Below are 72,089 nucleotides of genomic sequence, written 5' to 3'. Positions count from 1 at the left end.
GCTGCAGGAAAATTTCACCTTCCTGCCAGAGGAGGATCCGGAGAATCCAGTTAAAAGCCAATGATCAAGGCTTATGCTCTTAAGAAGATGGCGGAGCTATTCAAGGGGTGGAAGAATGAGCTGAAATCATCGTTTGTCGACCAAGACAAGACTCCTGAATTCATCGGCCGATTTGAGAAGATCAAAGATCAGTGGCCCGAATTTGTCACCAAAAAGAAATCTGAGAGAGCAGCGAAGATGTCAGCGACAAACAAGAAAAATGCTGCAAAGAAGAAGCATCACCATCGCACGGGGTCAGATGGCTACCTGAAAGCCCGGCCGTTGTGGGACAAGGCTAAGAATGACCTCATTGATAAAGGGATCGAACCAGAGACGCGACGCTGGCCAGACCGTTGCAGGACTTGGTTCTTCGGGGTTGGGGGAAAATTGGACCCTGTAACAGGGAAGTGCGTTTGGACCGACAAGCAGCTGAACACACCCATCGTGAAGCTTCAGGAGTATATCGAAAAGGCGCAACAAGGGACGTTCGTCCCGGACAGAGAGAACGACGAGCTCACAGAGGCCCTCGGGAATCCTGAGCACCCCGGACGGACATGAGGCACGCCAGGCTCCCTTTCATGGAAGGTTGGATTTCCCGACGTAGGCAGGTACAAACGCCGGGAGAGGAAGAAGAAAAAGGAGTTGACCCAACTACAGGCACTGCACGCAAGGGTACAAGCGCAAGAGGAACGAGAGGCAGTTCGCAGCACGCGACCTGCCGAACCTACACCCGAAGCTACCCCGCCATCTCAGCGGAGAAGCAGCGTGGCTTCCACGGAGCTGCTTCAGGAGCCTGTCTTGACGGCTCCTGCTAGCTACCCCGTAGATGCTATCACGAAGTCTCAGCATTGCGACCTTTTGATGCAGTGGATGGAATTGAAAGTCAAGGCGGTTGTTGGCTCTGTTGCACCTCCTGAACCTGGTGCAACTTTTCACTGCCGGCCGATTCCAGAAGGATATGCTAGGGTGATGGTGGATGAAATCATAGAAGGATTTGAGGACCTCGAGCTTGACCACCCTACAGGTGAATGGGAGACTCGGCTGGGTTCTTGTCTGAAGACTCCATGCCTATGGCGGAAGGACCTCATCAACCTTCCGAACTGGATGCCTCCGCCTCCTCCTCCTCCTCCAGCGAGTCAGGGCACTCCGCCTCCTCCACCGCCTCCTCCTCCGGCGAGTGACGATCAGGGCACTCAGCATCCTTCTCCGGCGCGTGGCGGCACTCCGCCTCCTTCTCCGCTTGCGCCGGCGCGCCCGAGCAGCCAGCAGCCTCCTCCTTCTCCGCCTCGCCAGCAAGGGTGGAAGAGACCCGCCGCCGCCCCGGCTGCTCCGGCGCGTCGTAGTCCTTCTCCTTCGCCTCGTAAGCAAGCAGGAAAGAAGACAGCCGCAGCCACTCCGTCTACTCCGGCGTCTAGCAGTACAGCCAGAGGCGGGAGGCAATATAGATATGGTCCACCTCTCAAGCCTCTACAGAAGTTACCGTACGAGAGGACCGACGAGGAAAATGCGAAGATCGTGCGGACCGAAGTGAAGGACTTCTTTGAAGGGTTGAAAGCAAAGAGACATCCACCTCCGGAGGAGAAGGTAGATCCGGTGAAAGCAAAGCACACTATCGATGCCCTGAGGAAACCACCAAAGTCTCTGCCGAAAACCAACTATGAGCGCATTACTGAAAAGGCATATCTCGAAGCGGAGCGGTCGGGAAGTACTATCAGTGATCAAAGGTTAAAAGAACGAGCAGCTAGGAAAAAAATTACCCAGCTCGGCGAACAAGGAAACCAATCGTGCCCCCACTCAATGTGTCTAGCGACATCGTCGCTAATGCTCCGGGGATGGTGCCCGGTTATAGCAATCTTGGAGATTACCTGCCCGACGATGTACATTATGATTTCTTGGAGGTGGACGAACACAGATGTTAGTACGGGAAGCCTCTCGTCAAAGATGAAAAATCTCTAACAACGATGATGCGAAGATTCCATAATTGGTACATGAAAACCAGCACAGAGTCTGGGGGGACGAATACTTTGTATCTGAGAATTAAAGAGGAGCACGACCTCGTTGGAACTGATCTGTTGCATGTTCCATTTGAGGAGTTCTTTCAGTTCTTCAATCAAAAGGCCCTCGATAAATTAACGGCCACTTGCTACTGTCTGTAAGTACTACTTCTGTCATTAAGTCTCTATATATAGCTCAGCTCTTTCATTGCGTGTATTTATAATTATCCTCACTATATTATGCAGATTGAAGATCGTCGAGTGCAGAAAAGCAGAAATGTGTGATATTGGGTTCATTAACACAAATCTCAGATGAATTTCAGGTTAAAAAGAACGCCGAAGAGGCCGAGGCCAACTTGCTCAAATCATTGTTAGTAAATCAAAACAAAGATTTAATACTCTTTCCTTACAACTTCAAGTGAGTGTAACTGTCGTGTGCATATTCGGTTTCCCTTATTACTTGAGCGAGGTTATAGTAATCTAATTGATTTGTTATGCATGCGTGCGCAGCTTCCACTATATTCTCCTGGAGATTAAGCTTGAGCGGGGACTAGTAACCGTCTTAGACTCGAGGCGAAAATATCCCAACACCTATGTGGACATGACTAAAATTCTCAACAAGTAAGTTCAATCGATCATTATCGCACCATATCGGCAACTTTTTGTTCATTTCCTGATATCTCAAGTAATAATTATTTTCTTTGTCTTGCAGGGTTGGGAAACAGTTCACCGCAGAAGCTCCGGGACTGCCGAAGGAGCTGCAATATAGATACCCGAAAGTAAGTACTACTAGCTAGCTAGTTGCGCACATCTCCCGTTGATTCTACCTACTTTCATCAATGTCATTTATAATGCTTCATTATCAGTTTGATTGACCTCTATTTCCCGTAAAGTGCTTGTGGCAGGAACAAGGGAATGATTACTGTGGATACTACGTGTGCGAGTTCATCTGCAACTCGACTTTGAAAAATAAGCAGGGCTACTCTAAAAGACAATATGACGTGCGTAAGCAATAATATTCACAATTTCATTTTATTACACCATCATTTCTGTTGAGTTTCATTCATATATATGTATTAACCCCCTTCTTCAAATTAGACGTGGCAGATCGGAATGAACTCCTACCACAAAATCGCATGAAAGCAATTCATGAGGAATTGGTGGGATTCTTTCTTGACCACATCATCAATAAAGCCGGAGAATACCATGTGGAAGTTGAGTTCAATGGGATTGTAAGAGATCTTACATATTGTATATTTATGTAGCCAGTAGCGTCGGATAGATAATATGAAAACTTGTTGTTTGACCAATCTCTCGGGGAAGGAGAGGTCAATCACTTCTCTCGATATGCATGACGAACTTATGTACTTAATGGTTTCCTTCATTTTCTTACTAGCTAGCGTGTCGAGGGCCTCTCTATGTATAGTACGTAGCGTCGACCAAGCATAGAGATAAGAGAGGACACATCTCTCTGTTAACTAGATGATACCCCGCACGTTGTTGCGGGAATATTGTACAACATATTTCAATGTGATTTATTTTATAAAATATGAATATTTGAAGTAATATTATAAAATGCTAAAACTAAAAATGCATATAATTTATTATGTTTGATTACTATATAGTTGTTAAATATTTTTTAAATATATATATACCATAATAGAATGAAAAAATCATGTATGTTTGCATATTGAGATGGGTCTTTTTCCATGCATGTCATGATGAAGTGGCATGCTTGCATATTGAGAGACTATGGTAGTGGGGGTGGCCCTTTTCTCATGCATGTTGTACGATGATGTGGCATGCTTGCATGTTGAGAGAAATAGTTAGTGGGGGATAGCTATTTAGATATAGAAGATTAATTAGCTACCTAACACAATATATGAAACACCTTAATTAACCATAAAAAAAACCCAAATCCACCCCCCTTTTAGAAAAAAAAAAACAAAAACCCTAGCCCCTGAACAGCTGACGTGTGGATGCCTATTGGTCCTGGTTGGTGCCACCAACCGAGACTAAAGGGCCTCCTGTCTGGGCTCGCAGCACCGGCCACGTGGAGGCCCATCTATCCCGGTTAGTATAAGAACTGGGACTAAAGGCCTAGGCATTAGTAATGACCCTTTACTCCCGGTTCCCCAACCAGGACAGATGGGCCTTATGAACCGGGACAAATGGCCCTTTTTCTACTAGTGTCCTCTCCGGCGACCTCCTCCTCCTCTCCGGCGATGTAGGCGAGCTCCTCTCCGGTGACCTCCTCCTCCTCCTCTTCGGTGACCTCGGCCCTCCTCTCCGGCGAACTCCTCTCCGGCAAAAGAACGTAGAACATCCAAAAACGAGAACAAAATTTGAAAAAATATCGTGCAAAAAAACAAGCAAAAAAAGGAAAAAAAAATCACGATCCAGATCCAAATTCAAAATTCGAAAATAGCGCACGGTGGGGGTTAGACGGTGCGCCACTACTATTTTCCCGCCTTCAAAATTCAGGAAAAAAATCAAAAAAAATTAAAAAATTACCAGTGGCGCACCTGTAGCAATAGTAATGGCGCACTACAAGGTGCGCCACTGTTACCTGCAATACTAATGGCGCCTGGGGAGGGCCTCTTGGGGCCGCGGGTGAAGATGTTCTTATGATGCAACATACTAATATTTTCAGGAGGCTAAAACCAACATATATACACAGACATGAAGATGCAAAAAGATTAGAATGCAAAAGGCCAGAAGACATGACTAATATAACTCTAACATTCGAGTCCCACTACATGCACTTGTTTTGGGCCTGCGCGACGCTAGTCCCCAAACATAAGGCATATACATACATAATTCGGCTCGAGTCCCAAAGTGTTTCCAATGATTAGGAACTTATCCATCATTTTTTGGAACGTCTGTGGTCTCGGCCGTCACAAAAAATGCATCGGCGTCAAAATTTACTCTTCCTCTTCCTGTTGGGGTATTTGCCTTCTGGAAACCAAGCTCAAGGAAATCTCTCATTTCAAAGCCCTTTCATTTCTGCCGCCAAACCTTAGAGACTTCCATGTGATCCCCACCATCAGCGCTTCAGATGGTATCGCTACTGCTTGGGAGGATGATCTCCTTCTCTGCTCAAAAGTTCTCAGACTCCGAGACACTTATCCTTTAACTTGCTTGTTCGAATCAAGGGTTGATGGCCTCGCTTTTTGCGATCAAGAATGTGTACCGTCCGTGCGATGCCAGCGCCAAACCCGACTTCTTGCAATCCTTGATGGATCTGTTACAAGACATCTCTTGTCCTTGGACAATCATCGGCGATTTTATTCTAACGCGATGCCAGTGCCAAACCCGACTTCTTGCAATCCTTGATGGATCAGTTACCAGACATCTGTTGTCCTTGGAAAATCATCAGCGATTACAATCTAACGCTTAGGCTTGCAGATAAATGCAATGACCTGGGCCTTGTCGTACCCTAAGTGTGTGAGTGGCCGTTGGGCCGGCCCGATGTGGCCTGTAATAGATCTGTTATATAGCTAGCACGTGGAGAGAGGAAAGACAACTGGCAATTGTAAACATTATTCTCTGGAATACAATCCTTCCTCTGTGCTCCTTCTTCCTCCCCACACAATTCTCGTCTGCCTCTCGTTACCACATCCTGGCGTGACGCGATGAGTTGTTGCGATTCCGTAGCATCTGGTATTTAGAGCCTTGTATCGATCCGCTTCCCCTGTTCTTCCCCAAAATTTTCATCCAGATCTCGTGATCAATCCATCGATCAGCTCCTAATTCCAGGCAAGGGTGCGGATCCCCTCGGATGATTCCGCGCAAAACACCTCGGTGTACCTGCGTTTGGTTGAGTACCTCGATCGGATCCCATGGCGCGATCCAACAAACCGACGATCTCCGCTCGCATGGCGGCATCAGAGCTCTCCCTGGCGGATCTGCAGCAGCTGGTGCAGGCCACGATCCAGCAGAGCAAGGCGGTCTCCGATGCCGGGAAGGCCACGGCGGAACGCGTCAACGAGCTCCAGGACTCGCTTGACAAGTACGCCGCCTCGTCTGCCAAAGCCTTCGATGCGCTGGCGCAGACGACCACCGCTTCGCTGCGGCGCACGGAGGCGACTCTCGGTCGTGTTCTCATCACCAACACCTCGCTGGATACAGCGATGGCCGAGATGAAGCAGGCACTGGACGGTGTCGTGCGCCGTGTGGATCAACTCGAGCACGCACCTCCATCAGGACCATAGCAGCCACAACCGCAGCAGCGCCCCCCTCCACTTCGTGCGGAAGGGCAGAGAAGTCTCCAGGTACCTCCGACTTCAGAGCACAGAGGGCTTCATCAGAATCAACAGTCAGCAATACGGGGTGAGCAAAATCAGTCCATGTTCCATACTGCTAAAGTTTTCTCTGATGAGGATTCAGAATTGTCACCAGTTCATACTCACCGCACACATCACAGTCAGTACAAACCACGGATTCCTCACTCTGATTTTCCCAAGTTTGATGGGGAGGACCCCAAATGGTGGAAGCAGCAGTGTGAAAAGTATTTTCGCATGTATAAGGTCCAACAGGAACTATGGGTCGACTTTGCCACAATGCACTTCGCAGGCAATGCAGCTCTCTGGCTTCAGACATACGAAGCCATGCACACGATCGACAGTTGGGCAGCGTTATGTGTAGCAGTGTTTGCAAAGTTTAACAGAAACAAATACACGAGGGCCATTGATGTGTTCTTCGCCTTGAAGCAGACAGAAACTGTGGATGAATATGCCCATGTGTTTGAGGAACAGATGCACAAGCTTTTGGTGTACAATCACGCCTACGATGAAACATTTTTCATCAATCGCTTTGTACAAGGGCTGAAACCATCCATTCGAGCACCTGTCAAGTTACAGCAACCAACTTCAGTCGATATAGCTTACTGATTAGCACAAACACAAGAGGCACTACTTGGAGAGGACACCTCAAAGTACAGCAAGAAATGGGAACCACGGTTCAGTTCCAAGCCATATATACATCAGGGTTTAATGGGGTCGTCACCAGCTGACAATAGACCTCAAGAGCAACCAAGGGTATCACATAAAGTGGACAATCTCAGGGCGCAGCGCAGAGCAAGAGGAGAATGCTTCAAGTGTGGAGAAAAATATGGACCAGGTCACAAATTTCCCAGTAAAGTGCAGCTACATGTAATGGAAGAACTATGGGATGCCCTGCAGTCACAAGATTCTGCTGTTAGTGACTCTGACAGTGAACATCAACCAACTGAACCGACTGACAAGGAGAGTGATGATTGTATGAAACTATCTATGCAAGCAGCTACTGGAACATCTTCTAAGGAAAGTATCAAATTGCAGGGCATGGTGGGGAAACGCCAACTGCTGATCCTGGTAGATTCTGGGAGTTCCACTAATTTTATTAGAGCAGATTTGGCCAAGGAACTAAAATGTTCAATAGAAGATATTCCTGCAGCAACTGTTACTGTTGCCAATGGGGGCACTCTGCCCTGCACTACCCAAGTGCCCAATTTACAGTGGTTCTGTTAGGGTCAAACGTTCAACACTCAGCTTAAGGTTTTACCACCGGGCACTTATGACATCATACTGGGAATGTAGTGGCTTGAAACTATGAGCCCCATGTGGGTGGATTGGAGGAAAAAAATCATGAGGTTCAAATATCAAGGAACAACAATTACACTTCGAGGTGTTAAAGATCAACTCAATGCGTGTAAGGCCATCTCTGGGAAACACTTGTAAGGACTGCTGAACACTGGAGCAGTTGAGCAAGTTATTCATCTCTGCCACATGGCAGAAAGACCTATGTCAGAAACTGACATACCACCGACAGTGCAACCTCTGATCAACCAACACAAACAGCTGTTCAATACCCCTACTACCCTGCCTCCTCACAGAGAATTTGACCACCAGATACCTCTCATACCTGGAACAAAACCTGTGAATGTAAAACCTTACAGATACAATCCCATGCAGAAACAAGAGATTGAACAGCAAGTAGCTACTATGCTTCAACAAGGAGTTGTTCAGCATAGCTGCAGCTCTTTTGCCTCCCCTGTTCTGTTGGTCAGAAAGAAGGATGGAACATGGAGGTTCTGTGTGGACTATAGGATGTTAAATTCTGTCACAGTCCAGCACAAATATCCCATGCCTATAGTAGAAGAACTATTGGATGAATTAACAGGAGCTAAATACTTTACAAAGCTGGATTTGAGATCAGGATACCACCAGATCAGACTAGTAGCAGGTGAGGAGCACAAGACAGCATTTAAAACTCACCATGGCCTATATGAGTTCAAGGTTATGCCCTTTGGGCTAACTAATGCACCTACAACATTCCAAGCTGCAATGAACATCCTGTTTGCAGGGTTACTAAGGAGGTGTGTGTTAGTCTTTATGGATGACATACTCATTTACAGCAAAACCCTAGAGGAGCACCTCCAACATCTGGAGCAAGTCTTTACAATTATGCAAGAAAATCAACTCTATGTGAAGCTCAGCAAGTGATCTTTTGTCTAACAAGAACTAGAGTACTTGGGACATATCATAAGTGGAGCTGGAGTTCAGACTGACCCAGCTAAAATTGCAGCAGTCCAGAACTGGCTTGTACCAACCAATGTCAAGCAAGTGCGAGGATTTTTGGGACTCACAGGTTATTACAGGAAGTTCATAAAAAACTATGGAATTATCAGCAGAACTCTCTCTGACTTATTGAAAAAGGATGTGATATTCCAGTGGACACCTACTGCAGAAGCTGCATTTCAAAGCCTTAAAACTACTCTAGCTCAAGCCCCTGTTCTAGCTCTACCTGACTTCAAGAAAACATTCGTGATTGAGACAGATGCTAGTAACAATGGCATTGGAGCTGTCCTTATGAAGAAAGGACACCCTATCTCCTACTTGAGCAAGGCATTGGGCCCTAAAGCTCAGGCTCTTTCCATATATGAGAAGGAATGCTTGGTTGTCATCCTTGCAGTGGACAAGTGGAGAAGCTACTTACAGCATGCCCCCTTTACACTGTCAACCGATCACAGAAGTCTAACACACTTACAAGATCAGAAAATCACTAGTCCCATGCAGCAGAAGGCTCTTTTAAAACTGCTTGGACTAAGATACACCATCACATATCAAAAAAGTTCAGGATAATACAGCTGCGGATGCATTGTCCAGATCACCTTCTCCTGTTGAACTGCACACCATATCATTCTGCACACCTAAATGGTTGAGTGTGGTAGCTGAAGGGTATCATCAACATCAAGAAGATAAGCGATTCTTACAAGAATTGGCCCTGACTGGCTCCAATGAGAAAGGCTATGTGCTATACCAAGGGATCATTAGAAACAAAGACAGAGTATGGCTTGGTCACAATACTGAAGCTCATTAGGCTATTCTATTGTCTCTCCACTCTAGTGGAGTGGGGCTCATTCTGGATTTCAAGGAACATATCAGAGAATTAAGGCACTGTTTGCTTGGCCAGCTATGAAACAAGATATTCAGAAGTATGTTAAGGACTGCACTATATGTCAACAAGCCAAAGTTGAGCATGTAAAAAAACCTGAACTGCTCAGCCCTTTGCCAGTCCCAAAAGAAGCTTGGAACATGGTCACCATGGACTTCATTGGTGGTCTTCCCAAGAACAAAAACTTTGACGCTGTACTAGTTGTCATTGATAAATTCAGCAAGTATGCTCACTTCATTCCATTGTCCCATCCATTCACTGCTCTCCAAGTAGCTCAACTATATATGGATCATGTGTATAAATTGCACGGCCTTCCTCAAGTAGTGGTAACGGACAGAGATCCTATCTTTACTAGCACACTATGGCAAGAGTTATGCAAGCTTTCTGATACGAAGATGAACATGAGTTCTGCTAGTCACCCAGAAACTGATGGCCAATCGGAGAAGCTCAATCAGTGCCTGGAAACATTCCTGAGGTGTATGGTACACTCGGCCCCCAAGAAATGGGCGTACTGGCTACCTCAAGCCGAGTACTGGTATAACACAAACTACCACTCAGCTCTGGGACATACACCATTCCAGGTGTTATATGGATATCAACCCCGACATTTGGGCATCTCCAATCTGCAGAGCTCCCTATCTTCAGATCTCTCCAGCTGGCTGGCTGAACGTACAATGATGCAAGGGTTGATTCGGGAACACCTCCTTCGAGCACAACATCGGATGAAAGCGCAAGAGGATAAACACAGGTCTGACCGACAGTTTGCAGCGGGAGATTGGGTTTATCTGAAACTGCAACCCTATGTCCAGCAATCAGTGGTGAGACGCTCCAACCAAAAGCTCGGCTTCAAATACTTTGGACCCTACCGGATCATGGAAAAGATTGGAGCTGTGGCCTACCGACTGGATCTTCCAGCATCAAGCAAAATCCATCTTGTAGTTCACGTGTCACTGCTGAAGCCGGCCAAGCCTCCAGACCAAACTTCAGTACAGACAGAGACACTTGATACACTGCTCCTGTCAACATCTCTGACGCTGACGCAGGTATTACAGTCGCGTTTGGTGCAGGTCGGTGGACACACGCGACAGCAACTGAAGATTACATGGAGAGGTCTTCCTGTGTCCATGGCAACTTGGGAATGGGCGTCGGATGTGGCAAGGACGACACAAGCGTGATAGTGAACAGTCCGAGGGCGTCCTATTGCTTAAGGGGAGGGGTATGCAACGACCTGGGCCTTGCCGTACCCTAAGTGTGTGAGTGGCCGTTGGGCCGGCCCGATGTGGCCTATAGTAGATCTGTTATATAGCTAGCGTGTGAAGAGAGGAAAGACAACTGGCAATTGTAAACATTATTCTCTGGAATACAATCCTTCCTCTGTGCTCCTTCTTCCTCGCCACGCAATTCTCGTCTGCCTCTCGTTACCACATCCTGGCGTGACGCGAGGAGTTGCTGCGATTCCGTAGCAATAAATCTTCGTCTAATTTCAACATTCTTGAGGCAAATCTTTTTGCCTCGTCAGTAGACCTCCTTCAACTCCAATATATTCCGCTTCGGGATAGGTGGTTCACTTGGTCAAATCAATAGGAGGCGCCCGTTCTTGTGCGTCTCGATCGGGCTCTTGCAAATGTGGCCTGGGCGTCAAAATTCACGGACACCTCGCTCTCTTCAATCGCCAGAACTACCTCCGACCACGTGCCCATTCTTTTAATGGTGGCAACTTCTATTCCCAAATCCACAGTGTTTCGCCTAGATCGCTCCCTGCTCGCCATCCCTCAATTCAAAGACAATGTTGCTGTTAACTGGAAGAGCGTGGGCAGTAGTCAATTCTCTAACTGCATGGTGCACGTGCATGCTGGTGAGTATCCTCGGATCGTGATGTATCTATGAAATCCATCGTCATGTAATATCCTTATTGACTTATTCCTCGTTGCTCTCTTCTTTGGCTGCAGTGAACCAACTGCATCTTCATTCTTCAGCTTACAGTGGTCGCTTCTAGATGCAGAATCGCTGCGTTGAGAATCCAATCAGGCCAATCATTATTAACCTGACACAAATTATGTAGCGGACACGTCAGATTCTGTAGTTAGGTAGTTGTGGCGTAGAGCATGTATTACGGCCAACACCCGATGGCAACCGACACCCTATGGCTGAGTGCACTACGCGGCGGACCTGGCGGCCACCCGCACCGTCCATCTCCATGACGGCGAGCTCCTCGTTCGCGGGGACACTCTCCGTCTCGTCCTCTTCAACACTGAGGGTGGCGTGATCCACGCGCAGACTCTCCGCGAGCGCGAGTTCGTTGATATTGGTCACATCGTCTCATTTCCATGTTATTTTGCTAGGGTTCGTGACAGGATTCGGGCGATCTCGGCGTCGGCCGTGAGTCATGACAACGGTGAGCCGGTGCGGTGTAACACACAGAGGAGCAGGTTGGTTCCTGCGGTGCACGGCACGGGGGACATCGCACCCAACCCGCCATGCGTGGGACCCTGGGTGGGGGAGGTGCCGCCAATGGCAGATGCGGACCACGTGGACGGAGATCCTGGGCCTCAGCCGCACCGAGAACGCCCGGGGGAGACTATTAAAGCCAAATCTCATTCCCCTCTCAACCTAGATGCTGCCCTCGCACATCTATGGGCGGCGCCGCGGAACCCTAGCTAGATCTGACTCCTCTCCTTCCTTCTCCTGGTGGTGAGGCAAAATCGGTCGTGACTGTAGGTCGTTCGCCGAGGTTGCAGCCTCTTCCCCGCGTCCGCCAGATCCCATGGCCGACAAATCGGGGCAGGGGTTTCGCGGCGACCATCGGGAGGGCTTCGACACTAGTCGCACGGGCGTGGCACGGGTCGTTTCGACCGCGGTGGCGGCCGCTTCGATCGTGGAGGCAGATTCGATCGCGGTGGCGGTCGGTTCTCATGGCGGAGGGGCAACAACAACACCGCCATCGACAAGTCCGGCGACACGTCTGAGACCTCGCGCTGGGAGGTGGCGGTGGTGGCGCCGGAGCGACAGAGCTCCAGTTCTGGGGGTGTTTGGGTGGAGAAGCAGAAGGGATCCGCGGCTTTGGGAGGAGGGATCTAGCACCAAGCTACAGAGCCGTCTTCCACACCTACTGCTCCCCCGACTTCGAAGACCATGGTCAAAAATCAGGTGCCCCCTTCCAATTCTGGAGATCTATGCCCCATATGCAAATCTGTTGGTCATGCTCCGATTGGACGCCCTCTAGCTTTTTGTGAGAGATGTAGCAAGTTGGGTCATCTTGCTTCTGTCTGTGGAATTCCTCCCTTGGGAATGCATTGCTCCCATGTGTGCCTTTCAAGCTAGAGGTCAGGGCTTCTTTTATGTGCATGATTATTGTGCTGTTGAACAAGCTAGGGAGAGATCTTGCAACGTTTTTATCACTGTGCTGAAACAGAATCCTACTGTTAAACAGATGAATGATGCGTTCTTTCTGTATCTTGGTAAAACCTGGAGATGTTCTGCTAAGTTGGTGGAACCTGGGGTGTTTATGATGAGATTTCGTAACACCAGAGAGGTAGAAAAAGCTTGCTACAGTGACCGTATGACTATGAAACCTTATGGAACAATTGTTAGGGTTACTAGATGGAACCATGATGATGGAGCTAAAGGAATACTAGAAAAAGCTTTGGGTCAAGGTGGGTGGAATCCCAACGGACAAAAGATGTGAGAGGAATGTGGCATTTGTAGCTTCTCTAGCAGGAGTACCACAGGAGATTGATAAAGCTACTACGCATCGTCCTGATTCAGTCAGAGTCAAATTGGGTTGTCGTAATGTTGATGAGATTATCCCAGTGGCTGACTCAGTCCTGGGGGATCGATTTTATGATTTCACCTTTGATGTGGAGCAAGTGTTGGTGCGAAATCCAGACAGAGAGAGTCTTCGCAGTAAGACTCCTCCTGAAAAGGGGGGCCCCTCCCCGAAGAAACAAAAAAGAACAAATATACCTGAACATCCTCTGGGGAGCTCTTCTGGAGGAAGAGTTGACATAAGAGACAAGAACCCGCTGGGAAAGCAGTATACTGCTGATCATATTGAGTCGCCTGTTTCTGTCACTACTGACAGTTCGAACCACGATTTGCTCTTGATTCACAGGATGGAGCAGGAAGCTCTTGCTGCTGCTGGCGAAAAGTTAAATGAAAGAGATATTTATATGTCTTGAGATATGAGCATCCAGACTGTAGGCCGCAATACTGATAAGATTGTTGTGAAGAAATCATATGCTGAAAGTGTGAAAGGGGGTATCAAGGTGATGGAGCTGGAAGGCCCTTTTATTGCTGATGAGGACACTCCAGCTGAGTATAGTGTGCAATCACCTGAGTCTGTTGCTGATATTTGTGGTGAGGTGATCCCCACACCTCCCCTCTTACCAGAAAATGTACTTAGATTCAGTGCCAGGAACATAATGATCAGTCTGGAGAAAGTGGAGGACAGGGCCAGAGCAGCCAGCAAGAAAAGAGATCTGGAAGGTACCCATTCCTCTACTAACTCTTTCGCTGTTCTATCTAATCCTGATATGATGCTTAGAGCTAGAAAAATGGGGGTTTTGATACCTGATATGGAATTCTCTAAGAATGATATACTTAGAGAACTTGTAAATGTTAGGAATAATGTAGTGGAAAAAAATACACCTCCTGATGAGGTAATATTTATTACCAATGGGAAAGGAGAAGATATACCCATTGACTTAAGATGGGGTGACGATCATGAATGTGATATCTCTGATTTCACTGTGGTTGGGTCTAGGAAAAAAAGAAGTAATAAAAAAATTCAAACACCTCTATCTAGACCTAGAACGAGGAGTCAGAAGGCAGTGGAGCTCACTGCCAATTCTGGTAATGCTGCTAAATCCCCTAGCAGAGTGACCAGGGGAAGGGGGGAAAGAAACATTCTAAATGAATGGGATCTTCTGGAATTGCAGAGGGGTAGGTAAAAAGGGAATGAAAACCTGCCTCTCTGATCTTATAAAAGATCATTCGCTAGACTTTCTTTGTCTACAGGAGACTATGAAGAAGAAGTTCTCTTCTAGTTTTCTTAGAAATATTGATCCCTATAAAACCCTGGAGTGGAATTGGATTCCCTCCACTGGTAAAGCTGGTGGCATGTTATGTGGAATTAAAAAGGAAAAGTTGGAGATTGTTTCCTGGTCTATGGGCAAATATATATTACAAGTTATTGTTTTTGATGTGGAGAAAAAAGTGTGTGGGCTCTGCTAAATGTTTATGGTGCTGCTCACGATTAAAGCAACGAGGAATTCCTCTCTAAACTGGCTACTTTTTGTAGCCACTTATCCATGCCTTATATAGTAGGTGGTGATTTTAATATCTTAAGGCATTGCGGAGAAAAATATAAAAATATGGTGGCCTCTCAGTATGTTGATAGATTTAATGCTATCATTAATACCATGGGTTTGCGTAAGATTTATATTGAAGGGGGTTTGTTTACCTGGTCTAATAATCAGGCTCACCCCACCCTGAAAAATTGGATAGAATTCTTATGAATGATGAATGGGAGGATATATTTCCTTTGGTCACTATCAGAAAATTTGTTAGAGACATCTCTAACCACAACCCCTTACTTCTGTCCACCAATAGTGCTCGGCCCCAGGCACCTAAACCCAGAGAGTTTAGATTTGAGATGAGCTGGATGGCCAATGAGGAATTTTTAGCTCTAGTTAGCAAAATTTGGCAGAGACCCATCAAATCTTATGATCAAATTGATGTTCTTAACATCAAATTAAAACGGTTCAAGAAATTCTTTAAAGGATGGGGATCTGATAAATTTGGCAATGAAAAGAAGAGGAAAAAGTGATCAAAGAAGAACTTGCTGACATAGAATCTATGGAAGAGCAAGGACCCCTCAAATCTGATATGTTAGACAAACGTGCTACCCTTAGTGGTGAGCTCCAACAACTAATGGTTAATGAGGAATTATTCTGGCTCCGACAGTCCCATGAGTCATGGCTACTGAAAGGGGACCAGAATATTGCCTTTTTCCATAGGATAGCCAATGGAAAAAAGAGGAAAAACACAATTCATTCTTTTTCACATGGTGATACCACCATCGAGGGGACGGATAACTTGCTTAAACATGCTACGGATTTTTACAAGGAACTTTTCGGACGGGCGCCCGGAAATTTGTTCCACTTAGATCTTGATACTTGGGGGGATGATGAAAAGCTAACGGTAGACGATAATGAATTTTTGACTAGACCGTTTAGTGAGGAGGCGGTCAAGCAGGCTTTATTCTCTATGGATAGTAAGAGAGCCCCCGGGCCTGATAATATCTCAGCTGAATTCTATCGATTCTGCTGGGATATCGTGAAGCAAGATATCATAAATCTATTCATAGCTTTTCATGAAGGCTCCCTAGATGTAGAAAGACTGAATTATGGGACTATTACCCTGATTCCTAGGATCAACGGAGCGAAATAAATTCAAGAGTTTCGACCCATTTGCCTGCTGCGTTGTCCTTATAAACTTGTTACAGAAGTGTTGGATAAGAGAGTGGCGGTGTTTGCTGATAAACTTATCAGCCGTCACCAGAATGCTTTTACTAAAAATGCAATATTATGGATGGGATTTTGACGTTGCATGAGGTATTGCATCACACTCAAGTCAAGAGAAGGGTGGGGTTTGTCATTAAACTTGACTTCGAGAAGGCATATGACAAAGTTAAGTGGGACTTCCTTCTGTAATGTCATAGATTGAGATGGTTCAACGATAAGTGGTGCGATTGGATTAGTCAGATCCTTCGAAATGGCATAGTTAGTGTCAAGATAAATAATTCTATGGGACCCTATTTTCAAAGCTGCAAAGGGGTTCGACAAGGAGATTCTATATCTCCCTTTTTTTTCAACCTAGCAGCAGAGTGTCTTACTAAAATGATCCTTAATGCCCAGAAAAATAATTTGTTCAAAGGGCTGGCAGCTGACCTGATTCCTAATGGGATTGCTGTCTTGCAATATGCGGATGACACAGTACTCTGTATAGAAGATGATATTGAGAAAGCAATCAATCTTAGTTGCTGTTATATTTGTTCGAGCTTATGTCTGGCTTAAAAATCAATTTCCTCAAAAGTGAGGTGCTATTTGTGGGTGGGGATGATTATGTCCTTCAGAAATATGCTGACTTTTTTGGGTGTCAAATAGGACATTTCCCTATGAAATACTTGGGAGTACTGGTCAGTTATTCTTCTCTTAGGAATTCTGAATGGGAATATATAGCTGTTCGGTATCTCAAATGTTGTGACTCTTGGATAGGTAACTCTGCCTCGTCTGGTGGGAGATTGACCTTGCTAAATTCGTTGCTTTCTAGCATTGCATACTATTATATGTCAATGTTCTTGCTGTCTAAAAATTTTATTGAGAGATTAGACAAATACCGCCGAATTTTTTTTGGTGTGGTGGGATGGGCAAAAGACGGTATTATCTGGTCAAGTGGACTCGGATATGTCGCTCGAAGAACAAAGGAGGTCTAGGTGTTAAGGACCTTCAAAACAGAACATTTCCCTTTTAGCTAAATGGTGGTGGAAATTGGACACATGGGAAGGGCTTTGCCAAGATGTAGTAAGAGAAAAATACCTGAGAAATAACACTGTTGCAAATGTTAAGACCAAATTTAGTGATTCCCCTCTGTGGAAAGCACTGCTTAAAGTGAAAGAGATTTATATGGCTGGGAGGAGAGTAAATGTCAAAAATGGTAGTAGTGCCAGAGTCTGGCATGATCCTATTGGCACCCACCCCCCTTTATGTGAAGTGTATCCAGACCTGTTTAGCATAGCTAACTATCAGGATGACACGATTGCTCAATTCAGGAGTCGGGGCAGTGGGGAGATCTTTAGGCGCAGACTGACTCCAGATTTGACTCATCAGTTTGAGGGGGTTAAGGATGTGGTTGATAGCCTGGAACCCTTAGCTGATCAAGATGAGATTGTATGGACCTTGGACTCCAAGGGCAAATACACAACTAAATCTGTAGATGCTTATTTAGAGAGTGGCCTGGCCGGGTGTGACTACAGATGGATCTGGAAAGCCAAATTGCCTGTCAAAATTCAGATTTTTCTCTGGCAACTCTTTCAAGATGCTATCTTGACTCAAGATGTTATGAAGTGTAGAAATTGGGCTGGTAATCCTCGCTGTTCATTTTGTGATTGCAGAGAAACATATCTACATTTGCCCTGTGTCAAGGATAGGTTGGCTCATAGTTGGGGCTTTGTTTGGCACAGATCTCTGCCCTAACAATTTGTGCCAACTTTACTCGTGGTGCTATGCTTTCCTCCCCCAGGGGGAGCGATATTTCACGATGGCCCTGGCGGCTGTATGCTGGGCAATTTGGAATCGCAGAAATCAAGCTACTTTTGAATTTAAGAAAATGCCATCTCCTTTCGAGATTGTCTTCACCGCATGTGTGCATTTATCTTACTGGGCAGGTCTTCTAAAAGGCGATGGAAGAATGGAGTTGGAACGCGGAGCAATGTTGCTGAAGGAGACCGCCAAGGAGATGATGAGACTCTGCGCGCCCGTGCATGCGAGTGAAGCTATGGAGTGACTCGCCTGAGACGATGAAAAGCCTTCGTAGTTCATTTTGCTGGAGCTGGGGGAGATGAAGCCCCTCATGAAGATCTTATCAGTTTCGTCTTAGGTCTGCGTTATGTGTTTGGTCGCCTCTGTATGGGCTGTTTGTTGGAACCTGAACTTGTCGCTGTTCGTTGCGTGTTGTTAGTGCTTCAGTGTTTTTGCCTCGTAGTGGGTATTTCGATTGTGAGCGCTCACTGTAGGGCAAATAAGCCGCGGTGGCGCGTCGGGCTCGACCCGCTCGTGTATGGGCGTGAGCTGGACGCGTCGGGCGTGCCGGGTCCGCGGCGAGTAGTGTGTGCGTGCGTGCAGGCCCAGCACGAGCGTGTCCGTGTGGGCGTGCGTAGTGTGTGTGTGTGTGACCGCAGGCCGTTGGCGAGCCACGCGGGGTGTTCGCGTGCGATCTGTTGGTGGCCCGCCGTGACCCGTGCGCGTCGGAGCGCATCGTGGGCACGAGCGAGGCGAGCGGATCGCGGGCGCGAGGGGGGAGGGAGCGTGGGTGCATGCCCAGTTGCTGGCTCCGGGTATAAAGCCGCGGCTGATCGTTGTAACGGCGTGGGTTTTTGCGAGTACGAGCTCATGGAGTTGGCGTTCATGCGCCGGGTAAAACCACCGTGTCCTCGTGTTCATTCTCCTCCGTCTGTCTTCTTCGGTGAGTTTGCGCGACGGCAATAGAGCGAGCAAGGAGGAGCGCGGCGAGGGACCGGCGGTTCCAACAATTGGCATCAAAGCCACGTGAACGTCGAGGCGCGCCGGTGATGTAGATCGTCCCCTACGGCGGCGGTGCAGGCGGATCACTGCCGCAGCCGGTGCCGATGCTCACCGGCGACAACTACACGGCGTGGGCCATCAAGGTCGAGGCCAACCTCGATGCGGCCGGGCTGTGGGAGGCGGTGGTGGTGCCGGAGGACGCCGCGGCGGCGGTGATTGCCAAGAAGGACAAGCCGACCAGAGCTTACCTGCTCAGGGCGATCGCCGAGGACCTGTTGCTGCAGGTGGCATCCAAGAAGACGACGACGGAGGTCTGGGCGAGCCTCAAGACCAGATTCATCGGCGCAGATCGCATGCGGGCGGCGCGGCTAGGCACTTTGCGCGGAGAGTTCGATCTCCTGCGCATGGCGAGCGGCGACACATTGGACGAGTTCGCTGGCAAGCGTGGGGCCATGGCAGCGCGTTTTGCAGGGTTCGGCTCGACGCTTGAAGACGCAACGCTGGTGAAGAAGCTGCTGGACTGCGTTCCCGATCGCCTGTATACGGCGGTCGCCGGGATGGAGCAGTTCTGCGACCTGGACACGCTACTGTTTGACGATGCACTGGGGCGCCTGAAAGCCTTCGACGAGGGGCTGCGACGGCGTGGACACGCAGACGGCGAGCGAGCGGACGGCGCGCTCATGTTCACGGCGGCGTAGTGGAGGGCATGCTAGCGGTAGCAGGGAGGTGCACGGGACGACGACGAAGCACAGAGCGAGGTGTCGGGCAACCGCGGCAACCGGCGCGGGCGCTGCTACAAGTGCGGCGTGCGCGGCCACTTCAAGCGGGAGTGCCCGCAGTGGAAGAAGGCGCCTGCGGCGGAGCGTGCGTTGCTGGTCGACGATGACGTCGAGGACGCCGGCCTTCTTTGAGTCGCGGCTTAAGGAGATGAAATGTAGGGCAAATAAGCCGCTGTGGCACGTCGGGCTCGACCCGCTCGTGTATGGGCGCGAGCTGGACGCGTCGGGCGCGCCAGGTCCGCGGCGAGTAGTGTGTGTGCGTGCAGGCCCATCACGGGTGTGTCCGTGTGGGCGTGCGTAGTGTGTGTGACCGCAGGCCGTTCGCGAGCCGCGCGTGGTGATCGCGTGCGATCTGTTGGTGGCCCGCCGTGACCCGTGCGCGTCGGAGCGCGTCGTGGGCACAAGCGAGGCGAGCGGATCGCGGGCGCGAGGGAGGGAGGGAGTGTGGGTGCGTGCCCAGTCGCTGGCTCTGGTTATAAAGCCGCGGCTGATCGTTGTAACGGTGTGGGTTTTTGCGAGTACGAGCTCGTGGAGTTGGCGTTCGTGCGCCTGGTAAAATCACCGTGTCCTCGTGTTCATTCTCCTCCCTCTCTCTTCTTCGGTGAGTTCGCGCGACGACAACAAAGCCAGCAAGGAGGAGCGCGGCGAGGGACTGGCGGTTCCAACACTCACAGTGGGTTTCCCTGAAGTGCTTGAAGTCGCCTTTTCCCTTTCCCTTTGGTCGTGGACATGGATTTGGCTGTATTTTTGTTACATCTTTAATGGAAAGGGGACTAGCCCGGTTTAAAATAAAAATTATGTAGCGTTGTTGTTCATCGTGTACCATGCATTCCTTGGCAGATACAAAAGGTGGAGGGGGGTAGGGGCGACTGCTGGCTGCGGCGACAGAGGAGAAACACGCCAGGGGTGGAGGTACGGGTTGAAGGATTGAAGGCTATCATCACCCATCAGGAACTAGCTTGTACTGCAGTTTGGCGTGTCTTTGGATGAGGGTAGACAAACAAACAAACAGTCCGTATTTCTCCGAGACTCTGTCCTCTGTTTCTGCAAAGCAGAGGAAGGGGGAAATGGATCTGGTCTGTTAGAAGTAGCCTCACACCGGTGTGACTGCTGTATATACTACTGTAGATTCGCTCAACTAGGATGGAGGAGTATGGATATGCAAATGCAAGCAGCTAGCCGACGGCCACTGACGTCGTTCTTGGCCGTCAGTGTTAAAATAAATTCGAGGCATACGGTCGATCATTCGAAAACCAAGCAATCATTTTAGGGACGACACCGAGATTTGTTAAGGAGGTTCATCGATATGGCTACATTTCGGGGCTTGACTATGGGTGCTCCTTCCCATGACACCGCTATAATACCGCATCCGGTCGCCCTGGACACCAGCACATGCCGCCGGCTTCTCCTGCGTTCCGGTGCTTTTATATTGGCATAGGTTACATCGTGTGTCTACCCTCACTATATATGAGAGGCCTAAAATACAAGTGTACTTCTAGGACACGATACAACTCCTAGTAAACACAATACAACTCCTAGTCCAACTATAACCTACCTTGTACGCAATATTCGACACAACTCTAACAAACTCCATCCTGGCGAATATTCTCCACCACCTTAAATTCGTCAATGCGTCAAATTTCCATGTACATTGGACTTGAGTTTACCCCATGAGTACCGCTGCTACTCCAAAGACTCCATGTGACTTCACCTGCAACTTGTAGTTCCTTCTTTTCTTGACCACAGTCAATACTCGAGCAAAAATAAGTTCTCCTTACTCTTGTTTGTGCTCCCAACTTCCAGAGTATCCGTCAACATCATCAAACACTGATCATTGACCTACGTGAAAGTGAACAACTCACATACTGGGTGTCACACATAAGAGTTACCTGAGCTCAACATCACCGCTTCTTTCTTGACCGTCTGTCTGAAACTTGAAAGAATTTCATCATTGCTTGTAGTCATCCTGAGTCAAATTCACAGTTGTCTCACCCATGTATGACCACCAGAGCCCTGGCCCGTCTCCATGTCCCGTGCATACCGCACGCCTTGGCGCTATTTCCACGTTGAGCCTCCGCTGTCCCGGCCGAGTCTCAAGGATCGCGAACCCACACCACTCAACCCCCACTATAGAGTACCACCGATCATCACCGACCGATGACGAGTTTCACGCTTCCATTACACCACTGGGCTCTAGTCCGAATTATGTGTCCCTCGCTTTTTCCCCGCTGAATAGGCTTCGACTCTCTGTGCACTTACGCCATAGCCCCTCAATCCAGCTCCGAGTAAAGTCCTCCAGACTCCAGCTCTACCTTCAACATGACTTCATGGTAGATGATCAGTCCACCCACGCGCCTCATCGACTTCAAGCTTCGTGTATACACCATCTTGAATCAATCCCGCAACATAGTCTTGTCGAAGCCGTACAAGCCTCGGGCCTGCGCCACGTGTTTCCACGCCCCAGAAGTCGGTCACTATCAGCTTCACGCTCGTATGTCGTTGTTGCCGATCCCACTACCGTCTTCTGTACCAACCAACTTGCGTCGATCCATCAAACTGTCCAGTCCGACCCAAGCAAACTTACCCAACTGCACGACATGCTCCAAACTCCACGAGCCTTATACACATGTTGTTATCCTTGTCACGCACACAACAGACCATTAGGCTCCCATCCACGTACTCAATGTGTTTGAAGAAATGAAGCCAACCTACCTCATAAGCCTTCCTGTGCACTCCAACATAGAGATCAAAGTACAATTTCCAAACTCCACCACGTGCATATGTAAGCTGTATAGAGGTCCATCAGCTTTTCCTTGCTCTTCATCTAGATGGAAAACACCAGTCCGTCACGTAACTTTTTTTCAAACAAATCTCCGGCATGTAGCTCATCCACGCTCAACCGACCAAGCGAACGGGCCTCCGCTTTCCAGCTCCGCCAGCGCACCATGGGCCTTGCCTGTCATGGGCCGCCAGCAATACAAGCACGTACGCCTGCCATCGGACGCTCGCCCGATTGATCCGATCGCCGCACGTCCAGCCTGCCGCTGCCATGGGACACGCGCCTTGTGCTGATCGGACGCCTGCTGTAACTTCCGTTCTGGCCATCGTTTGCATCTCCTTACAAAAATTCCGACCGCATCAAGGCTTCAGTTGGATGCTAGGGGAGCTCGTCCCAGGGAGCAGATGCCTCGGGTGGAATTATCTTGTACGAACTTAAAACCTGTGGAAAAGGTACATGATCCTTTGGCTGACGGGAATAACCGGGGAAGGCCATACCAGGGAAACAAAGTGCAGCACCGAAATTTCCAATCAAAATCGCTCAATGCCACAGGCCATGGAGCATATGTTGTAGATGAGCACCTTCTGGCTTCTGGATGTCCTCCGCATCAATCGCGGCCATACTGCCACTGCCGCTCAGTTTCCGTTTGTGGATGATCTGAAGATGTAACTGACCATGCTGAGCACAGAGGCAACAACAGCAACCATGTGTGTGGGAGGCAAAGTCGTCCTCGCCGAACACCATGAGATCTGCGAGACCACGCCGTACAGCCAGGGGCAGATAGATCTGAAGCTTTGCCAGGTGAAGATCCTTTGGTGGCTGGCATCACTTACCTTCATGGCTGACGTGGTGGCAGCGAAGAGTGGATCTTCTAGGCGGAGGGGAGCTCGGGGCAAGGAGGAGGAAGACCACCGGACCGTCAATGTCGCCGTCGCCGCAGGGGTGGAGCGCTCGATGGAGGGGCGAGGGGGCCACATCGCTCCCGATCGGCTTTCATCAAACACCGTCGCACATCTCAATCGTGAGCGGGAGCAAGACGAGGAACTCCTCCCCGACCAGTGGAGACGTGGAAATCTTAGCCAGGGAAGGGTTGTGGAAAGGGCCGGAATCCCTCCCCCTCGCTGGGAACCAAATGCGACGGCAGGCTCCCCCGGCTCGATTCTACTCGGGGTTTCCTCACCCAGAGAAAGGAGGGGGAACCCGGGGGGATCCCTGGTTACCAAATGAGCCCCAAGATTTTCTTTGATTCACTGCTAACACTACGACTGCCTGATCGAAACACGGAAACACCGTGTGACAACCGATCCGCTCCATCGCTGCCGTCTTGCACCGCAATTTAACTCAACGATTTTTGCGCAAAGCACTTCCTCTAGATCAACAGATGCATACCATCGATCATCCGAAGACCAAGCAATCACACAAGGCACGACACCGAGATTTGTTAACGAGGTTCATCGATATGGCTACATCCCCGGGGCCTGACTATGGGCGCTCCTCCCCATGACACCACTACAATACCGCACCCGGTCACCCTGGACACCGGAACATGCCGCCGACTTCCCCTGCGTTCCGGTGCTATTATGTTGGCATAGTTTACATCGTGTGTCTACGGTCTACCTCCACTATATATGAGAGGCCTAGGATACAGGTGTCTTACTAGGACACGACACAAATCCTAATAAACACAATACAACTCCTAGTTCAACTGTAACCTAACTTGTACACAATATTCGATATAATTCTAACAGTCAGCCGGTGCATATGCACTCTGCTGACTAACGTGCTGGCCGTCGAAATTCAGAAAGAGGGAGATCATTGGTCAGTTTGAGAAATGAAGTACAATTTTTGTTTACCTCTGTAATAACAGCAACACACCCAGAATAATTTATCGTTAACTAATTAATTAACCTACCGGCTGGCCGTCTTAAACAACTCAGCAGTTATAAGAATGTCGCACGGATGTTTCTTCTTTGCTTGTCGATGGTTGATCAACAGGAAATTATACTGTCGTCCCTCACCGCGAGCTGTAGGGTGAAAGGTGGGAGAAACAAATCAGTTAGCTGATTTTCTGGAGATTAGGGATATACGGATGTGTTTTTTCATTCAAATCAGTTAGCTGTTTTTCTTTCATTAAAAAAATACGATGTGTTTTTTCACCGGTGGTTTCAACTTAGGATGTGTGTAGGCCTCATCCAGATGTGATATAATTATGTCACATTTAAATTGAGTTTATCATATAGATGTGGCCATCCGTATTTGTTTTTATTTTTTTTTGTTTTCTTTTTGAGTTTTTTTAAGCCAGACCATGAACTTAATCACAGATCATTTTTCTCACAGACCATGAATGCGTCGGCAAATTAGCTAGCTAGCTTTAGCATGTCAAGGGACTGCTTCGTCCTCTTTCTTTTTTGAGGTTGTATAAGCTCGGAAAAAGCTGCGCAGGCTAGCCACCCAATTAGTATTCTGATAAAAATGAGGTACGGCTTCAACTAACTTGTCTATCTGACGTACTCATGAACTAATGATTCCCTTGCCGCGCTGTTTTTCGGTTTTTTTTCTCGGTTTCCTGTGTGTGTTTTTTTGGTCCCGGTTTTGTTTCCAGCTGCTTTTTTGGTGCGTTTTATTATTTTTGTTTTTTATTCTTTTTTGCCTTCTTTTATTTTACACTTTTCTTTTTAATGTAAATCTTTTTTTTATGGATGAACATTTTTCAAATATATCGTGAAACTTTTTTCAAAGATGGTGAACATCTACAAGATATATGGTTAATATATAATGAAAATCCACAATTACATGGCAAACATTTTCTATATATGGTGAACATTTGACAAAATATACTATGAACATTCTTTTTCATAACATGGTAAACAATTTCTCAGACAGGGTGAACATTTTCTAAATGTACGCTGAATTCTTTCGTAATTCATACTAAGCATATTTTTAATTATGATCAAATGTATTTTCTGTTCATTTTGCCAAACAATCAAAATTAGTCGCAATTGGACAGCAATATTTTATCTTCCTATTTTTTTCGTTTAGCATTTACCTTTTTGAATTCTTCTCGTGTCAGCATTTTCGGTCTAGAAAAATGAATGTCCAAGCAGTCAACACATGGTGAAATAGTAAAACAAAAATAATAAAAAATTGAAACGGTCAGCCGAGGCGGTCCGGAAATTGAAGGAAAAACACACGCTAGAAATAGGAATAAAATGTAGAAAACAGGAAACAAGCATAAAAAAGTTAATGGGCTACAAACCAGTCAGCCCACAATCAAACTCTCTTAGCGAAGGCCGGACAATTTTACGCCAATACGTGTCAACAAGGAGCTCTCCAAAAAAATGACACTGCCAGGTCAACTCCTTTTGGGGGGAAAAGCTACTAAATAATGTCTAGCAGGGTTCCTTTACTTGTGAAGCAAAGCTACTTAAAAGAACAATAAGTCGAGTGTAGACTTGCAACTAGGACAACAAAAAATATATGCCCCTAGTGGCGAGTTGAAGGTGGACATGCAGCTCGAATGAAACACAACTAGAGTCTGAGTTGCAAGTCGAGGATGGACTTGCAATTGGAATGAAAAGCAAAACTATGGGGCCTAGTTGAGAGTTGAAAGTGGACTTGCAACTGGGATGAAAACAATTGCCTGCCCAAGTTATGAGTTGGTGTGGAAATGCAACTAGGACAAAAATGCAGCTATACATTCCCAGTTGCGTGTCGAGTTTGCACTTGCAACTGGGACGAAAAGAAAAACTATGGGGCCCCGGTTACGAGTCAAATGTGTACTTGTAACAGGAACGGAAACAACTGTTGACCCAATTGTGACTCGATGGTAGGCCTAAAACTGGGACGATAATAACTACGACCCCCAGTTGCGAGTCTGAGGTGGACTTGCAACTAGGAAGAAACACTAGAAGCCTAGTTGCGAGTCAATCGTGGGCTTGCAACTAAGTCAACACAAACTTGTGGGCCTAGTTGCAAGTCAAAGCATGGACTTACAGTGGGATAACAACTACTATAGGCCCCAGTTGCGAGTTGGAGGTGGACTTGCTAATAGAAAAAAAACACAACTATAGTCCTATTGCGAGTAGAGGAGGACTTGCAACTGGATGAAAGAAAAACTATAGGTCTAGTTGCAAGTCGAGCACGGGCTTGCTACTGGAACTAGAACGAACTACATGCACAACTGCAAGTCCAATGTGGACTTGCAACTAGGACAACAACAAGTATATGCCCCTAGTTGCGAGTTGAAGGTGGACTTGCAACTAGAATGAATCACATCTAGAGTCTCAATTGCAAGTCGAGGGTGGACTTGCAAATGGAATGAAAAGTAAAACTATGGGGCTTAGTTGTGAGTCAAAATTGGACTTGCAACTAGGAAGAAAACAACTACATGCCCCAGTTGTGAGTTGGGGCGGAAATGAAATTGGGACAAAAACACAACTACATTCCCAGATACGAGTCGATTTTAGACTTGCAACTATGAAAAGAAAAACTATGGGGCCCTGATGAAGAGTCAAAGGTGGACTTGCAACAGGGACGAAAACAACTATCGACCCAATTGTGAGTCGATGGTAGGCTTACAACTGGGACAACAATAACTATGTCCCCTAATTGCAAGTCAGAGGTGGACTTTCAACTAGCAAGAAACACACTAGAAGCCCAGTTCTGAGTCAATCGTGGGCTTGCAACTGAGTCAACAATGATTTGCAGGCCCAGTTGCAAGTCAAAGCGTGGACTTGTAGTTGGGACAACAACAACTATAGGCCTCAGTTGCGAGTTGGAGGTGGACTTGCAACTAGAAACAAAACACAACTACAGTCCCAGTTGCGAGTAGAGGATGGACTTGCAACTCAACGGAAGAAAAAGTACAGGGCTAGTTGCAAGTTCAAGGTGGACATGCAATTGGGACAACAACAACACCTAGCTCCCCCCTTGTTGCGAGTCAGAAATGGACTTGCAACTAGGATGAAATATATTATAGTCCCAGTTGTGAGTCGAGGATGAGCTTACAACTAGGACAAGAACAAACTACATGCCTAGTTGCAAGTGGATGGTGGGCTTGCAACTGCGACAACCACTATAGGCCCAGTTGTGAGTCATGAGGTGGACTTGCATCTAGGACGAAAACAACTACACTCCCAGTTGAGAGTCGTGGTTGTGGACTTGCAACTAGGACGAAAGAAAAACTATAGCACCTAAATCAGTTAGGAAATACATTGAACCAACATCAGCATACCAGTGGAACACTGTAACTATGACGTATGGGCCTCGCTTGTCAGCACTGGGATGGAAATAGGAAAGAAAATGGGTGACCTCTGGTGTCGTACAAGTTGTGGCCTTTTTTAAGGGAAAAGTACAAGCGTGACCTAACTAGTGGTTTTAACATCCGCGGCTCCTATCTCGGGCTGCCGGACCTCGGGAATCCTGAGCACCCCGGACGGACACGAGGCACGCCAGGCTCCCTTTCGTGGAAGGATGGATTTCCCGACGCAGGCGGTTACAAACGCCGGGAGAGGAAGAAGAAAAAGGAGCTGACCCAACTACAGGCGTTGCATGCAAGGGTACAAGCGCTAGAGGAACGAGACGAGGCCCGCAGCGCGCGACCTGCCGAAGCGGCTACACCCGAAGCTACCCCGCCATCTCAGCAGAGAAGCAGTGTGGCTTCCACGGAGCTGCTTCAGGAGCCTGTCTTCACGGCTCCTGCTAGCTACCCCGTGGACTTAATCACAGAGTCTCACAATTGCCACCTTATGACGCAATGGATGAATATGAAAGTCAAGGCGGCTGTTGGCTCTGTTGCACGTCCTGAACCTGGCGCAACTTTTCACTGCCGGACGATTCCAGAAGGATATGCTAGGGTGATGGTCGATGAAATCACAGAAGGATTTGAGGACCTCTAGCTTGACCACCCTACGGGTGACGGGGAGACTCGGCTGGTTCTGCTCTGAAGACTCCATGCCTATGGCGGAAGGAGCTCATCAACCTTCCAAACTGGACGCCTCCGCCTCCTCCTCCGGCGAGTCAGGGCACTCCGCCTCCTCCACCGCCTCCTCCTCCGATGAGTGATCAGGGCACTCAGCCTCCTTCTCCGGCGTGTAGCGGCACTCCGCCTGCTTCTCCTCCTACACTGGCGTGCCCGAGCAGCCACCAGCCTCCTTCTCCGGCGCGTGGCGGCACTCCGCCTTCTTCTCCGCTTGCGCCGGCGCACCCGAGCAGCCACCAGCCTCCTCCTTCTCCGCCTCGCCAGGAAGGGCGGAAGAGACCCACCGCTGCTCTGGCGCGTCGTAGTCCTTCTCCTCCGCCTCGTAAGCAAGCACGAAAGAAGACAGCCGCAGCCGCTCCGTCTGCTCCGGCATCTAGCATTACAGCGAGAGGCAGGCAATACAGATTCGGTCCACCTCTCAAGCCTCTAGAGAAGTTACCATACGAGAGGACCGTGGAAGAAAATGTGAAGATCGTAGAAAAAGAAGTGAATGACTTCTTTGAAGGGGTGAAAGCAAAGAGACATCCACCTCCGAAGGAGAAGGTAGACCGGCTGAAAGCAAAGCGCACACTCGATGCCCTGAGGAAACCACCAAAGTCTCCGCCGAAAACCAACTATGAGCGCATTACTGCAAAGGTATATATCAAAGCGGAGCGGTCGGGAAATACTAACAGTGATCGAAGGTTAGCAAAACGACGAGTTGGGAAAAAAATTGCCCAGCTCGGCGAACAAGCGGACCAATCGTGCCCCCCGCTCAAGGTGTCTAGCGATATCGTCGCTAATGATCCGGGGATGGTGCCCGGTTATAGCAATCTTGAAGATTACCTGCCTGACGATGTACATTATGATTTCTTGGAGGTGGAAGAACACCAATACCATTACGGGAAGCCTCTTGTCAAAGATGAAAAATCTCTAACAACGATGATGTGAAGGTTCCATGATTGGTACATGGAAACCTGGAGAGAGTCTGGGGGAACGAATACTTTGTATCTGAGATTTAAAGAGGAGCACGACCTCGTTGGAATTGATTTGTGGACTGTTCCATTTGAGGAGTTATTCCAATGGTTCAATCAAAAGGCCCTGGATAAATTAACGGTCACTTGCTACTGTCTGTAAGTACTACTTCTGTCATTAAGTCTCTATATATAGCTCAGCTCTTTCATTGCATGTATATATGATTATCCTCACTATATTATGCCGGCTGAAGATCGTCGAGTGCAGAAAAGTAGAAATGTATGATATTGGGTTCATTAACCGAAATCTCATAGATAAATTTGAGGTTGAAAAGAACGCCGATGATTCTGAGGCCAACTTGCTCGAATCATTGATAGTAAATCAAAACAAAGATAAAATACTCTTTCCTTACAACTTCGAGTGAGTGTTACTGTCTTGTGCATATTCAGTTTCCCTTATTACTCGAGCGAGGTTATAGTAATGTAATGGATGAGTTATGCATGCGTGCGTAGCTTCCACTATATTCTCCTGGAGATTAAGCTTGAGCAGGGACTAGTAATCGTCCTAGACTCGAGACGAAAATCTCCCGAGACCTATGCGGACATGACTAAAATGCTCGAGAAGTTCTATCGATCATTATCGCACCATATCGGCAACTCTTTGTTCATTTCCTGATGTCAAGTAATTGTTTTCTTTGTCTCGTAGGGTTTGGAAAGTATTCATCGCACAAGCTCCGGGACTGCCGGGGGAGCTGCGATGGACATACCCGAAAGTAAGTAGTACTAGCTAGCTAGTTCCGCACATCTCGATCCCGTTGATTCTAGCTACTTTCATTAATGCCATTTATAATGCTTCATTATCAGTTTGATTGACCTATATTTCTCGTAAAGTGCTTGTGGCAGGAACAAGAGAATGATTTCTGTGGATACTACGTGTGCGAGTTCATCTACAACGTGACTTGCAAAGATAAGCGGGGCTACTCTAAAAGCCAATTTGATGTGCGTAAGCAATAATATTCACAATTTCATTTTATTACACCATCATTTCTGTTGAGTTTCATTCATATATATGTATTAACCCCCTTCTGCAAATTAGACGTGGGAGATGCGGAATGAACTCCTACTAGAAGATCGCATGAAAGAAATTCAAGAGGAATTAGCGGGATTCTTTCTTGACCACATCATCAATAAAGCCGGAGAATATCATGTGGAACTTGATTTCAGATGCTAGGGGATTGTAAGAGATCTTACATATTGTATATGTATGTAGCCAGTAGCGTCGGATAGATAATTGAAAACTTATTGTTCGACCAATCTCTCGAAGAAGGAGAGGTCGATCACTTCTCTCGGTATGCATGACGAACTTCTGTACTTAATGGTTTCCTTCATTTTCTTACTAGCTAGCGTGTCGAGGGCCTCTCTATACGTATAGTACGTAGCGTCGACCAAGCACGGAGATAAGAGAGGACACTTCTCTCTATTAATTAATTAGCTACCTAACACAATATATGAAACACCTTAATTAACCATACAAAAACCCCAAATCCCCCCCCCATTTCAGAAAAAAAAACAAAACCCCTAGCCCCTAAACAGCTGACGCGTGGATGCCTATTGATCCTGGTTGGTGCCACCAACCGGGACTAAAGGCCCTCCTTCCTGGGCTCGCAACAGCGGCCACGTGGAGGCCCATCTGTCCCGGTTCATATAAGAACCGGGACTAAAGGTCAGGGGCATTAGTAACGACCCTTTAGTCCCGGTTCCACAACCGGGACAGATGGGCCTTATGAACCGAGACAAATGACCCTTTTTCTACTAGTGCCCCCAAACCCATCCCCCCCTCCTTAAAAAAACAAAAACCCCAGCCCCTAAAATGCTAATGCGTGGACAGTTATTGGTCCCGGTTGGTGCTACCAACCGGGACGAAAGGCCTCCCTGCCTGGGCAAGGCCCATTTCCCACGTGGAGCCCCATCTGTCCCGATTGGTATAAGAACCAGGACTAAAGGTATTGGGCTTTTGTGCTGACCCTTTATTCCCAGTTCCCCAACCGGGACAAATGGGCCTTTTCTACTAGTGTTATGTGAACTTTGTGTATTTACACTGAACGTGTCTTCATTTCCATCCATGAATATTACATCTGACTTTTTGTTTTTTAATTTCTAGTTAGTTAGTTGTAGTGTGGGGGGGGGGGGAATGGGGGGCTACTAGTACTTGGATAGTAGTAGCGTAGGTGTAAGTGGGGCGCTACTAGCACTTAGATAGTGGTAGCATAGGTGCGGAATAGTGGTAGCATGGGTGCACCGCGCTACTACTAACTTTTTTAGTTGTAGTGTGGGGTAAAAAACGCGCTACTGCTAAAAGTTAGTTGTAGTGTCTTAGTAGTAGTGCGGGTACCCACTCTACTGGTATGCAAAAAACCTACGCTATTGGTAGCATTTTTTTCTAGTAGTGTATATCTCTAGAATGTTGTGTTGGAAATGTTAGGACTTTTTGGTTTAAGCTAATCCATGAGTATATAGTACACATTGCAAATATGGTATGCATCTCATACCAATACCTAAGCATGTGAGCACGTACAGTACATAGAATCGAAACATCTATGAAAACCATATATACAGCCAGCACATGAACAAGCAAATAGAGGATGAACGAGTCATACCCTCTGGTTGGCAGGCCAATGCGTCGGCGTCGGCGGCGGTGGCCTTGTCATCGGCAGAGGCCTTCTTCTTGGCAGTTTCGTCGTATGTCATGGAGTCAATGCAGGGGAAGTAGTGGAGGTAGAGGCGGACAGAGTCGGGGAAGGATCGGGAGCAGTCACGTCGAGACGCTCTCCAAAGACCTTATTGCCATTCTCCCAGGCGGGATCTCGAATAACAGGGTTACAGAGGCACCTGCTCCCCCGATCAAGCATGCACTTGGTTGTCAGGATAGGATCGAGGGAAGCATCACTGAGAGGGGAACAATAGATGACGGCGGCTAGGGTTGTGCAGGAGGGAGTGAGTGAACTACGTTACACTCCACTGGCCCGTGCCTTCTTATATAGCCCATCAGTTAGATGGATTAACTATTCCTGACCAGCAAAAATAAGTCTCGGCTCGGCTCATTCCCGCAACCCGCAACGTGCGCGCGTCCTTAATTACAAGGCGAGGTGAGGCGAGACTAGAGGCATAGGAGGAGCGTGCGTGTACAAACTCCTCTTCCCAAACTCCCAATGGCATATGGTAGAGCAACACTTATAAAGGGGTCTCACTCTTTCAACTATAGCAATATGATACTAAACTTCCTACCACTTATGATGCATCTAAATGGGCCTTAGAGATTAGTGAGGAATTATTATTTTATACGGGCCTAATCCCATCTCTAATCCAACATCTTGCACCTCTAGTTTCAGTGTTTCACCACCAAATACTAAGAATTTGTGCTCGCAAAAACCAACAAAAAATAGCAATATAACATGAGAAATTATTTCTCAATGAACAACATTGCCCTCCACCAGTTGTTTTTTTCAAATCAGATCGTGTTGGCATTTCTGTTCCCATCACACGGGCCCAACCAACAATACTAATATGCATGGAAATATAATTATCCACTCTGCGGCAGCTATGATTTGGATATATTTACTAATCATGATTGTCATTGAGCATTTGTTATTATTGAGACCATGCGATGCAAGGATCAACCAACAATACTATATGTGCCTAATATTTAAGGTTCTATCCAATCAACCAATGCTTTATTTCTAGACCATGCGAGACTTGCTGTACGAGGAGATGGATGACACTACAAAGTGGAGTTTAGAAGGTGTGCCAAGTGGAGAGCTTTCTTGTATTTTTTTTCTCGAAACATTAACAAAGACTGTAGTGGGAGTTTGAAGACTAGTGCTTTTCAAGAATCCGTCATGAGAAACCACAAATCTCCAGTATGACATTGCCATTGCGACCCATGTCGATCACCGGTAAACATGAAGTTGATTGAAGAACGAATAATCGTATGATATTCCTTGACAATTAATCAGTATTACGTATGGACTTAATAACGTAGCTAGCACATGCACTATGTTATACTTGTGGAAAAAATAATTTGGAGAGATAGAGATTTCGAACAAGTGTAAACTTCTTGAACATATGTTGGCCACAAGCTTTGCCATGCCAAGTGCAGAAGCAATTGCTGGATGCCCTACTCACGGGGTGGTTTACCTCAAAAAACTAAACTAAATAACCAGGCGGTGGTACAGGTTATGAATGTCTGTCAATCACGTACAAGGACAAGCAGTGGCTTAGGGCATCTTCAAATTTCCTCTCGCATCCGTCCGCTGACAGAGGATTAGTATGTGGACACACATGCGGGAGGCCACCATGCAATTATAGCCGCATACATTTCAACCCGCACTTGAACTAAATGGACATATTCCATACGAACACGACGGATTTTATTAAAATTCTAAGGTAATTTACATAAAATGCTTGATATTTCGACCGTTTAACTATAAAACTAAAAAAATTAATCTAAAATCTATACTGCACGACCATCTCGTATGCGTGGCCACCCTGCTCTGCCGCACAGCCGTCACCATCAGTGCCATCATCGTTGTTGTTGTCGTCGTCATCCCTCCAGCGTCGGTACGTCGCCGGAGAGCCGCGGCATCCTTGTCCGGCAGCTGCCTGCCGCTCGCGGAGGAGCCTCTCCGCCTCCTGCTGCGCCGTGTGGAGGGTCGCCACGACAACTGCCGACATGGCCTTCGGAGCCCTGGCGACGGCCTTGCCGCGACCGGCATTCACGGATTAGTCGCTAAGCGACCACTCCTTGCCGATCTTAATGAGCTCGCCATCAAGGCGTCGACGACACCTAGTCGACCTACTTCGCGGTGGTCACCGAGCATTCGAGCGCCCACGCGGCGGCGAGGTCCGGGTCCATCCGGACCCATTTCGGCACCATGTCGCTCTTGGCTTGTGAGGATCCTTTAAATTGTACTTGAGATCAATAAGGTCCCTAAGTGATGTGGCAACCATTCCCTCGCTTTCCATGGTTTGGTCGAGCATGGAGCGTCGACCGGTACTGCACCGGTCGTACCTCGCCTGCCGCTGCGCCGCGCGCTTCGCCTTGGACAGCATGACCTGAGGGTCGGAGGCGCCGGCATATCCGCCTCCTCCAGGGTAGTGGAGTATGGCACTAAACTTCCCACCACTTGTGATGCAGCTAAATGAGCCTTGCAGATTAACCAGGGATTATTGTCTTATATGTTTATATGTGCCTAAGTCCATCTATTATCCAACATCTTGCACCTCTAGTTTCAGTGTTTCACCACCAACTACTCAGAATTTACGTCTGCAAAAACCAAACAAAAATAGGAATATACCATGAGAAATTATTTCTCAATGAACAACTTTGCCCTCCTCCAGTTTTTTTTCAAACAAGTTCCTGTTAGCATTTCTATTCCCAACACACAGCTCCAACCAACAATACTAATATGCGTGGAAATATAATTATCCATTCAGCGGCAGCTATGGTTTGGATATCTTATATCCTATATTTACTAATTGGAAGCACCTTACGAGGCTCCATGTTAATCCTAGAAAACGCTTAATATTAGACGTTAGATCATACTCTTGCGGTCAATATCCGGCTTTCGAGGTTCTACGCTAATCCTAGAAAATGCCTAATATTAGTCATTAGACTATAATCTTGCGGTTAATATTTGATGATAGAAAAGATTTCTATTACTATACGTGTTGGAAAGTCCAAAAAGTTTTAAGTGTTAGAGTTATAATATAAGTCATGTACCCCTTTGTATTTATCTCGTTGTATGAGGGGTTTCCTGCATATGTTCCACGCCTGTACATGTATATATATATCGGCCTATGACCTCATGGGAATACAAGTTGCATATTCCTAACATGGTATCAGAGCTAGGTCAATTTTATAGCACGCGCAACTCGTGCGATTGATCCATCCGATCGATCTCCACCTGATCGATCACCAACCGTTGCATATTCCTAACATTAAGCACTCTATCTCTCTCTCTCTTTTTTTACAATCCACTTTATGTCTCCCTTTTTTTAACTTCACTCTATCTCTCCCTTCATTCTAATGGTGGTAGGTGTTCTAAAAAAATTCGTTAACCCATCAACCAATCAACCATGCGATGCAAGGGTTAACCAAAAATATTATATGTGTCTAATATTTAAGGTCCTATCCAATCAGCCAATGCTTTATTTCTAGATCATGCGACACCTACTGCACGAGGAGGTGGATGGCACTACAAAGTGGAGTGTAGTAGGTGTGCCAAGTGCAGAGCTTTATTGTGTTTTTCTGTCCAAAGAATAACAAAAAGTGCTTGTAGGTGTGCATGCATGCCTCGATGGATGCCACGAAAAGTGATTGACAAGTTGCTAGGCTGAAACTACCAATGTGTTGTGCTAGACTTGCAGACTAGACCACAGTTGCATTTCTAGGTTTTGATTATATTATGGAAAGTAGTACATTTGAAACAAGATCCCGGTCACTGCCTTCACTAAACGAGTACTTTTTTTTTCGAAAATACACAAACTGAGACCATGCAAGGACCAAGCAACAATATTTTATGTGTCTAGTATTTAAGGTTCTATCCAATCAGCTAATGCTTTAATTCTAGATCATGCCTGCTGTACGAGGTGGATGTCACTACAAAGTGGAGTGTAGCAGGTGTGCCAAGTGCAGAGATTTCTTGTGTTTTTTTTCTCGAAAGGATAACAAAAAATGGTTGTACATGTGCCTGCCTGCCTGGATGGAATGCACGAAAAGTGATTGACAAGTTGCTAGGCTGAAACTACCAATGTGCTGGGCTAGACTTGCAGACTGGACCACAGTTGCATTTCCAGATTTTGATTAGATTAAGGAAAGTGCTACATCTGCAGCAAGATTCCGATTAGTGCCTTCACTAAACGAGTATTTTTTTTTGCGAAAATACATAAACTGAACTTTGTATTTCCCGGTTTTGATTAGATTAACGAAAGTGCTACATCTGCAGCAAGATACTGGTTAGTGCCTTCACTAAGCGAGTACTTTTTTTGCGAAAATACATAAACTAAAATTAGTTTCAGATTCAAATACTGAAATCTCGACTTTCATGAGCCTTTGCTATTACTGAGACCATGCAATGACCAAGCAACAATATTATATGTGTCTACTATTTAATGTTCTATCCAATCAGCCAATGCATTATTTCTAGATCATGCGACAGCTGCTTTATGAGGAGGTGGATGGCACTATAGACTTGAGTAGCAGCTGTGGCAAGTGCAGAGCTTTTATCAGGATCTGAACCTCAAATAACCTGAATAAACCAACAGTTAACTCCGAAAAATGAAATCTGCAGCTCGCTTTGTTAGAGCGCAGACAAGGCAGCAACAACTTACCTCTTTGTGTCGCTAGGCGATCTAACTGTGATCGTGGATCTTAAATCGGATGGCTAACGGCTTTCAAAACAGCATTGTTAACTTTCCAACAACAGCTTTGTTGCACTTTACCATCTCTACTAGCTAAGTTCTTCCATCTTTATGGATGGATCTGAGTTATTTCTGAGTGGTTCGAATCCTATGTAAAAATGACTTTTACGCTGGCGGGGTGCAAGGAGGAGAAGTCAGAAATCTCCAGGATGACATTGCCAATGCGACCCATGTCGATCACTGGTAAACATGAAGTTGATCGAAGCACAATCATCATTATAACAAATGATGGTATGATATTCCTTGACAATTAATCAGTATTATGTATGGACTATGGACTTAATAAGGTAGCTAGCACTAGCACTATGTTATACTTGTGGAAACAATAATTTGGGAGAGATGAAGATTTCAAACAAGTGTACACTTCTTGAACATACGGTGGCCACAAGCTGTGCCATGTTCAGTGCAGAAGCAATTGCTGGATGCCTTACTCCCGGGGTGGTTTGCCTAAAAAAACTAAACTAAATAATCCGGGGGTGATACCGGTCATGAATGTCTGTCCATCACGTACGAGGACAAGCAGTGGCTTAGGGCATCTCCAATGAAAACCCGCAAATTTCCTTCCACGTCCGTAGCGCCGCACACATTTCAACCTACATTTGAACCAACCAGACGAATTTCATATGAACACGATGGATTTCATTAAAATTCAAAGATAATTTACATAAAATGGTCGATATTTTGACCCGTTTAACTAATAAACTAAAACAAATCTAAAATCTATACAGGACGACCACCACGTATGTGTGGCCGCCCTGCGTGTCGCATCGTCGCCGTCGTCCATGCCATCATCGTTGTCGCCGTCCCTCCAGGGTCGGTATGTCAGCGAAGGGCCACGTCATCCTTGTCCGACGACTGCCTGCCACTCGCAGAGGAGCTTATCTGCCTCTTGTTGCGCCGTGTGAAGGGCATCCACGTCAACTGCCGACATGGCCTTCGGAATCCTAACGGTGGCCCTGCCGCGAGCGGCGTTCATGGAGTAGTCGCTTAGCGACCACTAGTCGCCGATCTTGGCAAGCTCGCCATCAAGGCAGCAACGGCCCCCCTCTGAGGTGGTCACAGAGTGGTCGACTGCACATGCGGCGGTGAGGTCCGGGTCATTCCAGATCCTTTTCAGCGCCACGTTGCTCTTAGCTTTTGAGGATCCTCCTAATTGTACTTAAGATCAACGTCCCTAAGTCATGTGGCGTCCTTTCCCTCGAATTTCATGATTTGGTTGAACGCGGAGCGGCGACCGACATTGCGCTGGTCATACCTCGTCTTCCGCCACGCCTCGCGCTCCATCTTGGACACCACGACCCGAGGTTCCGTTCAGAGGCGCAGGCGTATCCGCCTCCTCCGGGTTAGTGGAGAATGCGGCTCAGCGCCTTCATGATTGCCAGCGGCAACTCCTCCTTGATTTTGCGGTGTTAGAGGCATGGCGGTGCGGCATACCGTGGCGGGGATACCAGCTCATTCTTTACGCAGCGTCCGATCTGCACGACATGCTTGCGTGAGGGTGGGGGCGATGACGACTCAACCTTGACGCGGGTCCGATCTAGAGACTACGGTTGTACTGGGGCAAGACGGGCTCGTCCTTGGCCGGACAGAGCGGCTGGTTGCACGGCCGTTCGACCTTCACGTGCGCCAGCGATGGTGGCGACGGCCCCATCTAACGGACCGAACTCTCCGTCTGCAGCTTAATCTGACGGTCGAATTCTTCGTCCGTCACCGCAGCCTCCGAGAGGAGGCAGGGCCGCTACTGCGGCGGTTGCTCCAGCTGCTGCTCCGGCCGGTGCTCCTGGGACTGGTCCTCCTCGCTAGAAGAGATGACCATCTCGTCATGGGTAGAGGAGCCAGCCACTGTGGATGCCGAAGGTCCCGGAGAAGATGGTCGCGAGACTAATTACCACCGAAGGAAGAGCTTCCGCTGACGCCGCCTGCCGGCGCATTGCACCATGACTTCGGCATGGCTTCCGCGATCGGAGAGGAGGAAGGGTCGGAGGAGTGCGGCGGTGACGGGAAGGCAGAGGAGTGCAGCGGTGCTGGGGGAGGGGGATTGCGGCTCTCTGCTTCGCCGGAGCATGGCATATAAAGCTGCGGCCAGGCCTTGCGAAGGGGCGGCCAGCCCACTTCAATGCGGTGCAGTGGTCGGGGTCTATTCTTCGCGAAGCTGCGTGTGCATTGCTGCAGCGGCTCCCGAGAGTTCTCGTCGGTTAGCGCCACCCTCCGTCCACATCGCGGCATCAATGCCGGCCACTGCATGCTCAGCGCCAGCATGAATGCGGCACGTTAAGTGGTGCATGCTTTGGAAGGAAGGCGTGGGAGGGATGAGTGCGTTTTTTTTGGTGGGCCAAGACACCATTAATGGGCTTGGGACCGGTCCGGACTCCCTCAAAACCACTCACATTTGTCTCCGGTTTATGGAAGAAATCGCGTCCGGACAGCACCGAGGACCAATATAGACCCGCGTTGGCTGGCTTCCGCGGTCCGGACAGCACGATCGAACGCATGCGGGAGGTTTGCGGATCCGCCTTGAAGATGCCCTTAGCTGTGAATCTTCCACAAGGGCTGCATCCATGTGAGTATTCTCTTTTTTATTCAGGGCCATCCCTATCAGTCTAATCAAGCAACATTAGACAGCAAGCCTCGGACAGGTGCAGAAGGACAGCTTCCGATTGGAATATTCGCTTGAATCTCGAGCGTAACAGTACTATACCCAAGAACCTGCACTTGTGATCTCTATTCACCAGAGCAGCTATCGGGGAGATACCGATATACACTCTGTCTTGAATCACAACTGCAAGTCCTTTGAAATAGTTCATCGAAGTGTCGATCGGCGTGCCAAGGTATGCTGTATCATGCTTTCAGATATATTTTTCCAATCTCTAGCATCATACACAAAGGCGCGCATGCTTATATCAGTGGCAATATATGACATTTGTTGTCATGTCCTTTTTTTTTCTATGCCTACTAGAGTTGGCTGTGTGCAACCTCAATGTCTTTGAGCCTTACATTCTGTTGTCGGAGTGGTGGGAAGAGTTTCTTTCAGTATCTAAAAACATTCTTTACCAGCAACTGATATGTTTGTGTAATCTCGATTGCAGTGCGGGACAAATGACTTCTTTGGTGGATCACGTGGTGAAGTCCTTGAGTGAGTGGTCGTTCCGGATAGCAGTGATTATCAGCCTAGTCGCGCATGTTTACCTCATCCTCTTCGCGGGGATCCGTCGGTACCGACCCTTTGGGTTTCCCCGATTGCTGAGAGGCTTGTTGTGGGTGTCTTACCATCTGACTGACTGGGCTCCTGGATACGTCCTTGGCAACTTGTACCTCGCAGACAAGAATTGCGACAACCTGATTGTTGCATTCTGGGTTCCATTCCTCCTGCTAAACATCCGGCCAGACAACATCAGCGCTTACGCCAGTGAGGACAACAAGCTTTCAAGTCGCGAAATTGTAAGTTTCCTTTTGCAGTTTGCCGGAGCCATCTATGTTTTGTGCAGGCAAGATATTACAGGCACAACGGGAACCTTCCGTACTGCATCCATCATTATGTACGTCTATGGTATCGCTAAGTATTTGGAGAACTTAATTGCACTCCGGAGAGGTGGCTTGAAGAGAATTCAGAAGCGGTTTGAAAAGCAGCAGCAGAAGAAGACGAAGCAGTCAAAGAGCTTCCGTCCCGGTGACCGTGACTGTACAGAAGGTACTCTGTGTTATCAGAAAGCCCGTCTGATTGCTCACGACCTGCTGCTTATCCCGGTGGGTGATCGAGTTGGTCATCGTAGTATATCCTCTTACGGACGCACGGATATAGTCATGGTGGTGGAGATGGAGCTGCAGCTGCTGTACGAGCTCATCTACACCAAGACAGCCGTGGTATTCACATGGCATGGCTATCTCCTCCGTCTGGCCTCGCCGTTCCTCACCACCACTGCCCTCGTGCTCTTTTCTATCCAATGTAGAGAAGGGCTCAACACAAAAAATGTCACTATCACTTTCGCCTTGCTGATTACTACCTTGGTCTTGGATTTAATGTGGCTGGTCATTACTCTGGGGTCAACCTGGACATATGCATACTTGAAGGATAAGCCGGGGCATTGGCTTCACGCTCAAGTTAATTACGGCGGAAGATGGCACCAGCTCCGCCGTATTCTCGTATCTTTGGATCCATGCAGGCTCTTTGTCATGGAGCCAAAGAGGTACAGGAGCTGGCCAGACAAAAACGAGCAGTTCTCGATGTTAAAAATGGGCAGCACCGGTAAGACGGTGCAAGAAGAAATCGACAATCAAAAAAACAATAGGGCCGTTCCGAGGGCATGTCGCCAGGAGAGTCAGAAGTTGATGGAGGAAGCCAAGGATTTGTTGTTCAGCCGGATATGGGAATCGTTGAAGTCAGCAAAGTCGACAGGCCCTGATGGAACGGCCGCCAAGGAACCTTGTCTGCTCCGGAGGGGGAGGATCAGGCCACTAGGTGAAGCTCTGTCATTCGGCCCAGAAATACAAGAGGTCATGCTTAGCTGGCACATGGCCACAGAAATGTTCCTCTTATTCAGCATCAAAAGTGACCAAACATCCAAGCCTGTGTTAGTCTATGAGAAGGCGGTCACGACACTGTCGAACCATCTGATTTTCCTTGCGGCTGAGCGCCCAGAAATGCTGCCGGGACTCGAGGTTGACAGATTGTTCCAATCAACCAAGCATACATTGCAGATGGTATGGGGCAAGAAGCTGGATAAGCCTTCCGCAACACGACAGAGGGACCTGGCCGACATCCTGCGAGAGATCGGGAAGAAGCATCGAAGGAAGCAGGTGATCAGCCCTTGCAACAATTGGATCTATCAATGTCACTGCATGCAGGAAAATAACTGCAACTGGGGCTGTCAATGTCACTGTCACGCAGTGCAGGAGAATCCCTGCAGCTGGAGTCATCAATGTCACTGTCACACAGTGCAAGAGAATCCCTACAACGGCTGGAGTCATCAATGTCACTGTCACACAGTGCAGGACAATCCCTGCAACTGGAGTCATCAATGTCGCTGCAATGGGAGCTGTCAGTGTGATGAGAAAAAGCCACCCAAGGAAAAGGATGACTGCCAAGACCAGGAATTAAATAGTACTATCTTAGATGACCCAACAGTATCAGCCAAGACCAGGAGGATTATCTTAGATGGAATAAGTTTTTCTGAGGCGCTGATACATGTAGCCAAGTTTGGTGAAGAAGATATGTCGGCATGTCTGAACAAAATGGGGGAAACAACCAAGGACAGATTTCTGAAATTGATGCCCGAGTTTGGTGTTGGGAATACACTGGGAGGTAAACTGGACAAACCAGTGATCCTGGACCTCATGTTCGACACATGGGTACGCATGGTCATCCATGCGGCCTTGCTATGCAGCAAAGATTCCCATGAGAAGCAGCTCAGCCGTGGCAGTGAATTCCTTACCACCATATGGATCCTCAAAGAACATGCCGACATCGAGGACCATATTGACTAGGATCAGCTCCTCCTACGTTGGCTCTGAATCTGACCAGCATTGCATCTCTGCTATCTATGTTTTGCTACGCATCTCAGCAGTCATCACTGAATTGTACCCGTGCTCATTTTATTATTCGTTGTACCTGTCCACATTTAGCATAACTATGAGTTCGTTCGGGTAAAATGTATTGAAGATTTTAAATTTCTAGTGGTGTGTTCTACGTTGAATACTGTAACTGTGGTATTATTGAAAAATGCTATAGGAGAGCATTTTTCAACTTCCGTTTGTCCGGTTTTCAGCAAGTTTGAAGCAGTCTATTACGAGAGCATTTTTCATCTTCCGTTTGTCTGCTTTTGATCAAGTTCACAGAAGTTCATTTTTGTTTCGTCGTCCGGCCAACATAAGGGCACCCGCGAGCTGACCGATCTGAAGGGCTAAGTTCCAACAAATGGTATTAGAGCCAAAGGTAACACATCTATAGGCGATGACAACGACGATGGTGCTACGAAGAAACTCAACATGGTCAAGACGGAAAACGGAGCCGTGCTTGCCAGGGTGACATATCTAAGCCGATCCTAATCCAGTTCGCGATGTTGACCGAGACAAACTATGACATATGGGCCATCAACATGAAGCTAATTTTGAAGAATCTCGGGGTATGGTCGGTGATCGATGATGGAGGAAGCTTTGACAATGACAAGGATAAAGGCACCCCGGTGGCCATCTCACAGGCTGTGCCTGATGACGTGATGATGGCTATCTCGGAAAAGGAGGCGACAAAGGGTGGTTGGGAGGCAAACTCCTCCATTGAGGGAATATGTTTCAATATTACTTTACCAAGGCCCCACATCTTCCCCAAAGGAGGGAGACATTGCCAAGAAACACCAGAGAGATGAAGTGATTCAACAATGACCTTATCACCTAGCCATGTTGGAAAAGAAGAGCCTTTGTGCCCTCTAATGCACAACTCCTGAAGATATCTATGTGGTTGAAGGCTCTCAAGAACAACTGCTTCCACACCAGGCTCTGTATTAGACCGCTCACTATCCCAGTCTAATGTTAACCTCTCCAAGTGGATTTTCTCTCCCAGATTTGTTTGGGCTGCTTCTTCTATAGTGTGTATATTTTCAAGGTTATAGACGCCAAGCTCCCTTAGTTCAGTCAAATGCTCTAGCTGACTTGGTTCAAATCCATCGCTTTTTTTATTGACTCTAAATATCTTCAACTCTTCTAAGAGTCTTAGTTTTCCGACATTGATAATATCAGAATGTAACTCATCAGCTGGGGTAAAAAACCGACGCATGTTTACAAGGTTGCTCAACTCTTTGGGCAAATGACAGTATTGGCACCATGACCCTAGACTCAAAATCTTTAAATGATAAAATCTAGAAATGGTAAGTAATATTTTGTCCCTCTCATACTTTGTCCCCAGACTTAGGTACCGTAGATGAACAAGTGCTGAAAAGTTATGTAATATGGACTCCACAGAATACAGTGTTTGATTCAAACGGAGAACACGCAAAGCATTTGCTTCCCTAAACAAATCACCCAGAGTGTTGACAAAACCGTCATCCATTTCTCCAAATAACATCAAAGTGTGCAGTTGTTTAATCTTCAAACTTGTCTTTAGCTTTCTCAGTTGACTCTTGAAATTTTCACGAGACACTGAATCATCCGCAACATCTATGATTATTGACAAGTGACGGATGGACGGCTGAATTTTTACTAATCCCACATTGGAGCGATGTAAACTAAGACATTCATGAGATACAACTTGCAATGCTAAATCATGTAGGAGGTCATGCATGACATAACATAGATGACCATTAGTTTTATCTTCTCTGAAAAAACCATATGTTACCAAATCATTTAAATTGCCCAAACCTATATCTTCAAAAGTTTGGGTTCCATCACCAGACTGCAAGATATCCAGTCCCATCCAAAAGTTGACTAGTAGGGTGCCATTGAATTGAAAATCTTCAGGAAACAATGCAGAATAGGAAAAGCACCGTTGAAGATGAAAAGGGAGATAGTCATAGCTAAGTTTTAAGGCAGGCATAATGTCGTTGACATTTGCCTGCCTCTCCCACTCTCTACTTTCTAGGACCCTTGTCCAATGACGCAAATTAAGATCCTTTCTCAGCAATCTACCAACTGTTTTTGCTGCAAGTGGGGATCCCTTTAGTTTTACCATTATTTTATCTCCAGTCTCAAGCAAAAAATGGTGATCCTTTCTACACTGGTCATCAGCAAAGACAAATGAATGGAACAACTCCCTAAAAAAATCAGTTTCTAAACCTTTCAATTTGATTGGATTGTTGATTGTTCCAACTATCTTTGCTATCGTCGGAAACCGAGTTGTGACAAAAATCATGCTACCCTTTTCAGATGATCTTTTAAGTAACAGCAATAACTTTTTCCAGTCATCCTCATCACTAAACTCCCAAATATCATCCAATACAAGCAAAAACCTTTTAGATTTTAATCTCTGCACAATCAGCTCTTCGGCACTACCACCCTTTTCCCCTTCAACTTGAGGAATATATGTTTTAATCTCCTCTAGCAGCTTATTCAAATTAAACTTGAGCGACACACACGCCCAAATAACAACTTGAAAATGATTTTGAACTTGTTGGGTTTTATGTATGTGTTGTATCAGAGTTGTCTTTCCAATTCCCCCTGGACCGACGATCGGAAGCACAGTTAGATCATTGCCAAGGTATTTACCCATAGTCATGTCATGTATGATGGTATCCATGATATGGTCTCTCCCATACAATTTTGGCTCCACACTTGTACCAGAGGTGATGGGACGATTGATGGGACGACTCTGGTCAATAGTCGGGACTATCACATGGCTACAACTCTGCAGAATCAGTGTAACATCTTTACGCACAGGCCGCAATTGCTCTACAATGTGCCGCATTCTTTCAGAGGCATCAACCCTATTAAACCCCACCATTGGTGTTTCTCTCTGTGGCACACCACAAAGAATAGGCTGGCCAGAATTATCATCACGAACATGTGGGGAAGATGAGCAAGGGAGGAGTTTACCAAGCTTGGGCATGCATCCGCTGACCTCCTGATTGGCGTTTGGTATTGAGGAATTCCTGTATAACCTCTTCGGAGCACGCCGCCAAGCACAACGGCTGACCCGTTGTGTTGCATCTTCTCTTTCTCCAGGATCGCCTGCAGGGTTGGGAGCAGAACAGCAAAATGAGGATACAAATGTCAGCTTGCCGAATGCCGACAGCTTTGATGGCATGACGAGCATTGAGGGCAAGGTCGTGGACGCCGCCCTTGGCATGCTGGTCCGCAGCGTCATATGTGTCGTGGAGCTGGTCGTGGATGCGAAAGTACTCAAGCTCGTCCAACAAGTCCTCGGCACAGTATGCCAAGTCCTGCAGCTTCCCGAGCAGCTCCTCCATGGCATGGCCACTGGTGTGCTTGAGGCCGGCATTTTCAAGGGTGGCCTTCACAAGCAGCAGCTCCATCCTCAGGGCCTCGATGTTGGGACCCAAGTTCCTGGTGGCACCCCAAGCCTCCAGCAGGCCATCAGCAACGGGGGCCAGCGCCTTGCCCACCACCCATTGCGCCGCGCCGAGGAGCGCGTCCATCCACACACGTGCCAATGTATTCAGAATCTGTGATGTAGGAACCTGCAAAAATCAAGAGAAATTAATTAGGGGAATGCAAACCAATTATAGAGGAAATTAGTTAGGTTTGTAAGTCGTAAGAGTAGGGGCAGGAGAGGAATGAATGAAAAACACTTACGCAGGCACAGGAGGGGGAGAGGGGCTGCCGTCTGGCCGTCGCACGTCGTGGAGGCAGTCACCGGCGAGGAGTGTGTGAGAGTTGTGTTGGGTTGTGTTGTTCAGCTCAGGAAGAGAGGGTGCGGATATGGTGCGTTAACTGTCGGAGGAAGAGAAAATATATACGCTCTGTTTGGATGTAGACATTCAAGGGCTTGGCATTGTATTGGCTCCAATGCCAATATCTCAGGACATTGATATTGATCTTCAATTCCAATTTTAGTGTTTGGATGTTCATATATTTGATGCTTGGAATTCAAAGTGAGCACCAATTCCAATTTGTGTTTGGATGGATAGAGCTTGGAATTTCTCACTTTCTTAACATTCACAGTTACTCACACATAAACACATGGAAAGATGCATCAGTTTTAAAAATTGACCAAGGTGTGTACACACATGAAAATTATAATGAAAAATTAATCACTACTAAGCCCTGAAACATAAGCAAGACTACAATTTGGGTCCAATTAACATTTGCAGACTACGTAATTCTAGTTAGCTACTATAACCCTCCTTGCACCGTACCTACATGCCATACGTCAAGCTGAATGGGTTGGCATCAGTTTTAAAATTTGACAAATGTTGAGTGTCACGATATGCCGCAACTGAATGGGTTGGCATTTAGTCGAGCAGCTCATGGGCGTGGCGGCCTTAGTCCACGGCGGGCAGCCGCATGTCTTGGCTGAAGTGGGAGGATTAGGCAGTGGCTGGAGAAGATGCATGGTACGTGCAGAGCAGGTGCAGCTTGAGATGCCGCAGAAGCTTGTGTACCCTGAGGCCTGCAGCGCTCGGCTCCGGGCCACTGGCTCCCGCGCTCGCCATTGCAACACATGGTCGGTTCTGCCAAGAAGGTTGTGCCGTTCATCGAGAAGAGACGGTAAACAACGGCGACATTCAGCGGAGACAGGGATCCCGTGGATGATGTGGTGAGGAACCAGGGGTGGTGGTCAGCGGCAAACTCCATCGATGGCGGTTGCCAGCGGAGAGGTCGCGGATGGACGGAGGAGTGTTTCCGCCGGCCGGAGAGGCAGCACCGGTGGCCTGGACGGCCAAGCCGTCGGTCGGAGAGGCGGCGGCAGGGCGGATTGACCTCGATCTCCTGGCGCTCCGGTTTTTTTCCGCGTGCGAGAACGACGAAGAGATAAGCCAGCCAATGCAACCCAATACGGAGGGTCGGGGCTCTGAATTTGCGAGGGGGTTAGCCGGTGCTCGGGTTGGCCTCTCGATATTGGGATCGAATTCCAGAGACGAATGTCTAGAACATCCAAACGGTGGCATTCGGGACCGACAATGCCAATTCCGAATACAGATGGCAGCCAGCAACACGTCACATGGAGCAGAAATATAAGAACATAAGTGGCTGATCAGCAGTACTAGTAGACATGCATGATGCTCAACATCGATGAGTCAAGGAGTGGGCCTGTAATTAGCAAATACAGGCTGCTAAATTAATTGCAACCACTACGAAGCCTTGGCTCAGTGGTTGGGCATGTGGTTGTGCAGCCTAACGACCCGAGTTCAATTTCTAGAATTGACAGGTGATGCACAGGGGTTTTCCCCCGTTTATTGAGGATCATGTTTGGTCTGTGGTGGAACCACTCACCAAAGAATATCTTGATACTCATTTAAAAAATTTTGAGGACCATGTTTATCTTGGTACTCATACTAAAATGGCCGTATGTATCCCTAGTTGGTGCAGAGGCCGGGGAAGTGAAATTCTCCCCCATTTTTGAGTGAGCGTGTCGCATTTTGTCATAACAATCACATGTGGATACCGAGTCATGAACACCTACCGTCGGCCCCCGCGTCGCCTAGGGTAGGCGACTCGGGCGGCAGCCCCCAACCGCGCCGCCGCCGGCCCCCCCTTCTCCAGCTAATCCCCTCACCGCCGCTGGAGGCCACAACCGGGCGAAGCCCGCGTCGTGGCGGCGGCGGCGGGATCTTCCCCCCGTGGCGCGGCTCTCCTCTCCCGCGGGGCCCCGCGGCTGGCGGCCCGCCTGCGGCTCGGATCCATGGCGGCGGCCATGGCTGATGGCACGCGGCGCTGCTTGGCGGCGGGCGGCGTCGGCGAGATCAGGTGGGCCACTTCCCTGGCTATGTGGATGGCGGGGAGGTGGTGGGCTTCGGCTGCGGCAGCGGTTCCTCACTGGATGTTGGTGGCCATGGTGATGTTCGTCCTCGACCCCGATCTACTCCGATCTGCAGCGGATCCGGCCCTTGGTGGCTTCGGTCACCGTTCTTGGATGCTGGCCTTGCAGATCCGGTGGCTGGAAGGGTTCTGGGGGAATCTCTTGGCCGGCGTGGCGGCCACTCCGTTGGCAGTGCCTTTGGGTGTTGCTTCCCTCGTTGGAGGCTTCGGAGAGGATCTCCTTCCTTCCACCCCTCCCAGGAGCTCAGGTGAAAACCTCAGACCCCCTGTTCCAAGCGACGACGACACCACGGTGGCGTGCTCCTTCCTGAAGGCATTGCTCGGGGGCTGCTCAAGCGGCGGTGGAAGTGGCGGCGGTTCGGTGTCGACACATGCATTCTGGTCAGCTTCATCTTGGAGGCTGCGGCGACGTAGGCGACGCTCGTCTGGTGGAGCTACTGCCGATGGTCGAGGCATCGTTGGCAGTCTGCGTCATCAGGTTCGGGGTGCTCAGGGGGAAACCCCAAATCTGGGTCTTCCGGATCGGATGATGATGGCTTTCTATCGCTTTCCCTTCTGGGGGCATCGTCTTGGAGCAAGTGCTGGCTGGAGGGATGGTGGAGCGGTGTGTCATCCCAAACTTTGATGGCGGTGGAGATCGATGGCATGGCGCTGTGGAGACTCGGCGTCCGACGTGCGGAGATGGGCTCGCGCAGGAGGAGGTTGCTGTCTGGCGTCATGGTGACGTCGATAGCAGAGTGGCCAGACAAGGTAGAAGCCTCAATATGATCTAAGGACCTGTGGAAGATGGCGGCGACGACACACGAATGCGTCTGACCGGATTGTGCCCAAGACCCGGTATGTGGCTCGGCTGGGGCTTCCGAATGAGTTTCGTCTTCCGGCTTTTGATGTTAGGCTTAGGTGAGTGGTTTGGGTAGTGGCCCAGCTAGCACCCCTTCATCATGTTGGATAGGAGTAGCGGCATATGTTGTCAAGATGGTGGGATTCAGGCACATTGTTGTAATACTTTGTAAGGTCCTCGAGAATAATCAATAAAGTGGTTGTATGCATCTCCCAGATGCAGGCCGGGGGTCATCCTCCTTTTCTAAAACGAAAACAAGTACTACTTTACTTCAGAGCTCATACGAATCAGCCGAACTGTGTTTACTTTACTTGCTGTTTCTCATGGAGCTAGTAAAGCGTCCCATGGAGCCAAGCTAATCACTACCGGTATTTAATGGTGAATGTTTGAGCCAAAATCTGAAAGGGCTCAATATCCAGACGGAGGAAATATTAGTTAAGAAAACAAACGATATATGGATATATGGAGCAAAGCCAATCACACCATGCATAGGATCCAATGGAGCAGCACTAAAACCAAACATGAAAGTTATTGGGTGATTGGCATGAGCCACGCACGCATGTGGATGGATCAACTATCCATATATGCAGCCAGACTTAGTTAATTGGCTCCATCCAACACAGATGTCTGCTAGTGTAAAGTATACCCACCCCATGGAGCAGAACTATAGCAACAATACTCGGCTTCAGACCTAACGTACGCCGTGGTCGTCAAGCCATGTGCACATCAACCTGTGTGTGACAGACAGCACGTGACATCGCTAAAGCATCCCGCTGGGTGAAACAAAACAAAGCTCAGATCTCACGCGCCGGCGAAATAACACAATGCACCATCTCTGCGCTGAACTAAACTAACAGCCGCCCCATGACGCAACAACATAAAATACTTTTTTTTTTTGAAATGAAAGGGGTTTCCCCCCGCCCCAACTTTTATTGAAAGCCAAGGCAACAACATAAAATACTTACAACTTGGCTTCAGATCTCGCGCTAGCCTGTGGGTGACCAGTGGCGTACTGGCGTTGCTGTCTTCATGCATGGTTCAGCGTTCCCAGGCGACCTCGATACTGCAGGTTTGGCAAGGTAGAGAGATTATATTATACAGAAATCTGTACTGCCATCCTTACTAGTACGTCAGACCATCAATCATGCATGCTGATCCTAACTAGCTAGGCACTCATATCATATGCATATCCATGTAGTTTAATTGTACGGAGTAATGTAGGAGCTTGATTTCTGTCAAGTTGTGTGTTAAAACTCCACATTCATTTCTGCTGAAACTAATAAAGGCCATGAAACAGAGACGCACCTCTGAGTATACTCTGTAGTGAGTAATTAGCTCCTGGGCCATTTTGTTAAAACTTGCATGTGCCACGGGCATGCATGTGTATGGATCGATTACGTACAGGCATGCAAACTGAACCAAGTAACCCAACCTGCCAGCTAGCTAATTAGCTCCATCCTACATAGCTGTCTGCTACTGTAATTATGTTATGTCCTTTACTTGGTTTATTCGCTCTGTCCAACGTAGCTATCTGCTAACGTAAGTGTAGATTATAAATAACGAGATTCGAAGCATCCTATGGAGCAACACTATAAAAACAATACTCGGCAAAAGAGTGAGGGAAAAAAAGACAAATGGTTGGTGAAGCTCAACTGTTTAAATGGGATTGTGGGCTTTTTAGTTTTTACTCTTTTCAACAGCTTGTAACCATGAGTACTACTTAACTGAAATAACACTAGCTGTTTTTAAACAGGCTGTTCAAGGTGCCTAGATTAAAAGAGTGAGCTCTGTGGTGTAGCTTACATATTTGACGCAAATATAAGTAGTTGTTTTGAATTATTCAAACAGTAAATGCTAATTCGTCGATTTATTGAGGAATGAAACAGTCCCTCGATTATTAACCCCATCAGGATGAGTGATTGAGCAGGACAAACAAAACAAACAGTTTACTAGTACCAGTAGAGTAAATAGTATTCCTTTCATGTAAGTTGTTGCTTACTTCCAGATACTTAATTTAAAGACCATCGTTTCTAATCTGAATCTGTAGGTATGAAATACCATCCTCTCTAATCTGACTGAAAGTACGGTCTGAAAGAAAGAAGAAAAGAACAACAGAGCAGGGGGGATTAACTTTCTACTTCTGATGAATTGTTATACATACAAGTTGGGCATCGTAATTAAGAAGCAAGAAAAATTCAGCTGATTATTGAAGCTAGGAATACAAGCCTGCACTAATCTCGTCCCTGCTCTGCATTCTGTCTCTGTTCTTTCTCTGCACTAATCTCAGCTGATTAGTGAAGCTAGGCATCGCCAGCTTCAACGGAGGCAAGATCTTTCTCTACAACCCGTCGAAACTGCCAGTAAACTGAACAGGAGATGAAGCGCGGCAGATTGATTCGAACAGTAAAACTAATCCATCGAATTTTTTCCCCACAAAAGAAGTTCCGCCGCTAAATTCCACAACAGGATAAGAAAGAAAAGAAATGGAAATCCCACAAGATTCCGCAAAATCTTTAGTGCGCCGGAGCAACTGGAGAGGGGTAGGGGGAAAGATACCTGCGGCGACGGGGAAGCGAGTGCCGCCGGCTGTGGCGGAGTCCACGGAGGACCCATTGGCGCTACGGCGCTGAGAGCCGCGGGTTATCGAGTTATTTTCTCCACTTTTTTACATACAGTTACAAATAAAAGCAACCTTTACTACGGAAAAATCGTTTTGGAGCACGGGGGAGCCCGTTTTGTGCAAAAAAATGGAACTTAGTTTGTCAAGGTTCAAAGAATTTTGCAAATTATAAATCTACTCCCTCCGTCCGGAAATACTTGTCATCAAAATGAATAAAAGAGGATGTATCTAGATGTATTTTAGTTCCAGATACACCCCTTTTTGTCCATTTTGATGACAAGTTTTTTTGGACGGAGGGAGTACATACGGATGCATTCTACATTTGTATGAACTTTTTTTGAGACAATTTAACTTCAACACGGAAATATAATTTCGTTGTTTTTCGCACGCACACTATCATTAAAATCACAGAATTTTTTCCCTGTCAGCATAGATTACACATGTTAATCATTTCAGTGTTAAACTTTTACAAAGATAAAATAAATCCATGTGCACATTTGAATATTGTTTCAAAAAATGGAACTGCGAAATTTAATTTTTGAATCTAAAAAGGGGTTCCATGGAGTCAAAACGTCTCTCTCACTTTACAAGTTTTTTTTAAACCCATTATTCTCAAAAGAATATTCTTTATTTAAAATTCAATGTTTCAATCGCCTCTCCACACTATCTCATTCAAATAGAACTTTCTGCATCCTAGCATAAGGGCCAAATCATTTCCCTACAAAAGGAGGATAAGTTTTTGCTATATACTTATGAGCATCATATACACAATCAAGGAATTTGCTCGACGCGCCAAGGAAATCGCATCACGAGTCTCTGGTCATCACTCACATGGCCCTCAAGGCCTCAACCTTGTGTTTCAATCAAAAGGAATGTTTATGTCGGCGCACATTACTGACGTTTCCGTGGTGGCTCTCCCCTGTGCAGCGGGACTCACCACAGGCGGCGTACCTGCGTGGCTGGATTGACGAAGGCGTGAAGCCTAGCTCATGGCGCGGGAGGGCTAGATGGCTAGTCGTGGCGGGTCTTTCGCATGGGGCGGCAGCGGTCGGTTTTGTCACGGTGGTCGTCTTTCGAGGCCTCATTCTAGTTGCTTGGGACACCAGCCTTGTCACGATGGTCCTAGCTAAAATTGTTCGTGCTCGACATATCGGTGGCGACTGCGAGTCGGTGGCGGCTATGGTGGCAGATCTGGCGGATGGTAGCAGGGGTGGGCACGGGCTACGAGTCGGTGGAAGCGTGGGCCGGGGTTTGGGCTAGTCCAAATGTAGTCCGTGAGTGATGAGGTCCCTCTCCTTGTATGCAATGTGGGCGTCGGTGGTGGTCGTGACATAGATGCACTGGCATACGAACCCACGCCCATGACTGCATACATGGTGTCCCGTGAGCTTCTGGTACGTCCATTTTACATCATGTTTTCCTATTGTTATTTATAATGTGTTGATTCATTATTTCACTTCATGATACTAGTCTAATGCCTTTTTCTCTCTTATTTTGCAAGTTTCACTTGAAGAGGAAGAGTGCCGACAGCTAGAATTCTGTACCTGAAAAAGCTATAGTAGAGATAGATATTCTCCGCAGCTTGAAATGACCTGAAAATTTAAGAAGAATTATTTTGAAATATGTAAAAATACTGGAGGAAGAATTACCAGAAGGGGGGCTACCGAAGAGCGACGAGCTCCGCGCGCCCACCCCCAGGGCGCGCCATATGAGCTCGTGGGCACCCCCACTTGGCCCCCGGTGCTCATCTTCTGCTATAAGAGGCTATTTGCCCTAAGAAAAAAGTAAAGAGGGAACTTTAGGAACGAAACGCCACCGTCTCGAGGCGAAATCTGGGCATGAACACTTTTTCTCTACAGCAGAGCGATTCCGCCGGGGAAACTTCCCTCCGGGAGGGGGAAATCGAAGTCATCGGCATCACCAATGATCCTCTCATCGTGGGAGGACCAATCTTCATCAACATCTTCAACATCACCATCTTTTTTTAAACCCTAGTTCATCTCTTGTATTTAATCGTTGTCCCAAAACCTCGGATTGGTACCTGTGAGTTGCTTGTAGTGTTGATTACATCTTGTAGTTGATACTAGTTGGTTTATTTAGTGGAGATTAAATTTTCAAATCCTCAAGCATATTTAATACACCTCTGATCTTGAACATGAATGTGATCTGTGAGTAGTTAATTTTGTTCTTGAGGACATGAAAGAAGTCTTGTTATAATTAATAATGTGAAGTTGGTATTCGTTCGATATTTTGATGATATGTATGTTGTATTTTCCCTAGTGGTGCCATGTGAACGTCGACTACATGGGACTTCATCATATTTGGGCCTAGGGGAAGGCATTAAGAAGCAATAAGTAGGTTATGGGTTGCGAGAGTGACAGAAGCTTGAACCCTAGTTTATGCGTTATTTTGTAAGGGGTTGATTTGGATCCATATATTTCATGTTATGGTTAGATTTATCTTAATTCTTCTTCCCTATAGTTGTGTACGCTTGCGAGAGCGGGTAGTCACGAGAGGGTTGCTTGTTCAAGTAAGAACATCACCCTATCACAAGTCCACACACGTATGAAATTATCAAAATAGCGAATGCGAATCAACCAAACATGATGAACATGACTACACATTAATTCTCATGTGTCCTGGAGATGCTTTGCTTCATATAAGAGAACTTTTCGTCTTGTCATTTGCTATAAAAAGCATTGGGTCAGCTTGCTGCACTTCTGTTACTATTGCTACTTATTACTTGCTACAAATTACCTTGTTACGAAACTATTTATCACCACTACTTTCAATACTTGTAGAGAATACCTTGCTAAAAATCGCTTATCATTTCTTTCTACTCCTCGTTGAGTTTGACAATCTTAATTATCGAAAGGATTACAATTGATCTCCTATAGTTGTGGGTCATCAGTTGCTAATACCGGGCTAGGATTGGATGAAGTACCTCTGCTCCTCCTACCGTGACTGGTGCGTGGTGATGTGGTGGGCTATGGCGTCTCTGACCTTGGATGCCAGGGTGGCGGGCACCATGTCGGTGGTGGTGGATATGCCTCTTTGACCGCGTGGACGATAAAGGTGTAGCGATGGGTGACTGGGGCTGGCTCCTTGTCCTTGGAAGGAGTGCATCCCGGATCCGGATGTGGAGGTTGTTGCATGCTTCGGGTGCCCTGGGTGCCTCACATGGCACAAGTGAGCTGCCAAGCGAAATCCCTGCACTTTGGTGCCGGCCGCATCTTGAGGATGAGTTGTGGTTCTTCTCTCTGTGTCAAGGTATATGGTGAAGACCTTAGTCCGCTTCGGACTTGGCAGCAGACGACGCTTTACGCCACTCCTCCTCCTGATGGTGTTGTTGTGGAGTTTAGGTGTCCTAGGTTGTGTCGTGGCATTCCAGTCTCGTATGCCTATATTATCTCTCAGCTGTGTAGTCGTATGCGTATATGTTGTCCGGTTATTTTGGGCTTTGCTGCTTTGTTAATGAGTCACTTACTATCATGTATTATTCGGCTGTGAATTCTTTGAAACACAAGCGTTCATATAAATTCTTTGAAACTTAACAAGTTATTTTTCGATTTTTCTTACAAGAAACGGGCTCCACAACGATTTTCCGTAGTAAAGGTTGTTTTTTAACTGTAAAAATAAATAAAAATACAGTTTTGCGCTAGAGTTTATCCGTGGTCGATGGAGGTGGACGCCGCCGCTCTCAGCGCTGCGCTGCGGTGGCTCCCCTGCCCGCCGCTACTCCCAGCACCGGCACGGCATCCGCGGACGCGGCCAGCGGCGACGTCCGCCGCTTCCCTGTGGCCCCCCTTGCCGTCGCCGCAGGTATCTTTTCCCCTACCCCTCTCCAGTTTCTCCGATGCACTCAAGATAACGCGGAAGCTCGTAGGATTCCCATTTTTGTTCCTCTGCTATTGGGGAATTGAGTGGCCGCGGCGCCGCGCTCCATTCCCACGCGCTTCTTTAGTGGCGAAATTTTTCGGATGGATTAGTTTTACTGTTCGAATCAATCGGTGCTGTTACCGTGCGCTCGTCGCCTTTCCGGTGTGACTTGCGCTGCAGTTAATGAGTGCTGATTGAACTTGGTATTACCAGTTTCGCCAATTTATAGAGAAATATTTCCCCTCGGTTGAACCTGGCGATGCAAACTTACTGAGTACGTACGCGATTAGTGCAGGCCATTGATATTCTCATACTACTTCAACAGTCAGTTGAGCTTTCCTTGCTTCAGAGTTACCGTGCCAAGCTTGTCCGTATAATAGTTAATTCATTACAAACAGAAAGTTAATCCCTCGACCTCCTATCGTGTTTTTTTTCAGGCTTTACTTTCAGTCAGATCAGAAAGTGATGGTCTACTTTTGCATACATTCAGATTCAGGCGTGTCCCGCCTTGGAATGGAGGTAAGAAAACCCAAAGCCCGTCATCTTCTCCCTCACTCACCACCAGCGACCACCTTAGTACATATTCCTCACCTCTGTCCGCAAGCAACAACTTATATAAAGGTAGATCGGATTTCTTTATTTACTCTACTAGTAAAATGTTTGTTCTGTTTGTCCTACTCAATCACCCACCCTGATGGGATAAATAATCGACGGATTAGTTTTTGCTGTTTGAATAAATTGAGACGATTGCATATATGGGGTATTCTAATGTTAGCATCACATCTCACTGTGTCAATCTAGGTATGTGAATATCCTGACCATAGATACTATCATTACAGTTAACTAAGTAGTAGTAGTAGTAGTAGTACTAGTAGTAGTAATCTCCTAGGCGTGCATGGTTACAAGTTGCAACTTACTACAGAACAGACTAAAAAGGCTGAAATCCCATTAATCGGAGCCCCTGCTTATTCCTCGTCGAGCTTCCTACTGTCTTCCCCGATTTTTCACCAACCACTTGTTTTTTTCTTCCCTGTAGACAACTATTTTTTTTCCCTATAATCAACGGAGAAAGAGAGGGTGAAACCGTAAAGTAAGCAGCTGGTGGAGATTCAATACTCTTGGCATCCTACTGAATACTGCCAGTATTTGCTTATCACGTTCATTCACACGGCGCGGACTCTGAGCCTTTGTCTTGTTTGGCCAATGTCATTATACTGGAGGCTTTAGCGTCGTCTGTCATGTACAGGTTGAAATGTGTGCGCCTTGAAAACCATGACACCACGGACAGGCCACCAGCACGAACTCTGAGGCTTTGTTTTGTTTTGCCCAATATCATTATACTGGACGCTTTAGCGTTGTTTGTCATGTACAAGTTGAAATGTGTGCTCCTTGAAAACCGTGACATCACCGGCTGGCCACCAGCGCGGGATCTGAAGCCGGGTATTGAAGAGCAGGAACTGCAGCAGCTTGTTTCGCCCCTGAATGGATGCAAACTGCAGGAGCTCTGTACGGATGATGCCACGGGACTCCTAGCTGTTCCCATCTGCAACCTCCTGTCTTCCTCCCTCACCGTCCTGGGCTTTTCTGTGAACCAAGAGATGGAGTGCTTTACTAAGGAGCAAGAGGATGCCCTTCATCTGCTCGTCTCCCTCCAGAAACTGATGTTTTACAACTTGAGCAAGCTTCAGAGCCTCCCTGCAGGGCTGCAAAAGCTCACCAACCTCAAGGAATTATCGGTCTACTCATGCCCGGTTATCCGGTCGCTACCAGAGGATGGCCTCCCCAAATCACTTCAAAAATTAATTGTCTGGAATTGTGGCAGCGCGGAGCTAAAACAGCAGTGCAAAGGGTTAGTGGGAACCATCCCAAAAATCATCCTGCAACTGGAAGACTTATAAAAGGTAAAAAAAAAACTACTTCCTTGTTTGTCCACATCCGCTCCCAGATCCCACAATCACCCTTGTTTTTTTCCCGTGCAACATAATCTAATTGTTTTCATCTGTTGTGCAGGTCTTTGCCTTCGAGTTCCCGTGTACATTGTTCTTCTTTCTTGCGGTTGGTGTACATTCTTCTAGCTGTACAATTGTCACATAGATGAAGGTCTTGTGGCCAGCTTCTTGTACATAAATCTGGTAAGTAGATCTAACTTAAAACTTTGCTCCTGCTGTTTCATATCAATTATTAAAACGTCTTCTCCACTCCCCTTCTCTTCTCACTCACATGTTGAGAAAACCGGTCTGATTATCAGTTAGTGCTTTATGAAGTTTCTTTGTTTTTCTTCCTGGAAAAAAATCGTGAAATTGGTCATGTATTCATAATTTCTTTTGCTTTTCTGTGCAGGTGTTCTTCTCAAAATATTACATGTACATTTGGATTTTCGTTTCTCCTCAAATATTCGATGGTCTACTAAGTAGTTCTGGTGTGAGAATCAGAATATTACCACAGCATAATTCAGAAATGAAGTAGACTTTGGTGCTACACTATTGATATTACCAAAAACCTTCTACCTTCCTGTACCTAAATCTGGTATGTACATCTAACTGGATCTTAACTCCTGATCTACCATATACTACTTGTACTATACAATTTGATAAAATCACTATAATTTTTCAGTTAATGCCTTATGGGAGTTTCTTTGTTTTACTTCCTGGACGAAAATCATAAAACCTTTCATGTCTTCACCATTTGTTTCAGTTTTCTGTGCAGGTGTTCTTATGTTTTACTCGTAGGCTTCTATACATGCTTTGCATTTAAATTTTGGTAGCCATCGCTCAACAGGACATGGTGTACACGACTAATTTCAGTGTCGAGATCAAGATATTACCACGAAATGATTGTAGAGTAAGTGTCAGTCTTCAGTGTTCTGCTATTGATATAACGTTTGCAATATTCTCATCACTGCTACATGCTATCATTACTAAGTTTTATGGTGTTCAACATTTTGCTTGACTTGTTGTGCAGGTGTTCTTATGTTTGGTCTCATAGGCTTCTACATACTTTACATTTAAATTTCGTCCGACATCAATTGTTAAGACTTGGTGGGTGTATGTGGCAACTTTGGGTGTGAGGATCAAAATATCACCACATAATAAGCGAGACTTCTGTGCTTCGCTACTGATATTAAGGTTTGCCATTTTCTCACCCACTGCTACATTGCTCTCGATGCCAGGTGTTCTAGCATTCATCATTTATCTTGGCTTGTTAGGTATCATCATGTTTTCTCTGGCATGGTTCCTGGTACTTAGCGTTTTCATTTGGTTGTTACTCACAAAGACTTGGCGGTGTACCTAGAAAGTCCAGGTTTGAAGATCAAAAGAAAGGTATAACAGTTTTCAGTCGTTCGCTCTTTTCAGTCCTTCCTATTTCAAATAACATGTACTCTCAGAATCTTACGTCAGTTACGGCATTAATTTAGTTGGTGCATCTGTTGGATCCAACTTCATATATTTAGTTGTCAGGCTATCACTGAAAGGTTTGTCTAGTATGTTCGCCCTTTGCATCTATATGGAAGGTGGTTCTGTAATTGTTCGCGTTTCTGCGCAAAAGTAGGAATGTTAATTGACTTGTGCTTCCAAGTTTTCAGGGTGAACAAAGGTTCTTCCTTTTGGTTGATCGCCCTGGCATGCATGTGGTACTAATCTGGAACTACACAACACATTTGTTGAAACAGTGAATAGTTGAAGCAATAGTGGAGGTAAAAGGCTGTCTGCATATTTCACAACCTATTAATAATAATCAAAACAAGCTTATTATGTTGACATCTGCATCTTGGCTTTATATTACAAAAAAAATTGTTGACCTCTGCATCTCGGGAAACATTACACGGAAAGTACCTTTGTTAAGCTTGCCACTGTTCTTTCCTCAGTCTACTAAATACAGTTGGAAAATACTTATGTTCCCCAATCCAGGGCAGTCTCTCTTAAGGTTTACCGAGGATCTCCATTTTGTCAGCATTAGTTTTGTTAATCTTTAGACTGACTGTAATTATTATTATTTTGTTTGCATTCGTATCCGTGAGAAAATAGTGCAATTTTGATTTGATCAGTCAACACTTGATCAGGATGCTTGCTGTGACAAGAATTTAGTTGCTCCTGGGTTGCTTACATGTGAATCTTGCCTAACTAGTGACTGATTTGTGAGTGCCTAACTCTTATTGCCATTTTCCCTGCTGCAGTCAGATCCATACTGTCAGTGGAGCTAATTACTGCCAATTATGATGTTATTAGAGTTTTGTTGATCAACCTCATTTGAAGCAATGGATCGAATTGGCTAAAAGATGTGGATGAGCCAGCCAGTTTCTGCTACTGTAACTCCCACAAAAAAAAAGGTTTTAAGTTGTACTGTACCGACTTCTTGCGTATCCTTGTTAAATTGTGGTGTATCTATGGAGTGTGAAGCCATGTTATATACTTATTGACTTATTCATCATCCTGTTTTTTTTCCTTGGTTGCAGCGAACCAAACACATCTTCATTCTTCAGCCCACAAGAAGTGTTACAAGTGCCGGTGTGATGAGAAAAGTCAAACCAGGCCATTCATTTTTACCTTCGCATGTATGGCTTGTACTGTACTACTGTCCTCTAGCGTTTGGGTCATTGCATTTTCCCCTGCTGGAACTGTTACAAGTGCTTAACTACGTCTTTTTTTGTGGGTTGCTTCTCTTTGCTAGCACATATAAGATGGAAGGCGGTGGCGAAATGATCAGCGTTTGCTTCACAACAATAGAATGCTGCTGGTCCGGCTTGCCTGAAGTCTTGCCGCTTGCTGTTGGATACGGGCCCTATTGAAACAAGGTGGAGGGGCATGGGAGATGGACAAGAGGTGGATTTTTCCGAAGCAAACGCAGACATCCAGGGACTTTCAACAGGGGCTGCCACACAAAAAGGTAAAGGGAAAGGGGGTGGCGGTGGCGGTGGAAGAGGAGTGCGCCGCAGCGCAGGAGGAGAATGACGGCTATCATATCATCAGCAGTGCGCCGCATTTACTGCACTTCGGCATGTTTTGTAAGGGGAACAGCAAGGGAAGAGTTTGTATTTCTCTCTCTCTCTGAATCCTCTGTTTCTTCCAAAACAGAAAAAGAGTAAGAAAGAAATTGGTCTGAGACTTCTCCTTCCAACACAATCCTCTGTTTATTGTGTTGGTAGTAGTAGACTAGTTTACTCGCTGCCCGTGGAAAGACTTGGCTTGCTGTCAAAGAGGGATCCCTTCCTTGATGAACAATCAATGTTTGGCTCCATCACTCCCCTCTTCTATATGACATATGTCCAAAAACCATATTGAAAGACGAATTTGGATGCATGAAGGGGTTGTGTCATCATTCTGATTGAATTTCTTTTATTCCTTCCACACATGAATGTATCGAACATGGATGTAGATCCATTGGGTTGTTTGGATTACAGCATATTAAATCCTCCCCACTTACAACTGAAACAACACACTATTACTCTTCATTTGGATGGAGTAGATCACTCAAAACACCAGCACGCATACTGCTTGCTCTACATACCACTGTAGGTTCAACTAGAACTCAGCAATGTGCACGCAAGCACCTCGCCCATTCTAGCACTTGCCTTGGCTTGAGCATCCTGCCATGGCAGCGCTTCGCTACTCTGGCCTGCTTCGTCACCGACTTGATATGTTGGCGTCGGAGATGATCTTGATATGGCTTCACATAGTCAGCTAGCTTCTACTCGCCTGTCAACGGGCCAACGCCTCGTCATGAGTTCGCAGAGCAGCACACCGGAGCTCCATATGTCTGCCTCTCTTGGTCACATACCAAATGCCTGCCGTTAAGTTCGCATACAGTACAATGCTGACAGTTAGATGCATCTCAAATTCTGAATGTACAACATCCGAGGACATGATGCCATGACTTGATTTTTAACCACACAACACGCTTTGCGTTTCCTGTTGTAACTGTATCCTACACGATATACGGATTGTGCCGTCTCTCTCGGGAGCTTCTCAGCCTCCCAATTTGTATCGTTGTAACACTGCTCATCGAATGCAATACAGAGTGATTCAACTCATCCGTTATCTAATGGAAATCGGAGAGGGAGCTCTCTTTTAAAAAAAAAAAAACTCACAGTGGACAGTTGATGGACAGTAATTGCGTCAGTATTGACAATAACTACTCTGTTTCCTTCACAAAATATCTTTATCTCCATCAAGCTACGATATCCCTGCCTTATACTGTATCCACCCAAAATAAGAAGGAACTGGACAGTTGATGGACAGCAACAAATATAGCTTAAACAACCGACGCATTCAATAACGCCACGGACGCCACCCTACCAAGCTGCCATGTTCTCAACCTACATGTGATGAAATCTTCAGAGATTCCACCGCTGGAAGTACTCCCTACTTTATTCGACCAAAATGGTTTCTACTAAATGTATAGAAAGAAAAAGAGCAGTTATAAAAGGATTGACACGATACAGTGAATAGCTCGCGACAGCCCTTGGGCACTGAAAAACAACCAAAGTATCAGCAAACAAAGTAATAAACAAATACATGTTGCCCTTGGTTTCTACTAAATGTATAGAAAGAAAAAGAGCAGTTATAGAAGGAGATGAGACAGAGAGAGGGAGGAAGGAGGATGGAGGGGAAAGAAAGAGCAGGGAGGTGCAGTGCGGTCTGGCTCACCGACGGCGGCTCATCGGAGGGGGGCGCGGCAAGGTGGCGCGAAGCGGCGCGGTTGAAGCTCGGGGATGGGGCGCGCTCGAGTGTTGCGATGGGAGATGCAAAACTGCCGAGAGATGTGGTGCTCGAGCGATGCGAGATGCGTGATGTCGCTCGCTCGATTTGGATCAAAACGAACGGCATCCAGATGGTGTGGCATTTTTGCAATCTGGCACAGGGTTGCCAAATACATATTTCGTTAGAATAATGGTGGAAATCACCATGTCTATTATCATCAGAAGGCGTTGCCCTATGTACAGGAGTAGATGTATTCTTGTGGCTTGTGTACTGCTGTGTGTCAAGCTCTAGTCACCACCATCTTCCTCCATCTTTTGCGGTGCGAAAGTCTACCATCACCGTTGCTAAACTCCACATGTTGCTTCATAGAGTATAGCGGTAAGACAGCTACTAGTGGGTTTCGGGTTGACAAGGTACGTAACCAAGAACTCTGCACTATGCATTAAAGTCTTTCTAGGGTGTTGGCTCGTGGTTACTGGCCCAGCCGGTGCACGCCCTCAGAGCTGCTGTACGTTGCAGAGGTTGGAATGTTGTACAGTTTGAGAGGAAGGGATTTCAATTCACATGATGACCAACCAAAAGAAACGGTCAATCCTCAACGTGTAAAACAATACAACTTGTTCTAGTGACAGGGTATGACAAGGAACAGTTTGAGATGATTCAGAAGAACGGACGCGTACGTACGTGTTCAGTTCATTGTGAAATATTCAACTTCAACAAGGTTAGAATTGCCAGTTTCAGATTCAGATGAATGGACTTTGTCTACGTATGTTGCTATTGCTTGTAATTCAGGAGCAGAGCCCCTGCAAAACTAAAACAGAGGCAGAGTACCGGATTATAACTTGGAGAATGGCAACTGAACCTGGATTTTGTTTGAGCAACCTAGATGAGATCCATTGTGTTCGCCTCCATCCAAGGTGAGTTTCCACTTGCAAGGTCTACATGTGGCTCTGGGCCGCCATTTGGTTTTCACCTCTGGGCCATATATACTCTACGTATGCTTATTATTGCTTGGAATGCAAGAACAGAGTCCACTACATAGGCAAATACAGTGCATACAATGCTGTTTATTTTGAAAAAGCAGGCTTGCCCCCGGCCTCTGGCATCTGAGCGATGCACTGTATGGGTGGAACATAAAGAGCAGAGGTGCTATGTATGTAGGGTACTATTTTGTAGCTTCCAAGTCGACAGAAATGGATTTGGAGGCGTTACCCCTGTCTGTCTTCCATAAAAGGCAGGAAGAGAAGAATTGAAAAAGTTTTCGATTTACTGAATGTAGATGGTCCTTTCTTTTTTCCAGGAGAAGATGTGCTGAATTGGATCTCAATCTGGATTAGTCCATCATGAAAAGGATGATCTCGACGGTGGCCTTGTCACCAATCCAGCATGACACCACAACCACCTTCTGAACTGAAGTGGTTGGTGAGAAGACCTTGTCTGAAACTCGTGAATAAAAGCGACAGTTCTCAATTGAAGAACTGGACATTTACTTCTGGAAACTGAACTGGACACTTTTGCCATGTGTAATAATAAGGCTATATATGTATGTATGCTCTTTCTTGCTTGTAATTAACCAACACAGACAGACAAAAAAAAGACGCACTATTTCCTGAATGTTGTTTACTGAATTTCGAGTACAGTGTGTGGAACTAGGGAGTTGGGATAGTTCTGCATCTACTAACCAATTTCCTGTAAAAGACGGAATATACAAAACTGAGATCTTCATGCTTGCACCAGAAACTGCCAGCTGTACTTTGAGGGCTTCATCTACTAACCTATTGAAGATTAGAAAGAGAAGCCCTCAAAGGAAGTGAGTACTAATCTTCCGTCTAAAATTGATGCAGTTGGGCAGCAATACCTCTGTATATCAGCAACCTCGACGGTGATACAGAGAGAAATGAATCAGAAGCATCAATTTTTGTGTGTGTGGAAGGATCATATACGCCGCGCCTGAGCCGTGGTTGCCGCGTCGCTAATCATCGGAGCTGCGTCTAGATAGGCCGTGCGTCGCCGTTGCCACGCGCTCACCGCGAGCCGCTACTGAGGCCTCCATGTCCGTCGCGCTCGCCGCGGACGCCATCGCGCGCCACGGCCCCGAACCTGGTCGGTCTGATACCAAACGTTGGGTCCCGAGTCCTTGCCCTCACTCACTCTTTCTCATGGTCCGAGCGAAAGGAAGAAGAAGAGAAGAAGGGGACACAGGTGCTTTTCCAGCAACGAACGCCCGCCGCGCATACAACAGTTTTCTTCGGAGCACGAGCTGCTCTGGACAAAGATAACACAGGGACTAGTGGGTCTTATACGCGTGCACATAGATGCGGCACGCCACGCTCAAGCCGCGCTCCACTCGCGCACTCAACACGCTCCCCTCTCCCCGGCCAGCGCACCCGCCGTGCTCCGACGCTAACGACGGGACCGTTTCCAGTGCGGCGACGCAGTGACCTCTCCGGCTATCTTGCTAACAGACTCACGCACACACGCAGACACGCACATGCGCCATACCCTGGCCATACACTAGTCGGACAATGCCCAGACACACACAAGCACGTCCACAAACGCACACACGCCCACACCCTCCACGGACCAGACATGGCGCGCCGATGCCGGTCACCACCGTAGGGCGTGGTTTATTTGTGCCAACAACACAATCTTACTGTCAATAATACAAGACATACAACACATGTCTTTGCCAAAGACATGACAACTAAAAAAAAAAAGCTTGTGGTTTGAACTTCAAATTCGTGTTGTGGCATCACTTGGACCTTTGGCTCCATTGCAATGATGGTGTCCATGCATGCAATTCGATGTAACCAAAGCAACATGATAAAGATCTTCATTGTCCATCTTATCACATTGCTAATATAAATTTGTGTTGTAGCATCACTTCACTTTAGTCTTATCTCCATTATCAAGGCCTGCACTTCATTCATGCAAGTTGATTTGATTGATGTAACGAGGCGGCAGGATGAAGATCTCCATGGCGATATACACACAGACCTAAAGTAGATGCGATATGCACACAGCTGAGCTGGGATTAAGAGTACGCATCGAGGTTTTCCATTGTCACGTAGTATATACTAGTACGGACGTACCCAGGAAAAAAATGAAGTGTGTGCACACTTTAAAAAAAAATTCTCACCTAATCCATGTGTCAGACAAAATATGGCAAAATAATAACATGAGGAGCTTAATGCAAATCCCACAACAATTTAGTTCACAAAATATATCTCAAATGTGCTCAATTACAATACAAGTAGTCTTACATGAAAGAAGCATAAGTAGAAAATTACATCACTAGGTAACTCTACGTTTTTGCGTTGCCATGAAAGCATCAACTATGTCATCTTCGCTTACTTCCATGAACACATCTCGTTCAATAAATGTCACCAAGCAATCATTCAAGCGATCATCACTCATAGTAGTCCTCAACTTATTTTTCACTAGATTCATTGCTGAAAATACTCTTTCAACACTCGCCGTCGCCACCGGTAAAATCAATATCAATTTGATGAGTAAGTAGACCAAATCATAAAGAATATGCTTCTTTGTTGCAACAAGCATAATAGAGAACTCACCAACATTACTTGCATTTCTAAACCTATCATCTTGTCTAATATCATCAATAAAATTAGTAAGTTGAAATTCTAGCCTTATCAAATATGTGCTTGAAATGTCCATGGGATAGAATTCAGCAAGTCTCATTACCTTGAGTGCATCATAAGAAGCAAATGAATTGAGGGGATTCCAAGCCGACATGCAAATAAGCAACTCCATATTAACCTCATCAAACCGATTGTCAAGCTCTTGAATGGTTTGATCAATGACACCAAGATATACTTCTCTTCTATAACGATCATCATTTGTTTGTACTTCATAATACCGACGTGATCTTCGATTAGGCTCATAAATATCCTCCCACAAAGGAACTTGAATGTCATGTTTGTTGCAAAATAAGGTTAGCTTTGCAAGAAATTCTTCCCAACCATGAGACCTCATGTGTTACATTCTACTCTTTGCCAAACTAACAAGTGTCATTGCATTGACAATATCTTGATCTCTCTTTTGCAAAGATTTGGACAACTCATTTATATAGCCAAGAATAACAAGCATCAAGTGAAGATTGAAAACAAAGTCAAATGATTCAAAGGGTTGAGCAACTCCACGTATTCTTGTCCACTCACTTTTTTGTGAAGAATCTTTTCCAATAGTATCAAGTACTTCAAGGATTGTGGAATACATGCTAACAATGTGCATAATGGTTTTAAAATGAGAACCCCAACGAGCGTCACCGGGTCTAGCTAGTCCTCTCTTGATTTAGCCCACTTCCACTTTCAATCTCACCCATTTCAAGTGCTTCCAACACCTTTTGAGCTCTAACATCTCGAAGCATGTCATGGCGCTTACAAGAAACTCCAACAATATTGAGCAAGTAAGAAACATGATCAAAGAACCACAAACATGGTTCATTGTCCTTTGCCACAGCTATAAGAACCAACTGAAGTTGATGTGCAAAACAATGGATGTAATAGGTAGAGGGTGACTCTTTTATGATCAATGTTTTCAACCCTTTAATCTCCCCTTCCATCTTGCTAGCCCCATCATATCCTTGCCCACGTATTTGACTAGGATTCAAATGATGATCTTTAAGCAAAGTTTGAGTTGCATCCGTAAGTGACAATGAAGTTGTATTGGCAACATGAACAACTCCAAGGAACCTCTCACATCATCTTCCCGATTTGTCAACAAATCGTACACAAAGAGCAAGTTGTTCTTTATGAGATGCATCACTAGACTCATCAGCTAGGATTGCATAGTGGTTGTCACCAATATCTTCAATAATTCTTTTAGTTGTTTGCGCCGCACAACATTCAATTATTTGACTTTGTATCTTTGGACTAGTCAAGATGCAATTCCCAGGAGCATTGTTCAAAACAAGTTTATTAACTTCTTCATCATTTTCCAAAAGCCATTTAAGAAGTTCAAGAAAGTTCCCCGTATTGCTAGATTCTTCACTCTCATCATGTCCACGAAATACCAATCCTTGGTTCAAAAAAAACCTCAAGCATCTAAGTGAATAAGTCAGCCTAGCCTTGTACATACGCAAATCCTCTTTATCCACCCTCACCATAATGTTATCACTGTTTGCTTCACAACAATAGAATGCTGCTGGTCCGGCTTGCCTGAAGTCTTGCCGCTTGCTGTTGGATACGGGCCCTATTGAAACAAGGTGGAGGGGCATGGGAGATGGACAAGAGGTGGATTTTTCCGAAGCAAACGCAGACATCCAGGGACTTTCAACAGGGGCTGCCACACAAAAAGGTAAAGGGAAAGGGGGTGGCGGTGGCGGTGGAAGAGGAGTGCGCCGCAGCGCAGGAGGAGAATGACGGCTATCATATCATCAGCAGTGCGCCGCATTTACTGCACTTCGGCATGTTTTGTAAGGGGAACAGCAAGGGAAGAGTTTGTATTTCTCTCTCTCTCTGAATCCTCTGTTTCTTCCAAAACAGAAAAAGAGTAAGAAAGAAATTGGTCTGAGACTTCTCCTTCCAACACAATCCTCTGTTTATTGTGTTGGTAGTAGTAGACTAGTTTACTCGCTGCCCGTGGAAAGACTTGGCTTGCTGTCAAAGAGGGATCCCTTCCTTGATGAACAATCAATGTTTGGCTCCATCACTCCCCTCTTCTATATGACATATGTCCAAAAACCATATTGAAAGACGAATTTGGATGCATGAAGGGGTTGTGTCATCATTCTGATTGAATTTCTTTTATTCCTTCCACACATGAATGTATCGAACATGGATGTAGATCCATTGGGTTGTTTGGATTACAGCATATTAAATCCTCCCCACTTACAACTGAAACAACACACTATTACTCTTCATTTGGATGGAGTAGATCACTCAAAACACCAGCACGCATACTGCTTGCTCTACATACCACTGTAGGTTCAACTAGAACTCAGCAATGTGCACGCAAGCACCTCGCCCATTCTAGCACTTGCCTTGGCTTGAGCATCCTGCCATGGCAGCGCTTCGCTACTCTGGCCTGCTTCGTCACCGACTTGATATGTTGGCGTCGGAGATGATCTTGATATGGCTTCACATAGTCAGCTAGCTTCTACTCGCCTGTCAACGGGCCAACGCCTCGTCATGAGTTCGCAGAGCAGCACACCGGAGCTCCATATGTCTGCCTCTCTTGGTCACATACCAAATGCCTGCCGTTAAGTTCGCATACAGTACAATGCTGACAGTTAGATGCATCTCAAATTCTGAATGTACAACATCCGAGGACATGATGCCATGACTTGATTTTTAACCACACAACACGCTTTGCGTTTCCTGTTGTAACTGTATCCTACACGATATACGGATTGTGCCGTCTCTCTCGGGAGCTTCTCAGCCTCCCAATTTGTTATCGTTGTAACACTGCTCATCGAATGCAATACAGAGTGATTCAACTCATCCGTTATCTAATGGAAATCGGAGAGGGAGCTCTCTTTTAAAAAAAAAAAACTCACAGTGGACAGTTGATGGACAGTAATTGCGTCAGTATTGACAATAACTACTCTGTTTCCTTCACAAAATATCTTTATCTCCATCAAGCTACGATATCCCTGCCTTATACTGTATCCACCCAAAATAAGAAGGAACTGGACAGTTGATGGACAGCAACAAATATAGCTTAAACAACCGACGCATTCAATAACGCCACGGACGCCACCCTACCAAGCTGCCATGTTCTCAACCTACATGTGATGAAATCTTCAGAAGTGGCAATCAATTCAGGTATTAGCGTCACAAATGAGCACAGTGAAAGAGAAGCGAAAATCTATCGAAAGCATTTATTTGAATGGCTTGGGGAATCCAAAATCTGAGTAGTTTAGAGAAACACACAGCGATGATGGTCAGGAATGGCCTAGGCGGATGAAAGGAGAATTAACAACTCAAAGAATTAGCACTAGTCATTAGTAGTTAGGCAATCCCCAACCATCAATAAACTAACGTCCCCCCTCATTGGAAAGGAAAAAAAATTGTAAACTGAATTAAAGTAGACTGACAAGTGGAGTGGCGTGGTGTGGCTGCAAAAGTTCTTTCACCAAGCGCAGAAACATTCCGCAAAACTACGTTAGGCATAGTATAATACAGTAGTATCATATATGATCTTATTTATTGTCATGCAAAAGACAAAGTAGTATAACATTTAACACGATACAATATCTACCTATGTTACTCTAACCCTTTTTTTTTTTAATTCTTTGCCACATTACCGTGTTTGCTATTCCCTAGTGCTTGATACCGGCTACATACCACCACTATGGCCAGCCTTATGAAAGGTTCAACGTTCATTACTTCCATTATATTCCTCAAAAAAAAAATATTTCCATTAGGTAGGTATTTCCATTAATTTGCAATAATCAAGTTTATGCAAAATAAAAAAAACTCCACAGTTTTCAAAAGCGCAGGAAAGATAACTAACATTTTCATGTAATAGTTTGATTAAGAACAAGAATACCGTCGAGTCTCCAGCTTGTGCCGAAGAATGTCTTCAGGATCCTCCTCCGGGGCTGGTTATGGAGAAGCAAACCTGTGAGACATGCTACAACAACTCGGTTTTAAGGATGAAGAAGTCGAGGATGACATGGTAGGAGAGGAATAGGCGAAAGGATTTGCACACGTGACATGCTGGCTCGCAATTAGGAATGAAGGCCCATATCAAGACTATTAAGCATGAGAATAAGATCCGGCTGTGCAAAGACGATACAAATCAAGTAGAGCATCGTATTGGGCAATGTCCCGGAGGTGCACCTTGATCCTTATTTTTTTATAAAGGGAATATATTAATATAACGAAGATACCAATTACAGATAGCCTCTGCAACAACACAATAACTTAATGGCATTATGGATTCACGCAGCCAAAAAAAGAAGAAGCTGAAAAAAAAGAAAAACTCCACTACACAAATCAAGTCCTTGCAGCAGCAGTACTAGCACCACCAAAACAGCACCTGATGTCCAAGTTCTCCAAAAGCAACGCATCAAAGAAGGAAACAGTGCACAAGCGTCGTCGTCAGCCGATCATAGATCTTGGGTTTTCATCCTGAAGATAGTGCCCGCTCTCAAAACAATTCCTTTAACAAGGCCATTGCCAGGCACAACTAGTTAAGGCCAGACCTCAAATTTTCACTCTGAGAGGTAAGACTTTGAATAGCACCTGTGTTGTCACCCCCACTCACATACCATCCACATAGTTGGCTGTCACTTGTTCCTGCAGGTATATGTTCCTGTCATTGTTTTCGATAAAAAACTATTTTCACATTTTGGCTTGGTTCAGATTTTACATGCTCATGTGTTCTGGTTACTGCACTGTGTATTACAGCTCTTCATGCTCGATAGCCTTCATCTCGGTGTTCTAAACAGGCCGCGAGGTGTGACCCCGAGGATAGGCTTGTATGACTATGATTCAATGAAGAAGATGGTCGACTCAACCAAATTGCCATATCCCAGGATGCAACAGTTATGGAAATTGCTAGCAAAATTGTTGCATTTTATGACAATCTTACAGCCATCTTGGTTACTTACTATGCTGAGATACGTCCAGACCCAGGATGCATAGTGTTTGGATCAACCACCGATGGAGCACATGTGAAGATCGACCTACCTCAATGCAACTTTGGAAGAGATCCCTGGGTTGCTGGGTCAGTCCCAGACTCCCAGTACCACAAATCCCAACTGTACTCAGGGCCATAGGATACTGGATGAATGCAGCCTCCATGCTAAACATAGCAAACTATATGCTTATGCGACTTCCAGTGCATTTTCTGGCCACATGTTAGAGTCAACGGGGGGGTTATGCTCGTCCTTGTGTTCTGCTATATACCACCCTTTGTTTATTTGACCGCAGCAACCATATCATGGCGTTGCACCCGCACCTTGATGACCGGCTGTTCTCCCTCGATGGTTTCCTCTGCAAAATAAAAACCCCAAGGGAGGAAATGACGTCAATCACACCTGCTGTAGAATGACCATGGGAGAACGAATCATTTGCCAATCGTTCAACTTACATACCGCACAAGCGCACACAATCTCCTGCGTGCATTTCTTCGTCTCAACATTCAATCTGCTTTTGGCAAGCCTAACACCGAACCTGCGTTCCCACGAATAAAGATTGTAGAATTCATAAGCCTCATCAAATGAGTCAAAGCTTGTTCCAATACTTGGACAGACAAGATGACCAGCCCTCTTCTCTGCATAGGTGCGTAGAGACTGTTAAACGTAGCATTATAGAGATAGACTAGGGATAGATGGTTAAGTGGTTTCGGTGGATATAACCGAACTCCTCCTCTCTCTTATCCCTTCTTCTCCAAGCATGTAATCTCAACAAACTCTTGTATCTGTTATCCAGGGAGGTGCGCCCCTGCCATATAAACATGCAACGCATCCCTCCAACGAGGTAAGACGCTTTCCGCCTATCGCACATGGTAATCAGAGCATCCCTCTTTCAATACATCTAGCTTTCCAATCTCCATTAGTGCATAACATGTCTTCCTCCGGCTCCTTCCAGATCGGCCTCAACAACCAGGTCACGGAGAAGCTCACCCATACGAACTACGTATTGTGGCGCGTCCAGATCACGCCGCAGCTAAGGGGAGCTGGCGTCTTCGGCTATGTCGACGGCAGCACGCCGGAGCCGGCCCGCTTCCTTCCTAGCAAGGACAAGGACGGAAGGACTCCACCGAGCCCAACCCTCTCCACCCAATCTGGGTCCGGGAGGATCAACAAGTGCTCGGGTACCTGCTCAACAATCTCTCCAAAGAGGTGTTGGTGCAGGTGACCGCGATCACCACGATGCACGCGCTCTGGACAACCCTGGCGGCCATGTTCTC

General features: G+C 46.5%; 1 protein-coding gene and 1 long non-coding RNA gene across 12 annotated transcripts; one reads left to right on the top strand and one right to left on the bottom strand.

Annotated features, from left to right (window-relative positions):
- Positions 1 to 36,812: 36,812 nt before the first annotated feature.
- LOC125522043 lies at positions 36,813 to 51,689 on the bottom strand. Of its 2 annotated transcripts, XM_048687112.1 has the most exons (5): positions 51,564 to 51,689; positions 49,973 to 50,070; positions 45,980 to 46,117; positions 45,260 to 45,864; positions 36,813 to 37,335 (listed from the first exon to the last, which is right to left on the bottom strand). In XM_048687112.1, exons 4-5 carry the CDS (start codon positions 45,820 to 45,822, stop codon positions 37,170 to 37,172), a joined length of 729 nt encoding a protein of 242 aa, XP_048543069.1. In that variant the 5' UTR covers positions 45,823 to 45,864; positions 45,980 to 46,117; positions 49,973 to 50,070; positions 51,564 to 51,689; the 3' UTR covers positions 36,813 to 37,169. The 2 variants fall into 2 exon arrangements, 1 of the variants encoding a protein (XP_048543069.1); XR_007289617.1 differs by lacking the exons at positions 45,260 to 45,864; positions 45,980 to 46,117 and having other exon boundaries at positions 36,873 to 37,335.
- A 3,582-nt stretch (positions 51,690 to 55,271) lies between these two features.
- Positions 55,272 to 60,779, top strand: LOC125523428. 10 transcript variants are annotated; one of them, XR_007290224.1, is made up of 13 exons: positions 55,272 to 55,449; positions 55,944 to 56,025; positions 56,543 to 57,407; positions 57,517 to 57,638; positions 57,847 to 58,032; positions 58,201 to 58,347; positions 58,468 to 58,631; positions 58,712 to 58,826; positions 59,090 to 59,200; positions 59,567 to 59,641; positions 59,733 to 59,833; positions 59,960 to 60,058; positions 60,175 to 60,779. It is a non-coding gene; the product is annotated as an uncharacterized LOC125523428 (long non-coding RNA). The 10 variants fall into 10 exon arrangements; XR_007290225.1 differs by lacking the exon at positions 59,090 to 59,200; XR_007290218.1 differs by lacking the exon at positions 59,567 to 59,641 and having other exon boundaries at positions 59,681 to 59,833.
- The last annotated feature ends 11,310 nt before the right edge of the window (positions 60,780 to 72,089 follow it).

The sequence above is a fragment of the Triticum urartu genome, chromosome 7 (genome assembly GCF_003073215.2).
Source record: "Triticum urartu cultivar G1812 chromosome 7, Tu2.1, whole genome shotgun sequence".
Classification (NCBI taxonomy): Eukaryota; Viridiplantae; Streptophyta; class Magnoliopsida; order Poales; family Poaceae; genus Triticum; species Triticum urartu.
The sequence above is the reverse complement of the archived record's forward strand: the minus strand, read 5'-3'. Positions and strand labels throughout refer to the sequence as shown.

What these genes read in the sequence shown, in the direction of transcription:
- LOC125522043 (XM_048687112.1), bottom strand. Translation starts at nt 45,822, where the DNA reads ATGGACGCGCTCCTCGGCGCGGCGCAATGGGTGGTGGGCAAGGCGCTG. An exon ending in CGGATGCATGCCCAAGCTTG is followed by an intron (nt 37,336 to 45,259) that starts GTAAACTCCTCC and finishes GTTCAAATGTAG; the next exon opens with GTTGAAATGTGTGCGGCGCT.